A 72,089-nucleotide genomic window follows, 5' to 3' on the forward strand; every position below is an offset into this window, starting at 1 on the left:
CACCGCTTCACCTTGACGGCCTTTTCCTTTGGGACTACATAACAACTAAGGGCTCAATACAGGGTCCATGGAAAACCCTCTGAATCTCCTTCAACACCCTGAGGCTCATGGTTGTGGTGATGGACAGGAAGTGTGTTGTTCAATAGCACGTCTGAAAGACAGAACGACAGGATCACAATGATATCTGACCAACAGCAGAGGAACAGGCAGAAAATCATTGTCATGTCAGATATATTGACATCAGAATTGTGAACCCAAGAGAAGGTGTAGGAGGTGGAAGTGATTAAAGATGGAAGAGGTTAAAGCAGGCACAAAAGATGTTATACTTTCACTCAGGCTTCATTGTGAAGTTAAAAGTTCACGGCAAACAATAATAGATGCAAACTTGCTAAAGTTTGTGTGAACTTGCATTTCGTTACGTGAAAAGACAGATGACCGCGTGGGCTAAATGGGTAAGTGCCAGGCACCTGCTAGGATTGTTCAACATGGAGCAAAATCCAAGTAAAAGGAGTAAATTTACACAGAATTAAGCCATCACATAAAAACTCTGATATAATTAAATGATTGCATGGGTGTTATGTAATTACATAGCTCGCTGTGAAGACTGAAGTAATGCTAATGTCAAGTGTCAGTTGCAATTTGAACATGAAGAAACACTTTTAAGTATTAAGCAAACTGTGAAAGAAGCTAAAGGCAGAAGAAGAAGAAGAAGAGCGTGCTGTGACTCCACCCTGCGCTCTCTCTCTTATTTACAGGATAAACGTCTCTCTGATTAACTGATACATCTCAGATATTTGTGATATCTGATGATTGTCAAGAGCTGTGAAGGAGAATGTTACCTTTTATCAAATGTCAAAACAGATTAAAAATGAAGGACACGGCAAACCTGAACTTCCTGCTCTTGTGAATGAGAGCTCATCCAGTCTGATGACATGGCCAATAACTTTTCTTTAACGGTAAATAGGGTGATATTTTTATTTTTTATTATTATTCATTTCTTTTTAACCCTTATAAAATATGCATATGTACATGTTGTGCGAGGAGCAAAACCAAACAAAAATGTAGTGCATATGTTCAAAGTTGAGCTGTTTAATGGTTTAACCATACTGATTATAGAAAAGGCAGTAAGAGATACAACTGACTAACAGTTTTATAAGACAAGAAGAAATCTCCGGTCATTTGTAAAGGAAATTTGAAGCTTAGCATCAACAGCCGTTCACTTAAATTAACAAGTTCCTGTTAAGTGTCAAGTGCATTATAATGCCTCTCACAAATAAGCAGGGCTGAGGCTTTAGCAAGGCTTTTCTTAAAAGCTTTAAAGTATATATTGAAGGTTGTTCTGGGTTGCAGTGTGTTGCCTTCACTGTTTGCCAGTTTGACTTTGTACTTTCTGTCAAGCGATCCAGCCCCTTTCTTGTGTTTAATCCGACTGTTTTCAGATATTTGCTTTGATGTCTTTGACTTTCTGTCTCCCACTGGTGCAGAATTGTGACAGTTACACTGTTGGGACATTGAGTAGAAGTTTGACTTATCTAAGTACTCCTGCACAGGCACCAGTGGATATAGTTCATGTATTCAGGGTGTTAGGCGAACCCGCTATTTTTCTTCATGTATATGCATCAGCAAAAAATGAAAAAAGGGCTGGGTGAAGTGGAGTAAAGATCCAGGTTCCACTGATTAAAAAATGCACTCCCATCAAGTCAGATTACTGGTCTCATAGTTCTGAAAAAGTCAAGCAAATCACACCGAAGCATGACGACAACAGCAGCACAAATAAACAGCGTCTCCAGGATAGTGTTGAATGGACGGTACAGAGTGAAACCACCTGAAAACACAAAGCCACAAATGTGCAGGCAGCCAGAAGTCCCAGTGTTTTTGTTTATTTTTTTTCACCTTTGCGTTTCCTCTGCAGATGAATTTACGATGAAAACTATTAAAACCATCTCCATGGTCTCTGGCATCATAAGTCACATGTCATACTCTTACCTTACCAACTACATGAACTGTACAGTTCCTGCAGTGGCAGTGGAAACCCGATGCTATGTATGAACAAATATAATCCATCCTGCTTCAAGCCCCTAACCCTATGGCTCAGTCTCAACTGCTCCCTCCTGACTTGTGTGTAGTTGCTCATATTTTTACACACTAAAACACTCAAAGAAGGCAATAAATGAATGAACATGTGCAACGCCAAAATAGATATCCCTCAGATGTGGAAATCCCTTTGTGGTCTATTAATATGAGATGATCCATAAACTGCCTGCACGTCTCTGTTGTGTCACATTTATTCCTCTTGATGACTGATTGGTACTAGTGCAATGGTCCCCATCCTCTGTGTGCTGAAGCCTTATATATATAATGAACTGTGATTATTACACAGCTGTTTTAAATACTTGGTTATAATTACGGCATTCCGAGGTCTGTTATTTCTCGATAACAGACCGTTGCTAGCAATGCAGCTCTAATCACACAATGCGGAGAAGTAACTGTAATCATATCAATCCGCCGAAAGAAGTAATTTGACGTCAGTTTGTTTACACAGGGAAAAAAGAAAAGAGACAAAAACAGTGTAGAGAAAGCAATGCAGGTTAAACAAAGCAAAAAGTGAAGTCTACAACAGAGAGATCGACAAAACTGAGGACGGCACATGAAGTAAACATTAAACAGAACACAGGACGAGACAAAAAACCTCATTCAGGTGCTGCGCTGATTCCTGCTGTCTGGTTCACCCTGTCTTACTTCACCATCAGTGGAGATTCTTTCATTTAATGTGAGTAATATTAGCTTGAGTTAACCATTGCTATGGACACAGCTCTCACTGAGTGAACGACCTATTTTTAAATGGAAAAACTATAATCATTTTAAAATTAATACAATAATTTCCAAATCAATATATTGTTTCAAATAATTCATTTTGTAAGCTGTGTAATTTGCGGGATAATGTATAATGAGCAGGTTGTTATTGCGGATGAACACTTCAGAGTGAGACCCCTCTGCTTCGCATGACATACTGTTCATAGGTTTCATACCCATGAGGTGTAAGCAGGTAAGTCAGTTGTTTATTGAATAATTTGAATAATTTTACTTTATGATATGCTAAGATGAGAGGAAAGTCACAAAATCTTCCCATTTTTTTTGTGGAATCGAAATAATAATGTCAGTTATTATCCTGCTCCTGCTTCAGCTCTTCTGCTGAGCCTGGGGTTTACACATTTACTGTGTTTCATTTAGGCTGCTATATATGCATCTGTAAATCAAACTCTGGTGCAGACTAAATAATCAGACTAAGAGTGCTTGAAATAAGAAGATATAAGAAGCCTCTTGTTCCTGTTCCTCCCTTTTTCAGACATGCGTATGAGGACCAGTTGCAATCGGTACAGTGTGTCTGCCTTCATGCTTTAGCAGGGCCTGCTTTGTGTTTACCAAGGTGCAATTAAGCCCTGGCCTTCCCAGCGTGTGGTTCCCTTGATCATTGTTGTGTTATTGTTTGGTTGGCTTTGGCCGTCTTTGTAGTTTTTTTTTCACACCATACAACACTTTACACACATTACTCATGCTCTCATCAGCAGACACAATGATAACACTAATTAACAGACCCCATAACCTTTGTATTTAAACTTACATTCCTATTCTTTGTAATAAATATTTACATCGGTTAGTTAAAAAAACATGTAGTTCCTCCTTTTGTCACGGCTCATGACCCGGGTTATGACAAGAGCAATTATCATTATCAATTTGTGGTCCATTTTTTGATGATTAATACAAACTCATCAAACATAACTTTGGTTATGATTTGGTGCTATACAAGTACAATTTGATTGATTTGATTGATTGATTGACTAATGAGCAAAGTAACTTTCAGTCATTGAAATGTTTTCCTTTTCCATGTGGGTCCATATACAATCATTTTGAGTGATGTCATCATTGAAATTGTACAACAAATGAGTTACAGTTCGTGTTCACACCTCCAGGCTCATTTTAGACAGTGAAGGTGAACATAAAACTAAATGTAGTAACAGGAAACAGAGTATCAGTTTGTTCAGACTAAAAAGAACCAAATTACAGATGTGTTAGCACCAAATGAGTGCTTGCATTGACCCCTGGTTGGCTACTTATCTGTTGGGTCCATAGTGGATTAAGATGATTAACACCATCGAGTCTCCAAACAAGCCCACACATGCAAATCTCCTCCTCCACACGTTAACATGGATACAACCTCAGACTAATTTACTAATGCCACGAGGCACTTCACTGTAGACACAGAAATGATACGTAGCAATTATCCCATTGCAAACTTGAGTACAGGAAGGCAACGTAAATGGGTTTGAAACACTCGGGGGGTGAGAGTGGAAACGTTAAAGAGCAGCTCCAGTCATGTTTTAAGACATAAAATGCTCTGCTTAAAATAAAAATGTTTTTTCTGCAAAATGTGTTTAACTTCAAATTTTATTAAAAATCCTCCCAAAGCATCGCCTCCTTCTCCTTCATTCAAAATTCCCAAATCTGCATAATCCCCGCCCACTATGTGCTACGTTTCTCCTTTTGTAAAATTACAGCTGAAAACAAAACAAGTCTCTGCCATCTTTTAGTGGCACCTTGTTGAAACTTTAAATATAGTAATTAGTAGTAGCAACGTTAACGTTAATAGTCAGTAGTGAGTTTGCAAACGTTACAATGACGGTTACAGCTGGCTCGTACATTGCCAAAGTGGTTGCCATAGGTTGCACATAATGATATGCATAGCGTCACCCCGTCCATTAACAGGATTGGCTCCTTAGGTTTGTGACGTCTCAAACCTGCCATTCTGAAAAAGTGTTGTTCAGCATGTCCTTGTTAAGCTGCAGTTTAAAAGCAGACAGGCCCAGCCATGAAGATGACTGCTGATGTTGTCCCTGATATGTCTTGTGGCACATGAAGACCACCACATGGAGATGTTTACAAGGTTAAACTCTTGATTTTCACTGGAGGGGGTCTTTAAAATATGTACCAAATTACCAAAAAGTCTTGGACAGCATTTAATGTATTTGGACAAAGATATTGCAGTGATGGTTTGCCCCATCTGCAAAATTAACCCATATTTAAGATCTGAATATTGGTGTAGAGTGTGTGTGCGTGTGTGTGAGTGTGTGTGGAGGTGGTTACAGCCTTTATGAAGCATGTTATGAGCTGTGTAAGTGGTTGGACGGATGGTTCGGAGCTGATTGATGTTGGCTGGAGCGGCTCTAATGCTGTCTGGCTTGTAGCATACACAATGTGACATTGGTTTGGTCTGAGGAATATTGATCTCGAATGGTTCTTGCCGAGCGTAGATATGGAGGGCTGTATTGATGTTCACCATGCTTCTCATTTCAAGCTCATCTCACCGTGCCTCTGTGTTTGTGTGTATGTGTGGGAGAGTGTGTGTGTATGCGTGTGGGGCGGCGGCGGTGCCGGAGGCTACCCAAGTGTGAAATCGTGTGACGGTTTCTCCATTGCGCTTCATTTAGCCACACATCGCCCATCTCTCATTCCTGACAAGTTGCTTAACTGCTCCAAAATGCGAACGCCTCGGGGTGGGGTGGCAATGTAGCCCTGTCAGTATACAATGTGGAGTGTGTGTTTGTGAGTGTGTGTGTGTGTGTGTTTGTGGGGGCTAAAGTGAGAGTCTAATAAAGCCAGCAGCTGCCATGGAAACCAGGGCAGAGGCTAACTCATCCTCCCTGTCTAGGGACCCATCAGGGCCTCGGCTATGGTGCCACATACACAAACACACACACACACACACACACACACACACACACACAATCCTGTACCAAAGGCATGGCAAATGACTCTTAGAGGGAGGCCTCTAGTACACAATCACACGCAAACAGCAGACGAAGGGCCGTGAAATAATCTGTGGCACCACAAGAAATAGGGAAGCAAGCTGCCTGTTCAATGGGCACTGTGACACTGTTTCCTCACACACGCACACACACGCACACTGGGCTGGTACTCCAACAGCCTGACATAGGAGTCAGGATGGCTTAAGATGCTCAATATCCAGCTGTAATCCTCTCCCCTTCCTTATCAAACGTGTGTATGCGTGTGGGTGTGTATACATTTGAGTGTGTGTGTGTGTGTGTGTAAAAAAGGTAGATAAGAGTGACAGCACGCTCAGGTTGACACCTTGACAGCAGCATTCTCCATGTGACAGGTTTATTGCATTTCTAATCTCTGTTTACATAAACCCTCGACATCAAGCCACACACACACACACACACACACACACACACACACACAAACAAACCTATATATATTCATCCACACAAACATCCACACACACACACCTCATCATCCCTCCCCTCCCTGTCGCTCACACAATGAAAAGGGCAGAGGAAGCCAATCAAAATGATCTCTAATAAGAATATTACCCATCAGGCTGTGGGGGGAGGAGTGGGGGAGGCGGGTGAGACAGCCTGCCAAGCTTCATCTGACATTTATCAAATGAATAGCAGCCCGTACACTAAGAAAATAGTGTTTGTCTGCACATCGTGTGATGCAGGTTCTCCCCCCGTCTTGAGAAATTTCATATTTGCACTTCGTACTGACACACCGACAGAAACTTAGACATTTGCAATTGAAGGTGTGATGGAAAGCTCGCTGTTGAGGAAGGTGCAGCTGATTGCAACTCTCGGTGCCACTAAGGTGTCACAAGATGAGGAAAGATGAGAACAGTTAAGGTGGGAGACTGACTTGTTTCCTTCACTCAGCTGCAGATTGAGTTATAGGCCAAACAAGATGAGATTTAAATGAACCCCGTGGGGTTATCCGTCTGTCCGTCTGTTTGTCCGTCTCTATCCATCTCTCTCTTTCTGTCTCTCCCTCAGTCCCACTTTCTCGGCCGATCGAGTCAAAGCAGATGGCTGTTCAGCGATGTGTCTGGTTCTGCTCGAGGTTTCCGCCTGTTCAAAGGAAGATTTTCTTTGCACCTGTTGCCAAGTGCTTTCACGTGGTGGAAAAAAGGGTGAGTTGCTCTGAATGATTTAAAAAAAGGGCTGCACAGTGGTACACTGTTTAGGATCCTAGTTCGAACCCCGGTTCTGATGTAGTGCGCCTTACTGTGTGGAGTTTGCATGTTCTCCCCGTGCATGTGTGGGTTCCCTCGGGGTACTCCGGCTTCTTCCCACAGTCCAAAGACATGCTTGTTAGGTTCATAGGTGACTCTAAAATTGCCCATAGGTGTGAGCGTGATCGGTAAAGAAGCGGTAAAGATAATGGATTGATGGATTTAACAAAAAGTAAGGTGTAGACCTGCTTTATGTAGTGTCATGAGATATGTTTTGTTAGGATTTGGCACTATATGAATAAAAAATGATTGATTGATTATCGGCTCAGCAAAGATGAACATGAAAGAAGACAAGTAAGAAAAAAAAAAATAGTAAGTAGAGATGATGATATACATAGAATGCAGCTCAAAGAGTCCGACCAAGCAGCGCCTCACAGAACATGTTGTTAGTTGTTCTCACTAAGCACATTCACCTAAGAAAAAGACAGACAGGGGCCAGTCATAATCCTGAATTTCTCTGAAATAAACCTCATTTGTATCTTCCGGCAAAAGAAAGCTTAGACTTTCTCATCATCATCTTGTACATTTATTGATGATGTCATTACGTTACGATGCGTGACTTGTGAAAGGAGGTGAAGCGCACGGGCGCTGAAAGATGTGTGCATAATCCTGTTTTACTTGATCTAAAATAAAACCATAATAGCTGGAGCATCATTTAAAACTCTAGTTACACAGATGTTAGAGTTATAAGAATTTACAAGTTCAAGAAATTACACCACAATAAGCAAAAACACCAACTTAGGCACTGTATTTTAATTGCAGATGAAATTATCATAATGTGTTTGCACTCAAAAATGAGCATATCTCAGACACTAGAAAAATGCACTCATGTGTTAAATGTTTTGTTTCTTTGGATCAATATGTTTTTTTGTTTGTTTTTTACATTTATTTAACACAGTTTGTTCAATTATGGCTCATTGACTTCAAACATTTTAGCTAAGGATGTACAGATTCTAGTTTTTGAAGCTACTGCAAGTAAGGACATTACAGTAGGCAAAAATACCAAAGTATGCAACATTTCTATAGTTCAAATAGTTTCACCATTGTCTGTAGCCAGAGACTAAAAACTTAACTCATGTTTGTACTGGAACATGTAAAGCATATTCATGTAGCGCTTAGTAACTGCTAGAATCTCCTGTGGCTTTGTAACGCCTACATGATGAAACAGTAAATACAAATGGCTCCCCACCGCCTTAAACCCCCAATGAGAACAAGGGAAACCACCCACTGAAGCCTTAATGAGAAAAGTAGAAGGAGAAAATTTCAGGGCACGATTTCAGTCCTGTCTATCGGAACAGTACAAAGTGTTAAAGTGCAGAGAGTGGCAAACAAAGACTTGTGGCAAAATGGAACAAACACAGAATAAATGTCAGCTCCATCAACATGGACAAATATAACAAGATGTACCTATTATTTTCTACCCCTGTATAGTAGAGCGGGGCACGAAAACATTACATGAACGATGGCTTCAAAACAAAAACGTCCCTCACAGTCTAAAAAGTGCATCATTTATTCATTGCAGAACTTTCAGAAGACACCACACTGGATAACTTGACATTATTAGCTAGTTCATGCCTATAAATGGTTTAAACAGGTAGCTTTTATAATTGCAATTTGGCAATGCTGCTATTGCTTATTAACAAATCTTATGGACGCACACCTACTCATGAACAGGTGGCATCACACTGGAACCCTTTTATAAGGAAAGAGACGTTCAAAACAAGTATACAAATTGTGGACAAATGACTGAATTACCTTGAGAGTGGTAGCAAGGTAATGATAGGCAACAGGACTTGGATTGAAGACATTTCTCGTCCAAAAGGCATTAAGCTTTGAATTACCTGGACCTGGGTGACAGAGAACCTTCACAGGTAGTGTTGATAGTATGTTTAGCATTTTAACACAAAACAGCATTGGGGGGATTCATGGGAATCAATTTTCACTACTTTTGGGACCAAACTTTACTGATGTTAAATGAAAAGTCAGCCTCCCAATGTCTTGAACTGGTCTGCCTGCCTAGCCTGATCCATGATGATGGGCAGAGCCACGTCTGGACTCTGAGAGCACAAGAGTCTCTGATATCTCACTGCAGGGTAAGCCTGAGTCAAATGCCATCTATTGCATCTCCTGGAACGAGACATTATCCAGTGTGTTCGAACAACACAAACATTAAACTGTGTATTTTCTATACAAGTAATTTCGACAATTACAACCATGGTTTGCATTATACATTAAAATACTGCCAATAATAAGCAGAGATGTGGACTTGAGACTTGGTGACTTGGACTGGAGTCGACTCGAGTCACTGTTTTGATGACTTGTGACTTGACAAAAAAAAAAAGACTTGGGACTCGACTTGGACTTGCAAGTTAATGACTTGAGACTTGACTTGAGGCATGATGACTCTGATAACTTGCGTGTGTTCATAAGTTTGAATGTTAGCTGTTAAATATAAAATGATAAAATTAAATGTTGTCAAGTTTCTGTCTAATTATCAAATATGTGTGCAGCACAAACTGGGAATCATGATTGGATGACTCAAGCCTTGGTCACAACAATGATAATAAGCATTAATAAGCAATAAGCATAATTGTTTTTATTTTTTTTGCTCATAAGCAGTCCAGATAAATTTAACCAGTATGCTAGAAGTTAAACTATTTATAATGTGAAGCCTTTCTATGGGTGGAATTTACACTTAAGTCTGTTTCCACAGTAACATCAGAGGAGTGCATGAAGCTGCTCGGCTGAGCCACAGGGAGTCCATTCCTGTTTCATACACCTTAGCAAAAAGGGAAAGTTAAGGTATGTTAGCTTTTTCATCAAGCAAACCTGAACAGCTGAAGGAGATCATAACCATTAAGAGCTTACCCATTCTTACAGCCCTTAATAGCTGCTAAACACCAGCTTGGAGAGCATGTTTTGCCACCAAAATTGATTAATCCTGCCTAATTGGTGCTTGCCTGCACATCTATGTAATTTCATTAGAGTTACCCAAACAACACAATAATCTGATTTTAGTGATCTCAACATTGTTAAAATAGTTGGAGACATGGAGTCTATTTCCAGAGATTATCAAGCACGGCACAAGCAAATTATAGCTGTGTCCCAATTCAGGGGCTGCATCCTTTGAAGGAAGTAAAATGCTATCCCATTTTGAAGGCTCCTTCAGATGTTGCTGACAAATGCGTCCTCCTTTTCCCAGGCCACGAAGGATTCATTGGAAGCCTGCTTCGCGGCTCAACGTATCCCGAGATTCATTGCGAGCCAATTTAAAGAAGATAGTTAGCATTAAACGTGTAAAAAAAAAAAAAAAAGGGGGGCCCTGAAACAAATGATCTGTAAAATAAAACGTGAAGTTACGAGACGTCAGTTATGATAGCTAGCTAGGCAGCAGGAGCCGCCTCTGGTGGTGCGAGGTTAAGGGGCAAGAAAATCTTCTGTAGACCAGACCGTCTCATTTCAGTTCGGCCTTAGCGGTCTACACAGGCTACGAATGACTCATCCGCCGTAGACCACAACAGCTTATGTTTCATTTTTACAACATCTTCTGACCGTCAATATAATGTTTTACTTCTGAGTCAGGACACATTGTTCTGTGTTTGTCTGTCCAGGTATGCTCTCTTACACACAATGTTTAACACTAAGAATATTAATTACTTTCTTGTAGAGGATTTGGATTCAGCACGCTTGTGTTTGCTAAAGCTATAACCAGCAGCTGATTAACTTAGCAAAAAAAAACAGAAACTTCAGTGTCCTCTGGTTACTTAGACACTTCCCAGTGATGTAAAGTTCAAGGTAGTCACTGTAGCCTGACTTGTCTTGACTTTTTGTGAGCTTGAGAGGTGTTAGTAGTTTTCAACCTTTGGACAGTGCTAGGCGATCTGTATACCCCTGCTTTCAACCTGTATGCTGAGCTAGGCCAATAAGCTCCTCGCGCGTGTTCGACTTTTAGCTAACAGACTCGAGGTGGCATCGATCTTCTCATTTTGTCTTACATACAGTACATTGGTCCAGAGCAGCTATAACATTCACCTGAGAGACATTTAAGTTATATTTTCAAATTCAAGAATGACCTTTCCATATCAGTTTACCAAATGTTTGTTATCGAAATTTGATTACTGTACTTTTTCTTGGTGATAGAACAAAATTCTTCTGTTAAAATATTTATTATAAATTGAAATATCTCTATGACCTTATACTAACATTCAAAGCGGTAGTAAAAATGCCATGCAGCCACGCCACCAAAAAAACCAGCTGAGTTTCGAAAGGTGTGTTCAGGCCAAAAGCGAGGCACATTTTTGGTCCAACTCTTTTTAAACATAAAGCCAATTCAAAGACGCTAATTTGTGCTTGGGGACGTGAATCACACAAATGCCATACTTTCACAAACCTGCATCATGATGAATCAAAAGCATGATGTAATTTCAGCGTCCTTTGATCTTGTTTATTACGATTAAACCAAAGCAAAATATCATTGTCGTGATTTTATTCCCCTTTGATTGCAGCCAACTTGTGACTTGCAAAACCAATGTAACAGATGAACATGAGGTCCGAAGTTAGCGTCCAGCCTGAACTATCTTACAGGTTTTTCAATATAAGGCACCGTTCAGCATCAAGAAGCTGAAAGTGGTAGTAATGTTAACCCAGACATAGTTTTAATTGAGGTGTGGGAGCCTCCAGGTGATGTTAAGAACCCAGACTTTAGGTGCTTTGTTTTCCGACATGTCTGGATGTGGAAAAAGTTGTGATTAACTAATGTGAATTAACACAAATAATCCCAGGGTCAAACATGCAGAGCAATGCAAGTAGAAAATTACCTCACTTTTGGTCAGAAACCGCAGGAATTAAGATCCAGACATATTCTTCTCTGGACTTTTCTTCATGTCTGTGATTGACTGGCGATCAGTCCAGGTGTAACTCCGCCTATCGCCCAATGACAGCTGGGATAGGCTCCAGCCCCCCCCATCTCCGCGACCCGAAACAGGATAAGCGCTATGGATAATGGATGGATGGATCCTTCATGTTGTTGTCACAAAGCAATTTGGATCTTGCCTTTGGAATTGCGTCTTCCTAAATAGTGTAAACCTTATTTGAGAAGTAATCCATGCTGACTTTTAACCTCTGACTTTTACTGAATTTATATGAAGAAATTTGAGCTTTATGTTACCTGTTTATCATGACAGTCTACATTTCATTTCAAGAACTTTTTCATCTTACGAGAGAAACCCTGAATCCTTGTCGTACTCTTCTTTTCAGCTTGAAGAGTTTTGGCTAACGGCAGTTTGAATCCCGGAATAAAAAAGAAGTTTGGGGCTGAAAAAGATGCACGTGTGAATGTTTCAGCTTCTTTAGCACAAGAAAAGGCTCATGTGCTTGTATTTGTACGTACACACACTGGAAGGAACCAACCCCCCCCCCCCCCCCACACACACACACACATGCACTTAGACACACATTGACAGGGAACAATAGATGTTGAGGGGACACCTGCTTGCTTGATACACCCTCCTCCTCCTCCTCCTCCTCCTCCTCCTCCTCCTCCTCCTCTTCATCCTCTCTCCCTCTCCTCCATTAGGATTCAGTTCAGGGCTCGGCTCCGTCTCCGTGAGTAGGTTAGCCATGCGTGTCATGGCGAAATCCAGTGAATGATAATGAACTGAGCCAATGTGTGTGTGCGTGTCTGTAAGGGAGGAGGAGACGAGGCGGCATGCTTGCTGAATCACTCCCTCTATCCATCCCTCCAACCACCTATCTATCTATCTATCCATCTATTCCTCCTCCTCCACCTCTTCCTCGTTGATGGTGTGACGGCTAGAGGGACGGCCCCCGTGTTCTGACACACTCACACACACGCAGACACACACCTCCGCGATGTGTCACTACCAATTCCACCTGCCTCTTCCCGTCATTCCCCTCTCGCCGCTCCATCTACCTACACTTGCTCTTTTCCCTCTTTTTATTTTTTACTCTCTCTCTCTCAGTCTTTCTCTCCCACCCCTTCTTGTCCTCAACCCCCCCACGCTGTGTGTCACTGCTCCGGGAAGGAAGAAAAATGCTCCGGCCGACGAAAGTGCAAAAGAGAAAGGATAAAACAAACAGTCAAAGAGGAGAAGGTAGTGAAAGCTGGAGAGTGTTCAGAGAGAAGCGATGCCTCCATCCAACATGAGCCGGACTCTTCTTTGATGGACTATCCTGGACGGCGGGAGGCAGAACGAAGACGAGAAGTGAGAAGAAGGAGAAGAAAAAGTAGAAGAGGAGGAGGACTGGAAGAAGGCAGGACGGCCGGCATTCGCCTCAGGAGGGTATGGAGACACAAAAAGAAAGAAACATACACATATAGCATGCTCTTGTTTCTCTTTTTTCTAACAACTTCAGCTTCTCGGTCCCTTTTGGCGCTTTTCATTCGGGTTTGATCTCCCTCTCACACTCTCTTACCCGCTCGCTCGCTCTCTCTGCTCAGTTGTGTCCACAGGCTCTGTATGGGATTTTGGCTAATTGTGAAACTATTCTCGAGCAGAGAAGAGACTTTCTCTTCCCTCCATTTCTTTTTCATTGTAATTAACTCCACCCAGTGCAGACCCTCAAAGAGCCTCTCTCTCTCTCTCTTACTCTGACTCTTCGTCTCTCTACCTCGCTCTCAGTTTTTCCCCCCCTCTCTCCATCTGTCTGCCTTTGAGAAGCAAATAATTGGATGTGGAGATTGGCTTTTCTGTGGCTGAGCTGGATGATTGAGGCTGCAAGACACCTCTTGCACACACTCAAATACACACACATACACGCATATGCACCTGGAGCTCTGGGTGTGTTGTGTTTATGTCACAAAAATCTCCTTTTTATGCCTTTTTTGTGTCGTCTTTAATAGTAAAATCTGTTATTCTGCATTTTTCCTAAAGTCCACATATGAAAAGACCAAAACCAACAATGTGGTAGCGCGGCTTTCTGTGCTTACAACTTCTCTACCCCGTCTAAAGCTCTTGAAGAAAAAGAGAGAAAGCAGACGGAAAGCAGAGTAAATAGTGCTTTCTTTGCGGACTATTTCCAATGGCCAATAATAGATATTCTCGAAACAAGATTATTTATATAAGAAACATGTTAAAAATATCTCAGGTTATTTCTTAACGTGTTTTGCTGAGCTGAAGTTTGAGGGCAAACAAAACGGGTTTGATAGAGAGCAGAGCTGAGTGAGTGTCTAACAGACTTTTGAGGAGATTAGTGGCAGAGGTATTTCCCCTGAAGAGAGGGAGAGAGATGAAGAGGACGTAGAGGAGCTTCTAAGAAAAGAAGACATGAGATGGGTTGTAATGCTGGTGAACTACAGGCGAGCTGACTGAGAGGACAGCACACACACACGTACATGGAGACTAAAAAGAGATGTAAAGCTGCTCATGCTACAGCACTCTCTGCTCCTAGGCAGGGCGCCAAGTCTCAAGTGACGAACAGTAGACCCTCTAGAGCCTAACACACACGCACACACACACACACACACACACACATACTCACTCAACACACACACCTAACACTTACACACATAAAAAGTTACAAATGGAACAAGAAGGACTCCACTTCCACGTTTTTTTTCACATCTTGTTTTCTTCTGCTGTATTTCATTATTCACCCAGTTTCTCTCTCTCTCTCTCTCCTCCTCACCTTCCCGCCCAACCGCACGTCTCCCTCCTTCTTCTCTCCTCCTCCTCGTTCTCCTCCTCCTCCTCCTCCTCCTCCTCCTACTACTACTGCTGCTTAGCTCCATCCAGCCCAGTCTCATTGTCCTCACACACACCTCGCCGCCGCCGCGGAGGGTGCGCGTGTGTGAGTGTGCCCCTGTGTGTGCATGTGTCTCCGTGAGGACGGGGGTGCAGCCGGTCGTTTCTACAGCACAGCAGCGCGGCGGAGCGCCGGGATCCACTCCGAGGTGAGTTTGTGCCTCTTTATCCAATAAACGCACTTTTCACTTTTTTAAGTCGTTTAGTTTGAAACACTCTTTATAGTGTTTATATGTCGTCTTTTTTTGCAGTGTTTGGACAGTGAGGATGGTGTAGAGTGTGTGTGAATTTCTGTGTGTGTTTGTTGTTCACGTTAACAGGGGTCAAAGTTGCTGGCGGTGACATTTGAATGGCTGTAAGATTGGATATGGAGCAGAGATTGTGTCTCAAGCTTTTCCAGACTGCTGGCGTGATTGAGTGAGTGGATGTGTGTGTTGATCTGTGCGTGTGTGTGTGTGTAGCCAGAGGGTGAGCTTGGCTAAGTCTGTACGTGCTCTGCTTACGAATTACTGACCACCTCTTGAGTCTTACTCCCTGCTAGTTCACATTGAGAATGCGAACACTCACTCCATTCGTTTGCTTCCTCTTTTTCTTCTATGTATTTCTTATTCAATCTCCCTCTTTTCTCATTCTGTCTGATTTGACTTCACTGACTTAATTGGCATGCCGGCATATTGGAAACCACAATGCCAAAGCTGCGTACCGAATGCAAATTCTCAAACGAGCAGCCAACCAATTTTATGTTCAAGTTATCTTTACTTCTTTCACTTTCTTTCTGTCTTTCTCTCTCGGCTGCGCTCCCCCTCTGTGTTGCACACACACACACACACACACACATATTCACACATTCCATGGCAGATTTAAATATTTCCCGGCGGGGCTGGGAGGGTGAACAGAAATAGATCTAATTCTAAATCAGGACGGAGCGCTCGGCTCAGGCAGCTCCGGCACCCTCCCTCCCGTTACAGCCAGCAGCTACAACACTTGCACTCCGACAAAGAAAAAAAAAAAGTTCAAAGATTAGCTGCAAATTTTTACCATTTTGCAGCTAATAATATGAAGCGAATAGGCAGTACAATATGAGAAAGCAATGCTGAAATGTTGCCAAACCCCACGCAGTTTGGCCCCAATGCTGGACTTTGGATGGGTGAGGACAAAAGGGCGTCTCACTTTCGGAGGTTTGTGAAACAATGCAGCTTTCTGGAATTTGGTGTTTTTCATCGATTGGCAACCCGCCACCCACAAAATAATAATAAAAATAAACACAAGAGACGTTAAAGTGCTGTATTTGCTCAAAAGAACCTTGACTTTTGAAAGATTTGGTGGGAGTTTAAGCTGTATGGATTTGTCTGTTCCGGCTCTTGGCTGCTACAGTAGCTGGCTGCGCTGGAGAAAGCTGCCGGATTAAGCCCTAAGACTGGAGTTAAGATACAGATCTGGAGTTGATGAGTGCTTGTCTTTCTACCTGTCTGTCTGCCTGCCATGTCTGTGTGTCAGGGCTGACTACAAAGCAGCCATACGATAGGTCATGGCCCGCCAGCTGCCTCCAGTGGTCCCGAAGAAAGAGGGTAAGACAGAGATGTGAGAGGGGTAAAGGAAGAGGAGGGGAAAGACAGCAGGTTGAAGGAATGTGTGTGTTCATATGTCAAAGTGTGAGATTTTGGTGGCAGTGTGAGAGATAACGCAGGTTGGGGGTGGAGGGGTGGGGGGTAGGATAAGATGTGCTGAAGGCTGGATAAGCAGCACCTGGCTTGAGAGAGAAAATAAAAGATAAGAATGCACAAAGAGAGATGTGGGGATGCGAGGGTGGGGGTTGTAGAAGTGGGTGAAGCCTCCAACATCTACCTACAGTCAGTCACATCAAAACACACTCATCCTTTACCCCTCCGTCTCCCTCACTAACCGCCTTCTACCTCTTTTTTTGACAATGAGCCGACAGCAAAGAACAAAAGAAGACATAATACATGCAAACCCTCCTCTCTCTGCAGTCAGAAAGGAAAGGAGGAGGAAGAGGAGGAGGAGAGGGAATGAGAGAGGTATGAGTAAGGCATAACATGTAAGGCGATTGCAGTAATCAAATTATATAAAAAATAAAAATAAGCGGCAGTGAAGATGATCCAGAAAAGTCAAACTGGTGTACTTGTGAAAGAATGGCAAATACGTGGGTAAACTTTTGGAATGCAAATGTCATGAAGTAAAAGCTTATGCTTATGTTCTGCATTTGAGACATCCAGAAACAGCTCCTAATGAGCTCATAGATGTCAAAAGGAAAGTCTTCTCTCAACCCAACACCTACATAACCTATGTTCACCTTTTGCTAACAAGCAACCTATTTAAGGCGCTCGAATAATGACTTTCCACTCTCGTAATCAAAGTCCGAAGTAGCTCGAAGTCCTCACAGTGCAAAGAAAAGGGTGGGAGAAGGAATAGAACACACTGGAGACTGTGATTCGATTAGTATTTCCATGCTCAAAGATGTTATTGACGGGGGAAATTGAACGTTGTGACTTCATTGAGCATTACTGCTTTCAGTGCTGATCAGGTTCATCTGTTATCTTCTCACCTACTGCAGCAGAAGGAAAAGCCATTATCCAGCTGGTTGGGATACACTATGATTCTCCTAGCCTTATTTTTGCAGTGCTTTTTGTAAATACCATTTTGGCAGGGTAGAGCATTGCCAAACAAACCAGTCTTTTCAAGGTCTTGCAGACTTTTCCATTGTATTCCCTTACCAAGTAGTAATGTTGACGCGTCATGACGTTCTTAATGATGCAGGAGAAGAATTTCCTTCATATTTCAAGGTACAACCAGATTTTTGCCAAGCTTCTGAGGTGAAACAGCATCTGTCTTGCCTTTTGCACCACTGAGTCAGCGTGTGCCAGGTCAGGCCCTCTGTTATGCTGACACAAAGGTACTTGGAGCTGTCTTCTCTCCACCTAGGACCAGTTGATATTAAGGGGGGCTTCGTTGATTTCTGATTTCCGACTCCCAACATCTGCTGTCAGCTCCTTAGTCTTGCTAACGTTCAGGAGGTTATTGTCCTGCCAACGGCAGGCCTTTACATTTTCGCAACAGCCGTGGCATCAGCAGACTTGATGATAGTGTTGAAGTTCAAAATAACTTCACAGTACTTTATTTACAGGGAGTCCAGCAGGGGGCTTTAAACCTAACCCTGGGGTGCTCCAGTAGTTTTAGAGATGAGGGTGGAAAGGGTTTGCCCACCATTACCACCTGGGGTTTGACTGTCAGGAAGTCAAGGATCAACATGCACAGTGAGGTGGAGAGCTACGGTGTTCCATGCTTAAGCCAATGATCAGCCATCTCTCATAGTTTCCTCTCTTGTCTAGGTAAGACAGGGTGGTGTGGAGCAATGGTGCTATGGCATCTTCTGTTGGTACAATAGGCAATCTGTCCATGCTGGTTAGTGAAGAGCAGCCTTTAACCTTAACCAGCCTTTCAAAGCACTTCAGAACTACAAGTGCCATAGGTGGTATTCAGGCAGGCTGTTCTTGGGAACAGGAATGATGGTAGACTTCTAAGAGCTATAGCAGGCTGAGACAGGAACAGGTTGAATATCATTTTGAACACCATTTGCTCGTTGTATAACACATAGTTCAAGCACCCATCCACTGACACCACTGGTCCTGCTGCTTTCTTTTGATCACACGCTTAAAAGCCCTCAACATCAAGCACAGAAAGAGTGATAAATGTGAAAGGTGCACCTACCCATCCATTAACCTCTGGATCAGCCGTTTATGCTTGCTGGCTGCGATGGCCTCAAAGCCATTAATAAAGTTGTTCAGCTCATGTCCTAAAGATGCATCATCACTTGACAAGGTGGTAGGGTGGGCTTTTAATAGGTCAGGTCTCTAGGACATTGCTCGTTGCTCTCATGGAAGTCAACCTAGTCCAACTTTCTACCTGTAGTTGCTTAATCAGCTCTTCTTACATTAAAGGCTGCTGCTTTTCGATTGTCTGTTTTTCCAGACTGCAGCCAGAGTTGAAGGCTTCTGTGATTGCAGTATGGTATCCAGGATAGTTCTAATGAACGATGGTTTCTGGTTATGGCAGGAGTCAACTGTAATTTGGCCTATGTTGTTTCTAAAATTAACTCAATTGACTGACTCAATTGACTGACTCAATTCATCAGTTGATGTTGAAAAAGGCGTCAACCGTGGTGTCCTGGAACTTGCTCCAGAATGTGTCATGTGTTGCTGACTGTAGGGCATCCTCTACATGGGCAGACCATTTCCTGATCGCTCCCATCACTGGGGGTACCTGTCATAAATTGTTTACATACTTTGACCCTAGCAAGATCTGCAATCAGGCTGTGGCTAAATGGTAGAGTCGGTTGTCTTTAAATCGGAAGGTTGGGGGTTCGATCCCCAGCTCCCTCGGTCTACATGTAAAAGTGTCCATGGCCAAGACACTGAACCCACAATTGCTCCCGGTGGCATTGCCATTGGTGTGTCAATGTGTGACAGTTGGACACTGTAGGTTGCAGCCTCTGCCATCAGTGTATGAATGTGTGTTTGGATGGGTGAATTTGACATGTAGTTTAAAAGCAGCTTTGAGCGGTCACAAGACTCTATAAGTGCAGTCCATTCCATTTACTCTAGCCATGGTTCAAAGTAGGTTGTTTGATGAAGGAACCCCTCATCATTGGTTAGAGTTTGTTGTGCGCTTTTTTCCCATTGTTGCTGTGAATGTAAAGTGGAATAAGTGAAAACATGTTAACCAAGTGTTATATACATCCTTTCATGGATGCTTGGAGTATATAGCCTATATAGAATTACTTGGCTTGGCCCTTTTGGCTGCTCCTACTTATTCAGCCCACTTGATAATTAATGGTTGCTGTGTATTACTCATATTAGAACCCCCATACACACACATGCAGTGATCACACACTGGCAGTGATTGTAGCTGCGGTAATTAAAGAAGTGTTAGCGGTGAGTGAATAAAACATGCATCAATCCCTCTTCCCTTCATTTGAACTCCCCTCCTCCGTTCTGTCCTCTGGTCGTTTCTTCTCCCCATTCCTTTCTCTTTTATCTCTTTTTCGTCTTTTGTTCTTTTAATCACCCTCCTCTCATTTTCTTTGTCTTGTCTTTTCCTCAATATTCTTGTTTTCCTTTTCTTCCTCTGCCTCCTTTTGTTCTGCTAATTTCCTGCTATCTTTCTCCTTTCTTTTCCTTTTTCCCTTCTTCCTTCCTTCCCCTAGTTCCTCCTTTATCATTGTCTCTCCCTTCCTTACACCTCACCTCCTCCTCCCGTTTCACTCCATCCTCTCCTCCGCCTCTTCTCCATCATTCCCCAGAGATGAACCAATGTGTGCAAGCTGTTGCAACAAGGGCAGCGCTGGCGTAGATAGAACTAGTCTAGGAGGGATGAGATATACAGGGTGTGTGTGTGTTTGTGCACATATAGACACTTGGATGCACACACTCGTTCTAGTACACACACACACACTCACGCACGTGCCTTGTAGACACTGCAGGTGCTGCATCAAGATAAATGAGCTGTCATTAGCCAATCAGGTCAGCTGGTGGGAGGGCGATAGAATACCAAGGAGCGAGATCAGCTTGTGGAGGTCAAGCCTCTGACAGTGTAGATGTGTGTGTTTCTGTCTATGTGCGAGTGTGTGTGTATGTGTGAGTGTTTCTCTGCTGGAGAGATTGAGAAGGAGGATTTCCTGATTAGATGTGAGCTCTCACAAAGTTCTCTTCTCCTCCTTGCTGCACAAGCTTCCCCTTCCCATCCTTCCTCCATTGCTGTTTATTCTTTTTTCCTATCAGCGCTCCTCCGGGAAGCGGAGGAGTGCTGAAGCTTGTTGAGCTGCTGTTTGACGGCCCTAATTGGTATCTCCCGCCCGTTGTTTATCTCTTTATCGGTGACTCTTCCGAGTGAAGGAGACAGAGGTTGAGGGGGAATTAAAAGCGCTTCAGAAGTTTAGCTTCCAGCTTTGGAATTTCAGCTGGAGGAAAAGGTCGATGTCATATTAGGGCTTTTTTTTATTGTCTTTTCTTCCCAAAGCTTCTCCAGGGGAAAACTCTATGAAACTAATTAGAGAGAAAGTTATACCTGCATATATTCTCATTAGAGCACTATAATCAATCAATGTATGTGTGCGAGTGTGCGTTTGCCCTCTAACATTTGCACTAAGGCTAATGCAAATGGATTTATGTGTAAGGTGCTCATTCTCACAGCCAAGGTGCTGCTTGGAAGGAGGAAGGTAAATGATTAACCCCATGGAAAAAACTCTAATCTCCCTGATTCTCCCCCTCTCTCTATGAATGTGTGTGTGTGTTTGAGCGTGTGTGTGTGTCCGTAGGGGGCTTTCAGGATGGCCGCTGGCTTTCTTTGATCACTAATCCATTCTCTGGCCTGACTTTCTGTCCCTCGTTCTTTTTTTCCTCTGCCCATCTCCCCGCTCCCCTCTCATCTCCTCTCCCGCTCTCGCCCGTTGCCATGTCTGCATTGTGAGCAGCTTACAGGCGAATATCTAGGGCAGGGTGCCCTCTCTCTCTTTTTCTTCTCTCTCTCTCTCCCTCTTTCTGACTCTCAATCACTCTCCCTCCGCTTCTCGCTCCTGCCTTACTATTATCTGTATTCCTGAGTGCTTCAAAGACAGATTTGTCTATTTTAATGCAACACTTGTGAGTTTTGGGTCGCCATAATCATTCAATCTCTAAATGTGGTCCAATAAATGCAAGTAGCTGGCAAGGCAGTTTGAATTGCAGGGATGACTCTACCCTGGAATAAATAAAGTCTTTATGACCACTTTATATACAGTAGCTTATGTAGCCTACTACTACGTATATGTTCTTAGGCAATTCATGGAAAGAATAATCAAAAGGTGTGAAAACATGGCAAACACAGACAGAGCCTCACTCAACAGATGCCAACAGGGTCGGGGCATATCGAGATTGCTAGGCTAGCTACAGCTGCAAAGTCAGTAGTACACTGTTAGTAGTTCGCTATGTAAGGTGAGCAAATACAGATTATAGATAAAAACGTAAGTGTTAAAATTGAATGTGATGAAAATGTAAGCTAATACGAGACCACAGAGAAGCAAGTTAGCCAAATACTTGGTGTTTTCATAGTTCTCTTATTTTTTAACAAAATTCTTTATTTTAGTTTTCCTGGAGTATGTCTTTTTGTCTAGTGATAAAATAATAAGTGTAATTAAAGTTAAAATAATAATAAGTGTCTGATATGTTTTTTTTTTTTTGTGCAAAATACATTTAATTACCTCCCAAGGCATCTCCTTCCTCTCCCTCATTAAAAATTCCAGAAACTGCATAGTCCCCACCCACGACACAAATTTCCAACCGCCCCCTCCGTCGTGAAAACAAAACACGTCTCTGCGATCGTTTAGTGGCGACTAATGAATGAAACTCAGCCAACTTGAAATTTAGTAATTAGCCACAGTGACATTAACGTTAGTAGTCAGTAGTGAGTTTGCAAAAATTCCGATGATGGTTACAGCTGGCTCGCGCATCGCCGAAGTGGTTGCCATAGGTTTCACATAACGATATGCATAGCGCCACCCCGTCCATTAACGGGATTGGCTCCTTAGGTTTGTGACGTCTCAAACCTGCCAATCTGAAAACGTGTTGTTCAGCCTGTCCTTGGTACACTGCAGTTTAAAAGCAGACAGGCCCAGCCATGGAGATGACTGCTTATGTTGTCCCTTATGTTGTTAAACACTTGAAAACCTTGTATCTCCATATTTCATAATTTTAATATTTTTTTTCATAAAACAATGCTATTGGTCACCCTTTACATCTGTAAATCTAATAACACATACATGTGACTGACTATATGGACGGGCACAATACCAGCTGTGACAATGCAGTGTTAAAGTATTTAAAAAACCCGGTTTTTCTTTTTTTAATTTCCTGAAAAGTAGTGGTTTGTAGATACGAGGTTTCCACCCGATGGTGACGACATGGTACATGAGTATTGTGATCAGACGGACTTGAAAAAATTGGAACACATCCTTTTTGTTTTGCAAGGATTAACATCCTCCCCTGTTCCAGTCTCTTCTCTCTTCTCTCTAGTTTTCTCTCCATCCCCCCTTCCCCCCTTTCTCCATCCATCCGTCTTTCTCTCTCCACGGCTCTGAGATCACGGTGACCTTTCTGTCCTCTTTTTTCTTGCTTTCTCTCTCACTCACTATCTGTTTTTTTCCTCCCTTCAATTTCAGGTAATCTGTCCAACCAGCTGAGGCGAGAAATCTCTCGGCTGCAGTGTACACATCAACACACACACATACACACACGCTCCTTCTGTGTCTATCCATCTCTCGCTCTCTCTCCCTTACAGTTCATAGCCCCTCTAAGGCTCCTGCCAATGCCTTACAGAATTATAATTCAGCACGTTCATAACTTCATAGAGGAGCTCAATGGTCGACCAGACCGCTGTAGTGCTAGTGAGACCTGGTAATCCCTCTGCTCTCTGCCTGGGCCTTGTTAAGCCTTATTCCCCAGTGGGAACCTGGAGGTTATAATCAACACAGCTCCTGTGGACCTCAGGAGTGCATCTTTGGCTCTCTGTATTCCTGGCTTTGCTCCACAAGGGGGCAAAAGAGATTCTGACAGAAGCCAAGAGACAACACAAAGTTTATTTGTCAGCAGCCTTGGGGAAGTTAACACGTACTGGAGCTGCATTCAAACACCACCTTTACTCTAACAGTCTATCTCCACAAAAACTATAGATTAAACAGGAGTAAATGTTATTTGGCTTTACTAAGTCAATTATTCCTCATCTTATTTGAAAGTAGTGTTGGAAATTACGGCTCTTTGAAGAGAGCTGGATCTTTTGGCTCCGTTTCCTTTCCAAGAGCCGTTCAAAAGAGCAGCTCATCGTTCTTTGTTTAGACTCGCAAACATGCCTGCACAAAATTCTCCCGTGTCAACACACACACATATTTAAAATTCCATGCTTTTAAGATTTAAAAGGAAGCAGCAGAATAACGTAGGAACAATTAATCAACGTCATTGATTTGCCAATAATTTACAACACAACTCTGTATGACTACAGAGATGTCAACAAAAAAACAACAAACTTGCCGGTGGGTTATAATGTTGCTCACCGTCGACACTATGTTGTGGCGACATGATTCCGCTGCACGTGACCGAGTACGGCAGAGTTGCAGTTGAAAAAAGCTGCCTGTTGTAATTCGGCATAAAAGGGAGTGGATCTAGGCAGGCAGTGAAATTTGGGCACTATAAAAAGAACGGCTCTCACCTACGACTCGATTCCCGTCGTTCGCACCAAAGAAATCACTCGTTGAAAGTGTACTTGGCAGATAACCACGTAGCGTTTTTTATGGCTGTTGTCAGAGGTTTAACATACTTAAAAGTTCTTGTGTGTCCGTCTCACCCGAACACTTTTAAAACAGAGAAGTTCTATGTATCTGAATCTATGAGTTCCATGTGGGCTGAGTATGTGTTGAATGAATGGCCACACTTGAAGGCAGGGCCAAAATACTACTGTCACTGAGAGGTGTTAGACACAATATATCTTACAAGTGAAGATAACAGTGCACAGTTTTGTACTTAACTAGAAGTGTCGCCCGCGGTTGTACAAGCAAAAAAAGACAGAAGAAGAAGAATAAAATTAAGAGCTTATTAAGATATTATTAAGAAAGAAGGTACAATACTTCAAACGTTCTCACTTCTTCCTTCTTTGTTGTTGTTTTCCTTCCTATTCAGCGATCCACTGAGCTCCTCTATTATCCATTCATCATACAAGTCATTTATCCAGATAAAAAGGATGAAAAGTTGCTGGTTACAGGTAACCAATCTGCATATTCTCCTGTTTATCATTTTTATGTTAAACAACACCATCCCGTGGAGGACGTCACCCTGGGCTCTTGGAACTTGTCATTTGGCATTTAAATGATTCATGAAAAGATTACGCAAATAATGAAAGTAATAATAATTCGCAGCCCTCGCTTATTTGGTCTGAGTCAGTAGTGAGTCTGAAAGTCACTGCTCACAAACAAAGTCAATCATATTACTTACTTTCAGATGCAGCAGATTAAATTGCAGCTTCTCAGAAAACAAGGTGGGACAATAAAAGGCCACTTTACTCACTGAAGTGTGTTACAGTAACCTTGTTTGCCACAGTTGAACAGAAGGAGAGGAATTATCTTGTCCTTCAATATTAGAGTGACTTTTGAAAACAGGTATTTTTTGCTTCTCCAGGGAAAAGTGGACATATCGATGTGAGTATTGAGTCGGCCAAAGGAGGGCGGATAAATTCTGCCGCAGGTGGAATGGCGGTGTGTGTGTGTGTGTTAGTGTGTGTGTATTTGTGTGTATTAGGGGGACAAGCACAAAGCACTGGCCTGTGGAGAAGAGAGAAAGCTCCTGTGTGTTACAGAGTCAATAGGCTCTTTGTTCACGGGGACCGGGAGACAGTTAGCCAAAGGGACACACTAATACTCCGACGTACCATAGTGTACCTGAATCTGCACACACACACACACATGAACACACACACACACTATTGAAATACCTAAGCCCGGCTGGTCATCATTCAATCCCCACCAGTGTTCCTGCTTTACCTTCTTTATCAGTTTTTCCCGGACTTTCTCCTCTTTGCTCCCCACTTTCTTTCTTTCTCTCACCCACCTTTCCCTCCCTCTCTATCCCACCCACTGTTGGCGCCTTTCTATTGGAACAACAGAAACTGTCCCCCCCCAGTTTTTTTTCTCCACCCCTCTACATTATCTAGGCTGGGGGGTCGGTGGGTGGAAGTTCCTACCTGAGCGCAGGACAGAGGACATTTTGTTTAGGACAAGAGAGCGAGGGAAGGAGAGGAGAAAGAGAGAGAGAGTTGGGACGGTGATTAGAATTGATGGGGGAGGGCAGGAATGCAACAGAAACAGGTAAAAGCTTTGTGCAGGTACCAGAAACAAGTGCAAGGAATCCAGGACATGCACTGGTTTTAATGTCTATGAGATGGTAAAGAAGTAAGACTGGGGCTTGAAGCCTGGAGACAGGAAGGAGAGGAAGAGACGATCTATGCGTCTGACTTTTAGATAAATGGCACAGAAATGTTCCTGCGTAGCCGCGTGATGATAAAAAGAAGGGAACTGAAACTGGTAGGATTGCTGCCGATACGACAAACACAAGATGTAAGTAAAACGAAATCTGCATCAGCTTTTCTGCTTTTAAAATGTAAGCTTTAAATTCTGTGAACTTTAATGTGCCTCTGTAGTTTACTCTCTGCATTAAATTAACCCAAAAAACATGAAAGCGAGCGCTTTGGGATCCACAATGTCTGAGGCCACAGCAGAGTCAAACTCGGGGTTTACACACCAGTTACAGTATGTTATTGCCTAGTTGATGGGAAATGCTCTGGACGGTAGGTTTCTCAGTGGCTACTTATATTCCATGAGTAGAAGTCAGGCACATGTCAGCATGAATCACACTCACATTCAGAGTTTCTGCTGTGTGTGTGTCTGAAGGCAGGCGCAGTATAAATAATGGATAAAGGTCTAATAAGCTTTCTGTGGAACGTCTCTGGGCTGTTGACCATTGGGATCAGCATTAGGATTCTGTCACTCAAACTCAAAGGCACAACACTCAGCTTATCTATCGCTATACGCACACATATTCGCAAATGGTCATACGTTCTCAGGCGCACAAGCAAACACTGATCGCCTTATCTCTTCGTCCAAACAAGAAGATAACAAATAAACCACATTGTCTGTTTCCACAGAGGATCTCGATAAGACACAAATCAGCTTACACACATATACACGGACAAACACACACACATAAACATATACAGGCTCAGACAAGGAAACGGGAAGTATTCACAGGGATGAGGCTGACAAAGACAGACTAAAACCAGGATGGATGACTTTGACATTAATCCTACCCGCTTCAAACTCTCTTTGTGTCCCCCTCCTGCTTTATTCTCAAACCTTCTTATCTCACATTTTGTCTTATCTACATGTGTTTTTCCAGCTCTCTCACTTTCCCGTTCCCATGCTTGTTGCTAAAGCAGTCGCTCCAAAAGAAAGGATTCCCCCTCCTAAACAGAAATATACAGCTTTCTTGCAGTTATTGGTTATTGGCGGCCTTGCAGGTGTGTATATCTTTGTTTATTCCTTTGATCTTAAAGCAATAGATTTTAGATAATGATTCACTGCCAGGAGTTTGATGAAAAATGTCAATACCACTCTTGGGTCTGTACGTAAAATATGCAGATTTAGCCGGTTAGCTTAGCTTGGCACAAAGACAAAGACCACGAGCATACAGCTAGTTTAGCTCTGTATTAAGTTAAAAAAAAATCAGCCAATAACTAATGCAGTATATCTTGTTTGTTCAATCATTTAAGAATCTGCTAGAAAGTCAATAAGCTCAATTCCCAGAATGGGAAACTATTCCGTTAAGTGATGTGGTTTCTAAAGGCTGTTTCCCAAATTGCTTCGTGTGACAATGCCAACAGATTATGGCCCAAATCGCGGAACAAATTCAGAAACAAACACTTGAAGTGATAGTGTGTCATTTCAAAAGACAACCAGGAAGCACCTCAGAGTTTTGTTTGGCTTCTCTCGCCTAGTTCGACAATTTTCACGCCGTGTTTTCTGTGTAATTGACCGAGAGGAGCACAGAACATTTTTTCAGAGCAGAAAAAGATTGACGTTTTCGGTGTTGTCAAGTGGAACAATGAAGTCAATCCCGGCGTCACCCATGTGTTCAAAGTCCACTGTGCAGTCTGCCAAGTTAAAACAAGACTGTAGTGATATGATTACCTAATCTGTCATAGTGGCCATCTCAAACTACCAAAATATTGTGTGTTCTGATCCATCGTTAACGTGTTTATGGATGATACTACATTAGACATTAAAATGTACGGCCTGTAACAAAAACCATTTTTATTCCTCAGAACACCAGCTCAGTGAGAATGAGAGAGCTCTTTAGACTACAATGGGACTAGATGTCAGTTGATTAAATCCCTATCTGCCCAAAACAGCACAAATAGTTCAAGCCTGATATGGTCTGCTCATTATGTTTTCTATAATCTCTATGAGGCAGTAGGCAGGGACGTGGATTTTAAGGATGGTATTCTGGTTTCCATTTGTACTGCGCTTGTAGTCCAAGTAATATTGACCACGTATCAGCAGTCTGCAGCGTATGCAGGAAAAACAGTCTGTGTGGAGAGCAAAAGCAGGCGGAACGTTATCAGCGGTCATCTGACAACGATTTAGCTTCTTATTGATCTCTATAAACAGACATCTGCATGCTAACAGCTAACAATCTGTTCTAGATCAAAAGTTCAACTTTAAGATAGAGTCCCTTGACTCTGTGTCATAAAAGCAGTTCAGCATTCAGATTTCCCGACTTCTTTGAATGCATCAGAAATTATCGTTCCAACCTCTGTTCAACAAATGAACATTTATAAGAGTAGTTTTCTTCTCCTCTTCAGGACAGACCTGACAAAGCTTCATTTTTACTTTGTTACAAATCTGCATCATGATGATGAAATTTCGGCAAAGGTAAACTGTTAAAGTGATAATCTCAAAATTTTCATTTAAATAAATACCTGTTTAGTCACTATCTATCACTGAATGAGGTAACACAATGGTGATGGAGCCTATGGCCCACTGATGAAAGCCTTTGCATTTGCCGTATTACAGGCTGGGTGTCTGTGGTGACTTTCGCAGAAAAGATCACAAGCGGCGCCCAGTTAGTGACGTGTTTTCCATCAGCCAGCAGTGATTGGTCTGCCAGAGAGGGTAGGCGGAGCTAAGCGGCTGCTTTTCCGGTCTCTGCAAGTGTTGCAAGTAAACAGTAATCTAACATGGCTGAACAAACAAAGAAAAGATCGATGACTACAGATACAACTGCAAAAAACAGTGAAAATCCAAAGAAAAAGAAACAAATTCGACGCTCAGATGAAGGCAAACTGTCTAAAAAGGAAAGCGGCTGCCAGTGAGGAAAATCAAGAGTTACAACCGCAACAAAGGGAGCCAGCTGTAGTCGTCTCTTTGTCTGGGACACATGCGCTCACAATTGCCGTTTATCGCCATAAGGTGCCAAGGGGAACAAAACTGAGAACTCCGAGATTATATCTTTAATTACAAGTAAATCACAAGAAAAACGGTTTATTTTTTATGTAAACAATACAGCACGCGGAAAAGGAAGTCTTTTATCGCTAACTGCTGGCCACACGCCCGGCATGTTCACCATTATCCCCAGAGGCTATATCGTCGTCAGACTATAGCTGATGGGATCCGAGATTGTGTTTTGAGTAATGTGAAATAAAACTGTGAATTGGCTATCACCATCATTTCTCGACTGAGATATGGCCACATTTTATAATATTGATGTGCGGGTGTATTTATTGGGCAGCATGAAACAAGAAACTGCAGCAGATAAATACCAAATGATCAAAAACCTAAAGGTCAGTCAATGTTCATTGTAGAGATTTTCTTCATTTTATTTGCAACACATTGTAATTTCCATACATATAGTACATAATGAATATAAAATATGTTGGTCACAGCTATTTTTTATCAAATATGTATCTTCATTTTTCCAAATATCGTTTTCAGTATCGGCCAAAAACTGAAATATCATGTCATTCTTAACGTAACGTAAGCTTAATAGAGCATGATAAGTCAGTGGTAGGGAGACTTGGGCATATCATTGCCTTGAAATTAATGATTTAATAAGAGTAAGTTTAACTTTTATAACTTTCTTTTCCCTTGGCAAATATCATCAACCAAACATATTGGCCAGTGCATGCTCTGGATCCCACCCTGGTCGGTTCATACATGGTGCCACACTGTACTCAGGCCTGTGGCTTTTCATGTGTGTATTTGTAGATGCACGTGGGCTGCTTTGCCTCCCTCTCTGTTAACGTTGACTCATCCATTTTCAGCCAGTTAATAATTCAGTGGGTCTGCAGGCTGTGTTTTCATCTGTCTCATCTCTGCGCTCGGCTGTGAAAGAACCCCTAGTAATTACACACCACCAAAACAAGACACCTACTCCTGATGGCTGGCAAGCGTGGCTGGGGATAGGGGGCGAGAAAGTGTGGGGGGGGGAAAGAAGGAGAAGATGATGAAGACGGGAAGTGGGTGAGAGGGAGAGAAGGAGACATGGAAGGGCAGGAGGGGAGGGATCGGGGGGGAACACAGGAGACAAGAAGGATACACAGTGGAGAGAGGTGTCTCAGCACTGTTGTAAATCCTCTGCAGGGCCTTGTAAGCTGTCAGACAAGCTGAAGGTGTTAGAAGCATGAAGTGAGAGAGCTACACGCACTCACGGACACACACAAGTCTGCGCGGGGAGAAAAGTTTACTCGTGCTATCAGCATGACTGGCTCGCTGCTGTGTTTTATGGCTTTCTATTCCTATGTGATTTTCTCTGGCATGTCACATAGGGTCTAAAGCCATTGGGTACAGAGTGGGAGATCTGCAGACGAGGATTAGACGGATATATGGAATGACAGGAGGGATAAAAGCAGTGCACATGGTGGTTTAATAGCATATATGTACACACACTCACACACGTATACACTGCATGGCCTGAGGCGTTTTTGTCTCTGCTTGCAGGCAGCCCAGGCTGGCTCAGCTAATTGCCCCCATATGAGACAGGTTGATGTGCATCCGTCCCTAAAGCCACACACACATGAACACAGACACTTTATGTTTGGTTTGTGCCTGGGTTTTTGTCACCACTCTCCCCAACTTGCATTACACACACACACACACACTCACACACACAGTATCCACTCCCCAGCGAGACCTGCTGGTGCTGCTGACTCAGGTTGGTATTTAATGAAGCTCTCAGTTTCACCCCGCGTCTACTAATCTCAGTGCTGCTTTCTGATTGGCTGCTAGCACACGAGCGAAAAATGTTAACGTTGGGAGTTTAGTGAGCCCTAAGACTTCTTCTGGCTGTGTGTGTGTGTGTGTGTGTGTGTAAGAGGGAGAGTAAGTGAGAAACAAATAGGGATGTGGAGAAAATTGTGTGAGAAGGAGCGTAATTGTTAAGGAGTTTTTCTTCCCGCTGAGTGACGCCGCTCGATTGACCACCATGCTGATCTTTACCGCAGTGTGTGTGCGAGTGTGTGTGCAGTGTGTGATGGCTGACCTATTGACGGAATCTCAGTAACTTTCTCTGCATTAAGTTTCTTGCTGAGAGCACTGCAAAATGTGAGAGACAAAGACATTCATACACCAAAATAATGCCTTCAGGATTGCATGAACAGCCGTCTGCTACATCTACTGGTTTACAACAGTTTGCTTGCTCTACTGTAGGCCTGTGACTGATAATAACTCATAGTAAGTAAAAGTTCCTGACCACTAGCATTTTTATAAATTACATCCATTGACCGAGCTTCTCTTGGGCTAAGACAAGAAGGTTGATATGCTCATTCTGTGGAACCCTGGAGTAGATTAACTGAGGATATTTTACACCCAATGCTGTTGTCCTTCCTTGCTTTCCACAACTACTACATTATGGCGAACACTTGATAAAGATCATGGTTATAGCAAATTTGAAGGAGTAAAGTTGTTTGCAGGTCTGTAATGGCTTGCATACGTGTTACACACGTATCCACAATCCATCAACAGCACTACTTCATGTTATGTTTCGTTAAAGCCACAACACGTCTTACACTGGGACTGAACGCTGGCGTTAAATGTAAATCATGAGATTTGAAAGTGTGTAAGTAGTAATTTCTAATGAGACTGGTCTGATTTCCCAGTTGCAACAACGCTCTACTGATGGAGGCTGAGGATCATGAATATTGGAACAGCCATCAAATCAAACTGATGGAATAAACTTGACTATATAAATAGATGTAACATAAATCTGATTCATATATCAAGTTGTATTCTGTTTTTCTATGTTAAAGGTAGGTGGAGCTAAGCGGCTGCCTCAAGTGCAAGTGTTGCGTAAACAGTAATCTACTAGGGCTGAACAAACAAAGAAAAAAGATCGCTGACTACAGAAACAACTTCAAAAATAAGTGAAAATCCAAAGAAAAAGAAACTAATTGGACGCTCAGATCGCCATAGGTGCCCCAAGAGAACGAAATTGAGATCTTTAAGATTGGAACTTTAAGGGGGGGAAGTAGGCTACTTCTGGAACTAGCATCTCAGTGTTCCTAAAGGCTATGGCTAGCTTTTGCCTTTTCTATTATAAGTGAAACATTAAAAGATGCACATAATCAACATTTGGAATCTCAAAAAATCCTAACTCATCAGATAAGAAACATGGCTCAAGTTTTTTCTATTGGGCTATTTAATGCTAGCTGCCTATAGATAACCAGTAGCTACTAGCTAACAAGAGAACTAGTTCAACGACTTAGGTTGATAAGTACACATCAAGTTCAAAAAGTTTTCATTTCACAGAGAAAAATAAATTTAAAAAGATATATGTGTTAATTTGTGCTTCATGTTTTATTAAGCTATCATTGCTAACGTATCAGCCAGAGGCCTTTCTCAGAGCAGTTGTTCTCAAGCTTTCATGTCTCTGTAAAGTGCATACTGTATGTGTTAATATGACTTAAATTACTCTATATCAGGTAAAAAAATCTTCAATCGGTGGTAAAGTAAGAACCATTTTAAGAATAAGAACAGTGCTAAAAGTTGCTGCATGTATTGTCCTTGGAGGCTCTTTTGCTAGAAGCACTCACTACCCAGCATGAAACGGCAGCTACTGCTCACTTAATCATATTTTTTACTTCAGGCATGTCCTTTGGCAAAGTGTGAGCGAATCAAATTAAGCCAAATAAGGCAAAATCTCTTCATCATAGACCTAAAAAAAAACTTCGTAATGAGAAAAACTCACTTTGCCTCAATTTGCATTTAAACAAATGAAAACCCCTTTCTTCTTCTTTGATTCTGCGTCCATGCGTGTTCAAAGACTCCTTGGGAGAAAACTCACAAGCAGTGTGATGTCTTGGCAGATTGCCAGATGAGGGGGAATCATTTTAACGCCTCTCTTCCTCTCTTTCCTTCTCTCCTCTCCCTCTCTCTCTCTGCAGGTTTACGTGGATGCGACGCGTCAGATAGGCCATGCCCTTTACCTGTGCCTGCTTCTGTGGCCTGAATGGCTTCTGCCGCAGACGCAAAAAGAAGAAAAAGGAGCAACTGGAGGAAGAGGAGAGTGAGGAGGTAGAACAATGGAGGGACCAGGAGACCGAGGTGTGACTGCGGCGCTGTCAGCGGCACTCCCCTCACCTTCAGCAGGGTTTTTATCCTTTAACAGACTGGAATGTATTGCCCAGGTTACTGCTGCTCTGAACAGTCTGATCTTATGTATGTGGATACCAAAATAGATGGTAAATGGGCTTCAGCATGCACAAGCTTTTATTGAAAAGTCTGAATCAATTGGGCCTTTATGAAGGTGCTGTATCTTTTCCCACACTATCAGTGACCAAGGCTTCAGGTTCAACTTATTTTCTACTTTTTAAACCTCTTAAACTCAACAACCACTATGCCGTCCTAAGCCATATTCCTCCAGATCAATCAGATTGATGAAAATAAAAGCTTGTGAACTTTGAGCTCACTCCCTTTACCCGTCCCAACAGCACTCTAATTTATCCTTGGCAGCTCACTGAGAACTTTGCTTCTGCTGATGTGATTCCAAAAAAACATTTCTTATCTGTTTGATTCATGTCCTGCCATAGCTGCTGTACTGTATAAGGTGTAAAGAGATGGCGGGCCTTAGAAATCCATTATTTCTCTCATTCACACCTCTCAGTGATGCCCCATCTCTCCATTCTCCTCCTTAATCGCAGCTCCACGGAGGCTGAATTGGAACTGAGACTCAGCGGAGCTCTGCAGCTCCTCAGCTACCTGCTTATGTCAGATCAACTTAGTGAGAACTTCAGCCAAGTGAGAAGGTGTACAGTAATTTCCAAAGTCACCCATGGAGGGCTGGAGCCCATCTCGTTTTTCACGCTGAGCTGGGCCCAATCTAAAGCCGAGCAGCTGTCCAATCAGCAGCTTAGCTGGAGTGTGAAGATAGGAGTCAAGGGTCAGAATGAGCAACAGGGTTTGTGAGAAGTCCCTCCTCTGATGCCGTAGCATCTCTGTCTCATTAATAGGCAGACAAGTAATTACAAACACACACACACTGATGCAGACCCATCCATTAATGTCCCCCGGTGGGACTGGAGTGCCTGTCTGTAAATGCCACTGCGGTGCGCTTCCAGCTGTCACCTGTGCGAGTGTGTGCGTCTCAAAGTTTGTGTCTGGTGCTTGTGTTTCTTTTTGGCTGCAACAAAAGACTCTCCAACCTGAAACAAGTGGTTAAGGTATCCATTGAGCCGCTGAAGAACTGCTTTTTCAGAATGCACATCCAGACACAAAGACAAAGACACACACACACACGCAGGTCTCATTAGTGTGTGTGATTATGCATGGCACGTCCAGTCAGGCAGTGGAGATGTAATTAACCTTTTCCAGCAGGAAACAGATGCCTGGATGTCACACACAAACACGCACAATGACATACACACACGCAGACACACACACACACGTCTGCTGTCAGGGAAACAAAGCCAACGTCATGGTGTCACGGAAACAAAGCCCCAAAAGCGCCGCCTGGCACTCTGTGATAATCCCCTCACGCATATTTACATTCAGGGCTTAGAATACGCCTCGGTGCCGCCGTCTCCACCCCTCGCCGCACTCTTCTCCCACCCCCCCACCTCCGCCATCCATCCTCTCGCTCCTCTATACCTTTCGGCCTTCCACCTCACTCACCCTTTTCCTTCCGCTATTCCTCCATCTTTTACGCCTCCCCATAGACTCTTTTCTTCGTCGGGTTCGTCTGTTTGTTATCAGTGGATGGTACATGGCCTTGCATGGCAGCCCCCATAGATTAGCCCCCACTCTCTGTTTCTCTGAGTCTGAATATCAGGGATTTCTTCAGGCGGGCAAAAAGCTGCTTTACGACAGATTAATGGACGTCCCTGATTGTGTCTGTCGGTGTGTGTCTGTGCCTGGGTGGAATAGATTGTCTGTTTACTCATTCTGCTGCTACAAGCGGCGAAATGAGACAAAGCTAAAGCCATTTCACAGTGTAGAGCACCTATTATGATTCACTGTGTTACGACGCAGCTCTAATGAGAAAGAGAGAGAATGAGAAGAGGGGTTGAGGAGGATAGTGGAGGAAGAGAGGCAAAGACGGTAATGAGAGCGAGATTTGGATATGGAAGAGGGGGGCTAATGCTAGACAGAGCAGTCATGCTAATTGGCTACAGTGGATAACTTTCTGAGGCAGGGGATGAGTGCGTGTGTGTGCGTATGTGTGTGTGGTGGGGGGGCAGAGAAAAGAACAGCCTGATCTGTCGGCGTTTCACTCGTTTAACGCTCCCTCCATTTCACCTCTTTAATGAGAGGAATATTCGCTCCAGTAATGGCGAAAGACTTGAAATTGCAAACGATTTGTTGCTTGCACACACACACACTTGGAGGTGGCAAGCAGAGAGGAGGGGGGAGGCTGGAGGGCGGATGGTTTTGGCAGTTGTGGGTGTGTGTGTGTGTGTGTGTGTGTGTGTGTGTGTGTGTGTGTGTGTGTGTGTGTGTGTTTTCCCTCAAGCACCACAGCCCAGTCCTTTATGGATCATGGCAATTTTCAGGGATTGTAACTCAAGGACAAACAGCTAAAAATAGAGGGGTGGTGCACGACTCCTGCGATAGCGGCGAAGGAAGGGAGGCGGGAGGAGGTGTGTGAGCGCGCGTGTGCGTGGGCGGGGACAGAGAAAACGAGTCCTGTCGCATTAGATTTGGGTCAGAAACGAGGGAAGAGCCGACGAAGCGGAGAGTGTTACAGACGACGGGGAGATTCATCACTCGCTCCTCCTCGCACCTCTCGCTCGTCTCCTTCAACAACTTGCCGCCCCCTCCCCCCCCTCTCTTTCTGAGAAGATGGTGAGAGGAGAAGAGGCCTAACCACAGCTGGGTTAGATAATATTACAATATTAATATATGCTATTCTATCCAAGGCTCTTTCTGTATAATGAGTGCATATATAAAAGGATATTATAAAAGATCAGGAAGAAAGAGGGGCTGCTCCGAGTTCGGAATTGTTCGACACTCTCAGAAACACGTTTATTTGCGATACTGTTGAAAGTTTGAACAACAATTTAATTCTAAAACACTAGTTTGACGAAAGAAGTCTTACTAACTGATAAAGGCATCTCATGGCTTTAGTAGTTGTTCAGAGCCATGCAATTCAGCTGCAACATCCCTCGTTTGATTCTGAGCCGACACCACTATTGCACGCCGTTGCCCCTTTCTGTGTCTGTGTCTACTGTCACTGTCAATACTCCGAAAGAAAAATCAACCATACGAAACATTCACATTGACACTTGCACGTGTATGTGCATGCTTACAATCAAGAAGGCAGAGCTGGCATCAACTTTCCTTTGAAATGAATGGAGTAACTGTTGGCCAACAGAGAGCACCGATGCGAGCAGTTACCAGTCCCTCCAGGAAGGTGCGATGTTGCGTTCCTGCGAATTATGCAAATTCGACCAAAGCTTTTTTTCATTATTGCAATCTTGGCCGATTGCCGCATGTTTTCCTCAAATTTGACTGATCATCCCATCATGTGAAGCGTGTTTACATCACCAAACTTTCCTCTTTGATATGCAATATATCATTGTCTTTTAATATGGTTGGCACGCTGCATGTGACAGCAGTACTTTTTTGGTCGACGAAGCTCCGATGTGATCGTCTCTCTTTCATGTGCCTACTATCCGGCCTCCAACTACGGTGTCTTTAAGGAGACTCCATACAGTGATTCTATAATAATAACGTGACACTTGATGTTTTCTGGTGATCATTTTCTCATGTTTCTGTGTTGAAATCTGTTGGCCGTCCACTTGGCCACTTCCTGATGCCTTGTGTTGAGTCTAATGACCAATCAGAGGCTGTGTTCCTAACTTCTCACCAGAGGCTGATGGTTGTGTGAGCGCTGGTCTCATATAGTCATTGCACAGTGAGACAGTAATCCCTCTGTGTCTGATCAGTTGTTTTACACTGCTGCAGCAGCCGGCATAGAGAGCAGAACAGCGCAAGTGTAATAAAACACATATGGATAGAATTGAGTGTGCACAAGTGCAAAATGAGGACTGTATTGACTTTGTGTTATTCCGTTTTTACACATTTTATTTGGCATCTTGACACGGAAATTGACTGGAAGTGATGTCAGAAGATAAACAGCTCATTGAGCCAATAGATGGCTTTACTTACAATTTCATTTACATTGCAACTGTTTTTTAAAGGTGCTGCAAAATCAGGATTTTTTGGCCTCAACAATCACAGAAGCTGCCCGCAAAATCCTGGAGGGACTGAAATACATTCATGACCATCTCACTACGTCTCTTCGGGGAATTAAACCTTAAACTCTGACGGTGTTGCTGTCTTACTATCGAGCTCTTCTTCCCTCCAGCGTGTCATCCTGTACATCAGCCTGTTGTCCTTCATTACTCTCCCCTTCCCTCTCCCACATCTGCTCTGTTTTTCTAATGAAGAGGATGGTGATGGTCCCACCAAGGCTAATTAAGCAAACTGAGTAGCAGAGCGCTGATAGCCTGGCGATGGAGTCAGGAGGGAAGCAGGAACACAGACCGCTTAGAGCTCCTTTCAGTCCCCGAGCATCAGAGGAGGGAAAGAGGGAAAAGGGATGCATAGAGAAGAGATTGAAAAAACAGCAGAGAAGGGGAGTGAGATATATACCGTAATTGAGACTGTAATGGGTTTTGTCAGGAGCACCTGTCAGGGTCAAGTTAAAACAGCTTTAGTGATAGAGGAAGAGAGGGATGAGAGGATGGGAGAGGAGAGAAGGGGCCAATTGGAGTCAGGATCTCGGTGAGGAGAGACCCTCGCCCATGCCAACCTCACCTGATTGCCAATTTGTGCCAGTCTACAGGCATCAAACACCAATACGAGCCACACGCGCACACACAAACGCCGCTGATTGGAGAACGCTAACCAGCTAAAAGCCCCCGTACACATTCAACCACACACATGCGCAAACTCACGCTGACAACCCACCTACGCCGGCTGATTGGACACATCTAGGCGCTTAACAAGGTGTCCACGGTGCAGACCTAAGCCGTGTGATTGGAAGATTAAACTGCCGCCTTAAATGACTAATTCTCCCCCACGTCTAGATGAAAATAAGGTGCAGCGCTGATTAGATTGCAGCCTGCTGTGCCAACCTCGGGTCTGCGCCATGTTCATTACCAACACTCACCCCCCCACCCAACAAATCCTATCTCGGTTCGTGTTCTCCTGCCAACCCCAAATACTCTATTCGTGATGGAAAAGCAATTCTGACACCCTCGAGAGTTGAGGTCGATGCCTGAGGAGTGATGAAATTAAGTCGGGTAAAATTTATTTATAAATCGCTGTTAAAGCTGCACCTGGCAATTTAACACGGTGACAGCCCCAAACAGCAGCGAGACATAACTGATGGAAATTTAAGACCTCAGTACCAAGGAACTCTGTGAAGGTGGAGTCAGTAGAGGTGATGGAGAGGTTCAGCCATCATCCTCATGACAAAGTTCGTACTCAAGTTTTAGTGTGAGTAATTCATTTAGCCAGACGATAAAGCCCGTTCCCCTTTGCTGCTAGAATATATATATTTCTACATGGTACAGCTTCAACAAATGTTCCTCAACCCAAAGTCACACATCAGATATAATAATCAGTTTTGTCATCTAGAAGAACAATGCAGCATCAGCCGAGTTTTCAAGCTGTTTTACACCATAATTCATGCTTATTGCTCCTTCACTAGTGAAACACGATGATCAGAATCAGCTTTATTGGGCAGGTATGCCCACATACAAGGAATGTGACTTTGGTTTAACTTTGCTCTATGTATACTTTAACTTTAAATATTAAACTAGTATCTACAAGCCTGCGAAAGACAATAGTGCAAATATGAGGAGTGCAACGAGGCTGAAATGTATAATATGATTCAGAAAAATATGTAACAGATGGGTTAATTTACATGAGGTAGATAGGTTCCAGTATTTACAGTAAAAAGAAACGGTGTGCAGATTCGTGCCAGATGATATACATGAATGAAATGTGTAATAAATATAATAAAAATATAATAACATATAAACAATCTTATAATTTATATCTATTAACACAAACCAAACTCCGTACAACAATTTGTTGTCATTTTTGTGCCAGTTTTGAGTTTGGAGATCATGAAAAGGCTTTTGTAAGTCTTCATGGTCTGTTTTGTTTATCAAGTACAAATACAGCATCAAAGATCTGCCTCTCACCATGTTCACACCGCGCTCATTTTCCTCTGTTGCACACTTCATAAATTTTTTTGAATGTTGTCATCAAAAGGATAATGTCGCACTGCTGTGTTAAGGGTGCAAATCATATAAATGTAGGGAATCTGGATAACTATCTATACCATTAGCACTAGAACCGCCAGGGCTCTCAGTATACCTATAACCGCCATAGGTAAAATGTACCCGCTATTAGAATGTATTGATTTTATTTATCATTTTCCAACACAAGGTTGTATAATGAAATGCTTGATGTGGTGTCTTTATGCAGCTTACAAAATGACAACATGACAATGAAATATATAACAATAAACTTTATTTGCAAAGCACTTTGTGAACAAGGTGCTTCACAGAAAACAAACCAAAGAACAGCAGATAGTCCAGAGACCTCCCCACTGTCAGACTGACCTTCACTCACGGCACTGAGTAAATCTAATGCCTGAGTTACATTCATGTATCTCTTCCTCTTATCCATGTTGAATTGGAGTTTATGACTTGATGAGCATCTTGATGACACACAGTAGTGTTGCCATAGCAACATACAATGTATCAATCTAAAAGCGCAAAATGATTAGCGCAAAAATTGGGACATGCTATATATGGGTAAATCTGACCCAGCGGTTACAGGTATGAATGCTCATTTTTAAAATCTGGCTTTATGTTGACATGTTTTGACAATAGGGGGCGATACCAAACACAGTTTTAGGAAAAGTCTAAGACTGGGGGGCTCGAATGTTTCCTGTAAAAAAGTTACATACAACTTCGTAGCTAACAGTATTGTTTGCTTTGTTGTTTGTTTAGGAAGTAGTTGAATGCTAATGTTAGCTGTTGTGCAAGGAAGCCCTCAGCAGACATACATCCATACATTTGATTCCGTTTTCCTGTGATAACGAGTCATTTTTGGTAGCTTTTCTGAGATCTCGACTTATTTTTTTCGTTAACGAGATAACAAAGCTGGTTTTCTCGTGATAACGGGATCATTTTCCCACGATCTCGAAAACAAAACAACAGGCTGCTCACTGTGATATTACAGACCAGGACAGCCGTGCTGCCATGCCCACATTCATGAGGTAAGTTTGGCCTGTTTCTATGTCTGGGGCTACGAGTCATGATCATCTGAGCTAACTCGAGATAATGAGATGAATAAGATGAGATCTCGAGAAAAGCGGGAATTACTAAATAAAATGCACGGATGTATGTCAGCTTATGGCTTCCGTAGTTGTGGATATCTATAATAGATTCACAAATATGTTGTTTGACCTTGAAAGAAGGCCCAACGTCCCTCTGAATCTTCTCTGTCTATTGTTTTTTACACTCACACCAGTACGACATATACATAACATAACAGCATTTGAGCTTTCCACAAGTGTGATGCCGGAGGAAAATGGGCACTGTGCAAATTTGGTGAATTATTGTTATTATTTCTGCACACTACTGACTGTTTTACTCTGTAAATACTCACCAGGGACATTAGTGGGGCACTTTGTGGAAAGCAACCTGGTTCACTGCCACAGTTTGGGTTTTGGAGCAGCTATTGCTTAATAGTCTTAAGAATCAGAATTTAAGAGGGGTAATTAGAACAGTTTAAGAAACCAGTAGCAGAGTCAGCAGCAACTCTGCCAGCAAAATCTCCAATTTATGACTGGTTGAATGCTGAAAATCCCCTGCAGTCTTCCGAGTTAGTGGGCTGAAGGTTAAAAGGATGCGCACATAAAGATGGACACAATATTTTTCTCATCAACTTTAACACAATCCTCCATAACTCTCACTAACTGCTCCAGGCTGTCTCAGCTCACACACTACACTTTCAGCTACTGCTATTTTCTATTTACCACTTGTTCAAAATGGAAAGAAATGTAGGCTGCATCGAGCTGTGTTTGAAAGTGAGCAGAGAAAAACTTTTCTGATTGACCAGGGGGCTGCAAACAGGTCAGGTGTCTGACATATCTGAAGCAAAATCACCATCATCAATGGGAGGTAAATCAATTTCTCTCCCCTTTTTCCTCAGCCCTTTCTCTTCGTCCTGCCCCACCTCCTGCTCCCTCACACTCTTACTCATCCACACACACATCCACACTTCCACTGGCCCCGGTCGATAACGGAGCGGGTATTGAGCAGTGGCTGTGGTCTAAATGAGAGTTTGATTTCTCGGGGGGTTGTTAGCCCCTGTAACCATAGTGTTGCGTGGCCATCAGAGACCTCTTCGCCAAACGCTCATTGACGAAGTGTGTGTGTGCGTCTGTTGGCGAGCACGCGTTTTAAACACCTTTTGATTTAGTTGCGCTCAAGAACAATACTTTTCATTAGAGGCTGATAGCATTCATTAAGAGCAATTCAGCAGGGCCACTAATGAGCTGCTCTGCTCTTGAACACTTCATTCTCCTTGAAAAACAATGAAGCGTGGCATCGCACACACACACACACACACGGAAAGACTACTCTCATCCCTGTTGCATCTTGAGTCAATTCTTGAAACTGTTAGTTCATCAGAGCTCCGAATAAGTAAAACCTAGCAGGCTGAGTCTTGTTTAGGAAGCTGAATGCCAGTGAGCCTTTCTGCTCAAACTGCAAATACACTTTGTGGCTTTTGAGCCGATTCATAACAATTACTAAGCTGCTGATATTGTCTAAACCAATAAGAAGCCTGTACCTTGGATCCAATATGTGCCAAAGCTGTTAAGCACATAGTAAACCACTTTGCACTTTTCATAAGCGGTCCAACAATAATCGATCGCTCAGGGCGTCAAGAATTGAAGTTTCTTTGACAGGATTTGTTTGTCATTTGTAAAATCTTGCAAATTCTTCCACCCCTGTTAGGCTTCTGTACTCGCTGCCACCCAACAACAAATAAAACAGGCTTTTTGTAGGTGTCTGAGTCTATGAAATGCTATATCCTTTTTTTACGATTGAGTTGTTATATTATTCATATCTGTGGGCCTTTGCGGCAGGGAAAGAAGCGAGGCAGGGAAGGAGAGAAACGCAGAAGGAGGTGGGACCTTTGACGGGAGCATTGATGAACAGCTCGACATAGTGAGATACATAAACATGAGGTCAGAGAGTATCGCAGTGGGAGATGGAGACGGAAGGAGGAGAAAGGGCAAGGGAAAGAAAGTGAGAGAGAGAGAGTGAGCGCAGGGGGAAAGATACTGCATCAGAAAGGTTGTCTCTCATTGACAAGCTCTCACTCTGTTCAGGAAACCCACCAATCAATGCTTTGGCACGGCGGGGTATGCACTCACGCACACACAGGCACACTGCGATGCGAGGCTGTGTGTGTGTGTGTGTGTGTGTGTGTGTGATGGAGGAAAGGATGTGCCAGAGGTCTGCGTGCTGCAGGAGAGTGTTTGAAATGCAGAGCACGTCAAGAGTCCTAGGGAGCTCCTTTTGCAGCAAAGCCTCATTAAAGAGACACTTGCCTTAAAGCAAGGATATACTGCCAGACCACACACACACACACACACTCAACACCAACACTTGAGCTTCACTCAGGCTAACAGAAAGTGACGGCAGAAGCGGCCTCGGACAAACTGAATGGAAATGTGTGTGAAGGAATAAACGTGCAGCAAGTGGTGGAATAAAGGCGGCGTTGTAAATGTCCTCCACTCCAGTCCTCTCTTCCATTTCCTCCCTTGTTCTCCACATGAATAAAGTTTCATTTATCCATCGGCCGCCCCTCCCCCATCTCACACTAATATTATATTCATGTATATTTGATTGTGTCAACTCTGTGGAGACTGGCTATGCTGTATCTTGTGTGCCTTTTAAAAATGCATCTATGAATAAATAATGTCTGTATCCGCTGATTGAAAAAGCCATATTGCCAGAAAGCCATGATGAAATGATAATGTAATATCTGTCCCTGTGTTGAATAAAGCAAAGCAGCCTTCAGACTCCCCCACCTTTTTTTAATTCTCCCAGTAAATGAAACCTAAGCTCTGCATCTGCACCTTATACTGCCTGATGACAGTCTCATGTATGGTTTGCACTGCCGCTCTGAGTGTGTTTTAATAAAGAGAGATCCTCTTTCTATACGTCGGCGTGTGTGTGGTTGTTTGGAGATATTAATAAAGAGAAGCAAGCCGTTTCCCCGAGCGGCTCCCCTGCTAATTGACAGTGATAGCACAGAGCCGTCTCCTGGGCTGATGTCGGGAGCCTAATAAAGATGCATTACTATGAGGATGTGAGAATGATGCAGATCGCGTGTCCCCCCCACCCCTTCCCCTCCCTTCTACCATCCTCCCTCTCCCTGCCCCCCTCTGTCCTCCTCCTCCTCTCCCCACGCAGGCTGATTAAACTGATAAACTGCGCCAAAAAGAGGGAGAGAAGGGGATGTTAATAATGAAATAGCAGCGAGTAAAAGGAGGAGTCAGTAGGGGAGGTGAGAGGAGAGGTGGGGGAATCGACACAGAGATGGAGAAGGAGAGAAATCCCATTAGGAGCACCTCCATGCCTAATGAATTGAATGCTAAGTCTGATATCGCCTGCTTAATTTCGCAAAATCTTAATTGGCGTGACATTTTAAGTTACAAGCTCTGGCCGCTCTGTGACCCTGTGGTGACACACAGTAAATAACACACACACACACACACACACACATACACGCTTAACAGGCAGCCGCTGCGGCTCGTGGCTTTGATATACTCTCATTAGCATAGCAACAGCGAGCTGACCATCCGCAAGGGATACAGTAACCCAGGCAACCAGAGCTGGCCGGTCCAACTATGGGAACCAGAGGCAGAGACGGAGCCCTCCTCCCAGTCTCCATCCTAATGTAGCAGCACTCACAGGTCTGGGCAGACATCAGCAAACATCCACGCCCAATGAGAAGCAACGATTTTCAGTTGTTACCATCAGCGAGCAGCTTAGGGTTTGTAATGTGACTTTCTGAATCACTTTGTATTTTGAACAGTATTGTGAACAGTTTCTATTATCTGCAGACTGCGCAGGAGAACAGAAAGCCATAAATTTACATCTGATTTGAGAGAAGAAATTTAAAAAACACTCGATGGAATTTATTTCTTTATGCGCATTCATTTGTAATAGTCAGGGGTTGGTATTGAAACTCAATACTTTTTTAAAACAGGCCAAATGTGTCAAGTATCTAAAGCATCCAAAGTTGCCACTAAATGCTTTGACTGTCCTTGACTGCCAAGAAGTACCCGTCGTTGTGCAAACCTACCAGCATCAGTTTTGGATGAAACTGCAGAGCCAGTGTTTTCTTTCACCCAATGCCAACATTTTCACTTTTTTTGCCGGATCCATGAGTATGATCAAAGTAAAGAGAAAGGCTGAGAAAACAGTTAAAAAATATGGGTGAGGTGTGGTTATGGTTAGGGAAAGATTGTGATTGTGGTTTGTAAAACACAAACATTCATTTCATGTCTCAACCTTTGTATTCCTCCTTGCTATATGTAGAAAGAATGTTAAACAAGCGTATATTCCTGAAATTATTGTGTCAATTATACTAAAGTGTATAAGTCAGCAAGTGAAATATATTGAAATGAGTAAAGTTTACCTGCATTACCTAATTTTCAACAGTAACAGTTGCAACCCAAAATAATGTAATAAAATCTACCCAGAGATATCGGGCCTGTACTGCATGCATCAAAGCTTGGATTAATCGATGTTTGCACGTGTCGGTGTGACAATGGGGTTAAAGTTAAGATTCCTGTTTTGCTGTGTATCATAGAATGAATGAAAGTGTTAATATTTATTAGTTTGATATACCAGACGATTTGTAGTCGGCGTGTCTGTATGTGACATTTAAATGTGTAGCCCTCTCTTGGCGGTTACACTGGCTGACTTTCCTGAATATTAGTAAGTAAATTTACACGAGCAGGCTCATGTTGTTGATTTGAATTTATTTTTATTTGAGCATCTTAAATTCCCAAAAGGCTGCACGGTGGTTAGTGCTGTCGCCTCACAACTAAGGTTCCTGGTTCGAATCCCTGTACCGATGAAGTGGGCTCGAGTTTGCATGTTCTCCCCGTGCATGCATGAGTTCCCTCCGGGTACTCCAACTTCCTCCCACAGTCCAAAGACATGCTCACTAGGTTTATTGGTGACTCTAAATTGCCCGTAGGTGTGTGAAAAGTTGCCTCTCTCTGTGTCAAGAGTTATTATTACTCATTTTGATTAAATCATTTGTTGTGTTATGTAATAAAAAATGTTCAGTAGATCTTACCTAATTTATTTCAGTGTATCATAGTTGTTAAATTTAGGTATTCTTCACTCAAAACATTGGGTAAAATTTACCCAATCAAATGAAGTGCAAATTATTACCTCAATTTTATTGAGTACATTTGATAGGTTGTTTTTTATAGTGCACAATGGACTTTTCAGAGCGTACCATAAAGGAACAGTTTGGCTTTTGGTAAATACACGTTTATGTTGTATGTGTCACTTTTTCTTGGCTGGGAGCAGTGGCTTTCTTTATAATATCTGGATTTTAAAAAAGTCACTACACCTGACCAAGAAATAGTCCACACATAACCCTTGCAAAATCACAACTTTAATTTTAACACTTACATTTTTGACCAGATTAAATCCTAAATAATGTGGTCATTAATGATCTTTATTAGTTATCTTTATCTGTTTGTAACCTTATTCAGGTTACCCTCATCTCAAATATTAAACTAAAGTCATCTCACTTGCAGGCTTGGCTGCTGGCAGTACCCTCTTATTTAACAAGGTAACATAAGAACGGTGTTGATTGTATCTTTTTTTAACAAAAAAATGAAAACTTATTTCCCACAACATTAAAGTTGTAATCTCGAAGATCTCAGTTTCGTTCTCTTTGGCGGCACCTTTGGTGATAAACAGTAATTGCGGGAGCACACTTCCCAGATATCCAGACAGTGCTGCATGTGTGACGTCTACGGTTGGCTCCGGTTGTAACTCTTGATTTTCCTCGCTGAAGGTCGCTTTCCTTTTTAGACTGTTTGCTTTCATCTGAGCGTCAAATCTGTTTCTTTTTCTTTGGATTTTCACTTATTGTTGAAGTTGTATCTGTAGTCATCCATTTTTTCTTCGTGGCCACCGACACCCATTCCATAATTATACTATACACTGCAAATGCAAAGTCTTTCATCAGTGGGCCATAGGCTCAATCACCATTGTGTTATCTCATTCGGCGATAGTGACTTAACAGACATTTATTTAAATGAAAATCTTCCAGATTATCACTTTAACATATTCCTTTCACTATTCCCTTCGCTCTGATTTTTCTTTTTGCACCTCAGACAAACAACTCAAAGCAGTCTGCTCTGTTGTTCTAACTTTCTAAATCCTTTTTGAATGAGCCATTTTTACTTTTCCTTAACAGATTTTTGCACCATGCTTCTGGAGCTATTTTTATCTTCTTCCAAAAGGAAATTTTAGCCAATCAGTTCTCCACGTCGAGCGGAATATTGTAATAATCTCTCCACCCCTGTTTTTACAGTCTATAGTTTTTACTCATACGTCTCAAATATAGACTCTGTGCTGGCAGATGGAACAGTGTCAATCTCTCTCCATCGTTTGGCAGGAAAACCTGCAGAGTTTTTGAAATGCATATGGTGGATCCTGCACAGATGGATACCTCGCACTAGCAATTTTATTCCACCTGTCAGTGTCTATCCCACCTGCCTGACACACACACACACACACACACACACACACACACACACACACACACAGTCGTAGAGCAGTGGAGGCGGTAGTGCTGTTGTTAATTAGGATTTAACATATCCAAACTGCGTTTTCTCAGTACCTCTGTGTGTGGGGGGGTTAATTGTGTGGGCAGAGTGACTTGCTGCATAGCTGTTTGTGTTAACTCAATACAGAAACACAGGCTACGTATGGGAGCTTCTAATAATAGAGGCATGGACAGATTGGAAAATCCTCTGCACAAGCAGAATAAAAGTGCTTTAACTAAGCAAAGAGGCAGTGGGGGGAGGAGGAGGAGGAGGAAAAGTTCAGAAAAAGGAGGAAGAGGGAGAAAGACGGGTTTTGTTTTACTCTCCGTTACCTCTTTGTGATTGTGGAAAGTGGTGCTGTTCAGTTTTGGATGCTGTTGTGGTGATTTAGCAGGCGTTTTCAGAGCAGCGTTTCCCTCTGTGTTCTTTGTGTGAAGCGTTGTGCAGAATGTCTGCAAGCCTCCCAAAGACACAACTCTTTAATGAGCATATCGATCAGTGTTTCTCACACCTTCATTTCCCCCACAGAGAGAGAGCGGGAGACAGGGAGGAGGAGAAGAAAAGGGAAGGGGAAAAAAGCTATGAAGAGACGAAAGCTTTAGAAAAGCTTTAGACTCACAAAGTGGGGCTTTTTTTCTAAAGACCGCAGGGGAGTCGGCTTTGTGCCTGTAAAATTCAATTTACCTTTTCACAGATGGGCTATACTGCGGCTGGTATTGAGGTGCACAACTCATAAGCCGCTCTGAATGCGTGTGTGTGTGTGTGTGTGTGTGTTTCTGCTTGTACTGTATGTGTGCGCACACTTGTGAATATGCATGCGTGTGTGCGGGCCTGTGTGTGTACATGGCTTGTGCTCTTATGCTCATTTGTGTGCGTGTGTGTGAGAACAGAGAGAAAAGCAGCAGTGTAAGCCACCCTGGTGTGAACCTGGGTTTTCTCTCAGAGCTCCGTCTCGCTCCAGTCCCTTCTCTGCATCACATTACCTCTCCTCCTCCTCCACCCACCCAGCCCCACAGACACAGAGGGAGGAAAAGAAAAACATCAAAGAGAGCAAATGAGACTGTTGAAGCAACTTAAAATCGCTGGATTGTGACTTCATTGTTGATTTGAAGGGGAACAGTCAATACTGTACAGGGTCTCGGAGATGGGACTGTTGTTAACTTTTGAAAAAGCCTCCCTGAGTCTCCAGGGTGAGGAGCTGCACTTTAGCAAACACCATGTTGAGTGATAATAATACGCTGTGTCAGCGGAACCTCTGCTTCCACTTTGTATGCCCCTGTAGTTCTTTAAAGTGACACTCTGCAGCAACATTTTGTCACAAAATCAATTCCTCTCAACCCCGGATAGTAGCTTTGGAGGAAGAGACAGAAAACATGATTTTACTAGATGCTTGTTTGCTCTGGTTACTTATTTGCCTGAACCACAAAAAGGGAAAACCTTCTGAGGGAACATAGCAAGCAATTTATTCAGAACGGCGAACATGGCGAAAGAGCGATGCAGAGTTGGCCTTCTTTCTGTTGGACAGGTGTGCCTCAAACTGGGTAGGACAAGCTAACCGGCGGTTAGCATACTTGCGCAAAGGTAACCACGATGCTGTCGGCGTTAGCTCGGCGGGATGGGCGTGTTCTCGCACAAGAGAGTGAGAGTGAGCTTCTGGTGATGAAGAGCCCAGGAGGAGGGGCCCAGTTTGAATGTCTTGTTGACAAAATGCAAGGAAAGATCCTACTTATTATACCTTTAAATAAATAAGCATTAGCCAACCCTTTGCTACTGTCAACATCCAACTTCTCTAAATATGGTCACTTCTGGAAACCAGTGTTGTAGTTAAAAGCTTGTTTGGTTAGCCAACAAGTTGCCCCAGAACAAACTGGAAGTTGTGTTAGCTACAAAGCTATTCTTAGAGGCTACTTTGTTACAATGTTACAATTTCATATAGCAGATTCTTTTGTCCGAAGCGACGTACATCTGAGAGTTAATACAACACAAGCAACGATCAAGACAGGAGGGAACGAAGTCAGTAAGAGCCAACAAATAGCTTCAAGTGTGATCGGACACGAGTGCGGACAGGCAGTGTAGGCCTTTTTATTTTTTATTTTTTTTAATCATCAACAAGGTCAATATAATCCTAACAACATCCTTAATGTCATCATCATCAATAGCATCAATATCATTAAGGTCAGAGGTGTTCATAAAGAGCTGGGTCTTAAGCTTCTTCTAAAAGGTGAAAGGGACTCTGCGGACCGAATGGAGTTTGGTAACTCGTTCCACCACCTGGGGACTACTGAGGAGAAGAGTCTAGTTCAAGACTTATGGCCCTGTTGTGATGGGAGTACCAGCCGCCTTTCACTTGCAAAGCGTAGTGGGCGGGAGAGAGCGTAGACCTGGATGAGGGCGTTCAGGTAGGCAGGAGCCGGTTTTGTTGCTGTTTTATAAGCGAGTAACAGGGTTTTGAATTTGATGCGAGCAGCGACTGGGAGCCAGTGGAGGGATAACAACAGTGGAGTGATGTGTGCAGTTTTTGGTTGGTTGAAGACCAGTCGCGCTGCTGCATTCTGGATCATCTGCAGAGGTTTGAATGTGCATGGAGGGAGGCCTGCCAGTTGGGAGTTGCAGTAGTCAATGCGTGATATTACAAGAGCCTGTACCAGCAGTTGTGTTTCATGCACTGAAAGGTAGGGTCTGATCTTCCTGATGTTGTACAGGGCAAATCGACACGACCGAGCAATCAAGGCCACATGACCCTTAACCTTATGACCCAAGTCAGCTTTGAGGCTTATCGATGTGTGGCAGTCACCCATTTTCTGGTACTTGCCATTGTTCCCATTGTCCCACTTAATTTTGGCCGAGTTACTTAGTTGATTAGAGGGTTATTCAGTTCACCTGTAGCACAGGGTGTGGGGGGCTGGCTCCTAATGATTAACTGAGAGCAGCTTGGTGCATTGTCCTCATCCAATCAACGTGTGACAACGCCTTTCTTTAGGTTTTAAAAGAGGTGGAATTGCACTCCCCGCTGTCATTCTGATCCTTCCTTGAGTTGCTAAAACAGCTTAAGTTATTAGCTAAGCATGAAACTCTGGTCTGTTAGGCCCTTATGAGATTATTTTGCTCTTTTGTCTGTTTTGATTGTTGTGATGTTCCTGAGTCCTAGTTTGGGAAAAAAACAAAACAATAGCCTACTCTTTCAACTAGGTTACCTGCATCAGGGCGAATAAGTGCCATTCGTGCAAGAATCTTGCTTGCCAAACGATAGCCTAGCGCCTGCAGGCTTTATTTATTCTGTCCATTTGCTATTTTCTTTAAAAACCCCTTTTCACTTATATTCTTTTATTTGTTTGATTTGGGGAAAACTTTAAGAGGCCAAAGAAACATTTTTTGAAAGGCCAAAGAAACAATATTTCAGTTCCCTTTTATTATTGAAGAGGCATTTGTTCATTACTGATATAGAAGAGACATTTGTTTTTATAAAAAAGGCTTTCTCTTTTGTATTTTTATGTGGTTGGGAACCTGTCCTCTGGCTTCGTCCTGATGAGCCGAGATCCGGGGATCAGTAACGCCACAAATGCTCCAGAAAAGCGTCAATTTGATCACATTCTGTCCCTGGATCAGCATGAACCTGCTACCGTGCCTTTATCTGTCTGCAGGATGCGTCATCTCATTCAAACCCCAGCCAAACTTCACACCACATATCCACATACCAAACACCTTCTCTCCGGTCTTCCTGTATTCTGACAGAGAATAAAGAAGGAACTTGAGATGTTGAAACGCCTTGTTTTTTTTTCTTCTTAAAATTATGTTTTTGGCTTTCTATGCCTTTTTATTTTAGAGAGAGGACAGTGGATAGTGGCGGAAATGGGCGAGTGGGGATGACACGCAGCAAGGGGGAGTTGAACCCGGGGCCACCGCATTGAGGAGTGTAGCCTCTGTATATGGTCGCCGATTTAAACCGCTGAGCTAAATATTACAGTCTGCTCTTTCTGAAAAAACTCTGAGTATGATCTTAAGAAAATATGATCATTAAAGTCTATTTTTTCACTTTGAGTAAGGCCATGTGGTTTTATTCTCCATGTTGACATTGCTTAAATGGAAATTAAACAGTCCAGCTGTTCTTTTAATTGGTGTACTTTGTGTTTATTTTGCTCAAAGTAAAGATGGAAGAGGCTGAATCAGTAATTAAGTAACGCTAAAGTAAGAAAAGAGACAGAGATGAAGCACAGAGAGGGGGAAAACTCCTGTTTGTGTGACAGTGAATAATCGGGGTGGAAGAAAGTAAAGAAAATGTAAGGATGGAGGTGGGAGGAAGATGAAACAGATGAGATAAAAGAGAGGGAAATGTTAGTGACTGTGATTTCTCTGTCAGGATCCATTAGCTTGACGAAAGCTTCAGGGGAGCTACGTTTATGTTGGTGTAATTGTGCATGTATGAGTACACATCTCTCTCTCTCTATGTGTGTGTGTGTGCTGCCGTGCTCCTCTTACATTTCTTTATTGAATAGGAGTATTTTCTCCTCACTCTCCTCAAATCTGTGCACACTCAAATATCAAATACAGAAAGAGAGAGAGAGAGCAGCAGTGTTCTTCATACCACAATTACAGTGACACTCTCTCCCTGTTTCTCTGGTAGTGGAGACACAGAGCAGCTCTGCAGCAGAGAGAGCGACTTCTGTGACATTTCAGAAGCTGGAAAACGGCGAGGAAAAAGTAGCTCACTCACGTCGAGAGAAAACACGTCAGAGTTGAAAAGGAGTTACAAGAGCAGTGGGGAATCTGTTCTCTCTGTCTCTGTCAGTCTCCCTCTCTCTGTGGGTCTACCTGCCTGTCTTTCTGTCACACATTGTCTTTACACATTTGCGTTGCTATCCTGCAGTTTCTTATTCGTTCCTAAAATCTGTGCCCTTTGTTAAAGTCACCTCATCAAATTAAACGGCACAAATTGTAACATTTTATATGAACAAATCCCTGAAATATTTTGCAAATATGGTACTTTTGACTCCACTACATTTCTATGTATGTTCTCGTTACTCGCTACTTTTGCTCTGAAGTCAGCCGACGAATTTTCTTTTCTATTCTAAAATCTGAAAGACTAGGGGAAAATGTCAGCCAGGCTTTACACTGAGAAAACACTGAGGAAAAGAAAAAAATCCAATAACTCAATCACTTGGCCGGCAGGTAAATCCATAAAAAGTAATTTGACCAACCAACCATAGAATAAAAAGTTATAACAAGCACACATAACTTAATTTAAAATATTCACCTGGAATAAAATAAATGTTTAGTGACACAGCTCGACATGCTTTCTCAGGTTGGATGGCACATTTTTTTAGTCCATGATGAAGTTTGTGTGCGGTAAACAGAGCGAACATTTAAAACGATACGAATCATTCTTCATTTCAAAAACCTCAAACATTAAGATATGGCCACGTGGGCTCGGGTGGAGAATCGCCATCCTTCTCTGCCGTAGCCATCATTACCAGCACTACATGAACCGCCTGATCTGAGCGATGTTTGCTCTGTGTTTGCGCTACGTTCAACCATGGAGACATGCGGGGTGCAGGTACGGCAACACCACTTAGACAAACCACTTGCAGAACTACAGGAACACAGTTTATTGTCTTTCAGATTTTAGAAAAGAAAAGAAAATTCATGATCTGACTTCAGAGCAAATGTAGGGAGTAACGGGAACAAGTAGAGGAAAAAGTATAAATAAAACTCAGGTAAAGAACAGATACTTAAGTACAGTACATTTACTTTGTAACTGTCCACCCCTTGTTGACAGCCACTGTTTTTTTTAAATAGTATTTTCATTTTGAACAAAATAAAAACTGTGGACATCCCTGAAAAGGCTTATAAAAGTTGATATATTAAATTAGAGTTTGTCTGCTTGATTAGTGTGGAAATGCATGTGTATTAATCAAAACAAAGCGTAAGAACTTGTAATGGAAATTAAGCAAATAAATCTCTATGCACATGAAGCTTGAGACTTAAATGACTGTCACATGGCAGACACAACCATCAGATCCGTGTGGAGCGATGAAGAGAATGTGCACCTTTCTGAAGTTTGTCAATTAATTCAGTGTTTCCTTCACTTTTCCATCGTTTGATGTCTGAATCGTGCTGTTTTAATTAAGTCATGTTGTTGTGCCGTCTTCTTTTGTACGAGTTCAATGAATTTAGACTGTTGAGTTATCTCAAAGTGCCTGTCTACTGATAGTCACATAACAAAACTGAAAGGAAACGGGTAATCATTTGCATTTTCATTAGCAGAATTTGTCAAAATTCTGTTAAATTCAGGGTTAATTATTTGCTTAAAGTTCCTGTGAGGAGTTTATCGCTGGTTATGAAACAGACTGAAATTTATTCTGATTACTCTATACGACCTCCAAAAGCACCACTTAAGCATGTACAGGACAAAATCAGATAAGAGATATTGTTCATATTGTTCATAGTGAAAAAGTGAAAACTGCTTTTCCAGAATGACATTTTTAAAAAGGTCGCCTCTAAAATGGGTGTTCAGAACAGCTGCAGGTGTCTACGTAGAACCTTGCTTTCGCTGAAATCGACCAATCGTCATTCACCCTCATTCACCTCAGGCTGCCATCTTGCACTAGCTTGTAGTCAAGTCAAGATTTCAACTTACCATTCTGAAACCTCCTGGCGATTCTGGCTCGTACAGACGAATAACCAATGCCAGAGCAGCCATGTTTTCTACAACTTTGGACGGGCTATGCGGTCACTCCAAATACTGTCAGCCAATCGTGGCTAAGGTCTGACCTTTGAATGGAAAAAGGGCTTGATCATTTCAAGAGGAAGGAGAGGCTCCGAAATTTCTCCAAATGTCTCAGAGACAGATGTTCTTTTAATGGCCCGTCTTGATATTTGTGACTGGACTGTCCATCAATCTGTCACAAGTTGTATTTATGATTAACAAACTGGGATGCCGGAGCGTTCAAGGGGCACATTAAAGCAGCATGACCCGTCCAGTAAATCACTCTACAGCTACCTGAGGTTTGTAAATGAGGAACACGTAGAGGATAATGAAGAAAATTGGAGCTATGGGCCCACGGTGCAATCATTTAGCTGCAAGGTGTTAGTAAAGGGTGTTTGGAGTGTTTTTATCCACTCTCGGCTTTAAACACAACCTGAACAATGGATTTGACCAGTATTGCTGTTTTGGAAAAGGTGGAACTTGAGAAGCAAAATTCACTGGTGCTCAGCTGTTCGGGCGTTTCACTCTGTCATCAAAGAACAACGGGCCTGGTGGTTCTTTAAATCCTGCAAACAACATATTTTCCTTGACAAGTGACATCATCCTGCAGTCCTTTGAATAATGAGCGTCCTCTGTCAGGAGCGAACATCAAACGAGTCTGTCTTTGATCAAACTCAATGTTTATTTCTTTTAATCATAAAACCCATCTTTCCCTAATATTAAAGCAGCATTAACTGATCTTTATTTCACTTTGGGCAGCAGAAAAATGGCTGTAGTCACAATATTGATGCATTATTGTCCCCTTAAACAAGTTGTAACAGCAGCTGATAGCAAACAGTTTCTCCTTTTGCTCCTTTTAGCCTGTCTTTACCAGCATCGGACGAATATATCTGCTCTTTAGCTGCTTACACTGCTATGTTTCACATGCTGGTTGTCTACGTGTTGTTTAGTGCTGGGCAAGTGCACAGTTTGAGCTCAAAGCAAACCAATGAGCCGAAAGACACAAAAAACTCCAACGAACTGGAGAACTGCACAGTCAGGTAGGAGACAGACCTCATATGAGCAACCCCCCTTACATTACAGTCTTTGTATTCACAGTAAATATGAAGATATTGAGTAAGGGAGTATTTACCAAGTGGCGTCATGTGTCCTAATACTTCCGATATATGTGCCAAAACACCCAGGCTCATTTTGGATCCCAACAACCTATTCTGTCGTTTAGTTACGACAGCCTTTTGCCCAATGGGGTTATTTAATCTTGATAATGACTGGAGTAAAAAACATGCACATATGGAGGATAGGAAAATAAAGAAAAAGGTGCTGCTGGGTCTCATTTAGCCTCACAGCCCATTCACCTGTTCTGCATTCGTACAGGGAGCTGGGAGGATGGAAGCTCCCATATTCCTCCAGCTGATGTTACTGGTGGAGCAGGGACACCCAATGGCTGCTTGCAGTACTGCAACTGCCTCAGACACAACAATCCCACTCTGACACTCTAGCAGTCGGGCTGATTTAAATCCTCTGTGACACAGGCTCGATAAATAAAATAGCAAAGTAAAGCTAATCCTCTATCGAGACGTAATCAAGCGGCTTTTTTCCAAACTTCTGATCACTGATGTGTGTGTTTGAACGTCTGTCTGAGCCTCTTTGACAGTTAGTCGGTCTGTTCTCTACAGGCCGTGTCAGCCCATAGGGATTTTGGGCAGACAGTGTTGTAAGGTAGATATCCAGACATCAGAACTGAGGATGTTTCCCTCGGGATACAATGGAGCTCGATGGGTGACTGCGTCCCAGCATGCCGAGGGCCAGTTTCCAGCCGTGAATAAGACGTGTGGCTACAGAACGTTCTTCATCTGTAAAGCTGAAGGTCAAACACAAATAGTCTGGACTCACAGACGGAGATTTAATCAAACGTGACAGACATACACAGATTTCAAGCTGCGAGTGCTCACTTTATACATGTACTTTTATGTACTTTTCCCTATTTGTCTAGTTAGGGACTGAAGCCCTATATCACCCAAAAGACTCACATTTCAATCCCTTTCTCTGCTGATTGAACATCAGATTTCCACCCAGTCAGAGCAAGTGAAAAAGTCAACCAGTTGTAAGCAGAAGAGGAGATTGTTGCACTGTCTGGTTTGAAAGTGCGTCTGCAAACTTCACTGGAGCAGAGAGCATCCGTGCAGCCGACAGACTGGAGTCTCGCTGCCCTGCCTCTCGCTGTCCAGCATCACGCTGCCCTCCACTTCAGTCACAGTTAGTTTAGTTTGTGTTCATTTTGAAACTTGGTTTGTGAGTAGCCTGCTGTGCTGTTGCTCCAGCATTACTCTGTACAAAGATACAGCTTGAAACACAAAAGTGCAGAGAATCCACTGACAAAATACAACTCGGGATCTTCTCAGCTGATGATTCAAGTAGTCGACCCTTAAGGGGCAGCCAGATTAGACATCTATACCGCTTATCCTGTTCAGGGTCGCAGGGGGCTCGAGCCTATCCCAGCTGTCATTGGGTGAGAGGCGGGGTACACACTGGACTGATTGGCAGTCAATCACAGGGCTGACACATAGAGACAGACAACCGCTCACTTACACACATTTCCCCTAACGAGCATGTCATTGCACTGCGGGAGGAAGCCGGAGAACCAGGATGGAACCCACGCATGCACGGGGAGAACATGCAAACTCCACACAGAAAGGCCCACTATGTCTGAACCGGGATTCAAACCAGGAACCTTTAAGCTGTTAGGCAACAGCACTAGCCGCTGCACCGCCCCAGATTAGAGATACTGAACACATTTACTCGACAAGAACATCATCTCTCATGTATGACTATAATAAGCATTTTCAAATTACCTCAATTGACATTCCCCAAAAAACTTCACAAAAAACAAATGTTCTATTTGAAAAAACGGAAATAAACAGGTATTTTTAGCCAAGTTACCTTTACTCAGTGTTTGTTGGTGGTGGTTTTAAAGTAATAATTTTGAAGTTCATTTAAATAAATGTCTGTTAAGTCACTATCTATCGCCGAATGAGGAAACACAATGGCGATTGAGCCAATTGTTCTGAGAATGTTATGTGCAATGTTTTTAATAGTAGGAGAACGTTCTCTGAAAACATGTTCAGAAAGTTGCAGTGAGAATGTTCAAATCATATTTCAGGAATGTTTTATAAATGACGTACTGATAGTTCAGGCCACACTAACATCCTGAAAAGATCCTCAGAATGTTGCAGTTAAAACGTTTTGTCTTCGTTTAAGTTTTAACATTACAAGAACTCTATTTGAAATGATAAACATCCTTCAAACTTTCTTTGAAAGAAACCGTTTTAATCAAATATTCAAACGTAATTAGAACTTGTAGGTAATGTTAGCCAATGTTATGGGAACATTCCCTGCTCGCTGGGTTTGCATTTACAGTATTACAGGCTGGGTGTCAAGTGCGACTTTCGCAGAAAAAAAATCACAAGCAGCACCCAGTTAGTGACACGTTTTCCATCACCCAGCAGTAGTTGGTCTGCCAGAAAGGGTAGGCGGAGCTAAGCGGCTGCTTTTCCAAACTGTTTTGCGGAAGTTTTGCGAGTAAACAGTAATCTACTATGGCTGAACAAACAAAGAAAAGGTTGATGACTACAGATACAACTTCAAAAATAAGTGAAAATCCAAAGAAAAAGAAACAAATTCGATGCTCAGATGAAGGCAAACAGTCTGAAAAGGAAAGCGACCGTCAGCGAGGAAAATCAAGAGGTACAGCCGGAGCCAACCATGGACGTCACACATGCAACACTGTCTGCATAGCTGAGAAGTGTGCTCCCGCAATTACCGTTTATCGCCATATATGCCATGAAAGAGAATGAAACAAAGATCTTCAAGATTACCACTTTAAGTCAAATATCAAGACCACTATGAGAGAGATCGTGTGAGATTTGGTTAATACAACAACAAATGAATGAATTTTAATATATTTATTTATCCTTTAACGTTTCATCTTGTGCCACCATTTGGACATTCAGTAGTTTCACTTCGAGTGTTCACTTCTGAAGAACACCTGTAGACATTCTGACCCTCTGATCAGTCTAGCTGCACATTTTGTTGTAATTTGCAAACGTTAGCATGTTAAGGCATGAAACTACAATTATGGACATGGTTAAAATTACAGGCTACCTGCTAACCATCACAAGAAATGTCACGGTGAGAATGTTAGCATGCTGATGTTAGCATTTATCACAGTGCTGTAGTATAGCCTCAAAGAGCTTCAAGCATGCCTATATATATGTGAGTTACATTTATGATAATAGTAATCATATTCTAATGACTTTGTGCTTGCAAGCCTTTAGAATTAAGCATTATTTGGAAAATTTAATATAATATGAAGTACATGAGGTAGAAATTAATATGAATCTAAATATTTTGGTAAATAAACATGTTGTTCTCTTTTGTAACCAGTGCACGCACTGTCTGTGGAGCCACATTTATTTTTATAGTTAGACACATAAAACATGCCATAACAGTGCAGATGTTCTACAGTTACCATGACTTTTTTAAGGGTATGCAAATGTACTATTTATATGCAGATATGTGTACCTGATAGATTCATCTCAGCACAGATCCTCTGTAAGTCCTGAGCATGAGGACAGAGCTGGTATTTGTATCTCACAGTACTGATTCTCTCAGCTCTGTGCCTGCTAGATTTATTAGAATGCCTCACACTCGTTACAGTGTGCTTTCACACTTCCAAGGACATAAAAAGACAGAGTTAGTAATGAGACGTGCCTTGTCTCACAGCAAGCAGACAGGAAGGAGATTTCACTGACTTTCCAATACTGATGCAATGTCTTATTCATTACAAGCCTCGTGCAGCCTTTGGAGAGGCCCTCTTTTTATGCCTTTATTTTTAGAGCCGCGAGGGAAATGTACATCTGATACTGCAATAGGAATTAATTTTCTTCTAGGAGCTTACTATCTCATGTACTGGTGTTTTGTGGTGATGCATGCCTTTAATGCAGTAAAATGGTAAAGCTCCCTATGGAAGCAGGTGTGCACCGATAGAAACTATTCCCTGGTGCTGCCCTCATGCCGGGTGTTTGATTTTCTCTTGTTTTTTTACTCTTTCATCCTCCTCTCTTTGGTACATGGTGTGTACCCCATTCTTCCGCCCTCATCTCTGTTTGTTCTGATAACGAGCATAGAGGCACACACGGCCTGCCCACAGAGAGAGAGAGCGACAGACACATAGTGTAAAAAGAGAGAGCCATGAAGTCGAGAGAGAACACTCTGTTTTCATAGGAGACTCCTTGTGTTCCACTTTCGCCATAATGGCCTATTTGTGTACGACAATCTCTCTCCAACACCTCGCCTCTGATGCCTGGTTTATTTTAAACAATGCGGGGTATGCTTCCCCAGATGTAGTTAAGCATGCACGTGTTTAAATGTGAGTATGTGCGCCTGCATGTGTGTGTGTGTGTGTGTGTGTGTGTGTGTGTGTTTTTCCAACTATGTGGGAAGCAGACTCCCGCGCCTCTCATCTGTCAGCCCAGCGGGGTTTCTATGGGAACAACAGAGGGCCCAGAGAAGTAATGAAGATGCTCTGAATTGTTGCGAGGTGACCTTGAAAACGCCGGAGAAGCCTTGTGTGCAGGTGAGATGCACAAGATGTAGTCCACCGTACACAGTCATATTCATCTGAGGAGGTGGAGGATGCTTCTGCAGGCCTCTCAACCCACAAGTGTCTCTCTTACTTGTCAAGACACAGAGTTCACATTCTTCACCTTCTTTCAAATGCTCCAGAGCCAAGTCGAATCCGCTCTTCCCTGTGGGAGTTGTTAAGTCATAACCAGCAGATGCTTTCTTAAAATATTCAGAATCCTTCTTCCATCCCCGTCTGAGGACATGTTTTACACACAGCAGTCCCACGGATCAAAAGAGAGCGGGCATCAAAAGTCAGCTGTTAATCAAAGGCTGTTCCAGTGGCATACAAGCCAGGTGGAGGCTCTTTCTGTGAAATACGCAAGTGCCATTAACTGATCAAGTAAAGTAGCCCAAATTCACAAGCAGCAGCTGTAGTCCCTAATGGAGAGGAACTGGTAATGACTCCGTGTGTGTGTGTGTGTGTGTGTGTGTGCACTGACATATGAAGATAGCTACAGTTACAAACATGTCTATGTGAGCGCATTCAGAACTGTGTCAATGTGCATGTGTGTGTGCGAGCGTGTGTGCATGCGCGCGTGTGTGTGTGTGCTGACAGGGGAAATGAGGAATTGAGGTCAGAGGGAGTGCAGACCTACTTTGGGAGAGTCCTGTTCATTTGTTAATGTCAAGCTACCACTATTTAACACTGATCCTAGCTCCTCATTGTCGTGTTCAGATTGACCTATATGACCCAATGTGTGTGTGTGCGTGCCTGTGCGTGTGTGCGTGTGTGTGTGTGTGTGCACGTGCGTGTGTGCGTGCATGCACTTGCTACCTCCACACCAATCAACCTCAGAGCCGTTATTGATTGCGCTGCTCTTTGCTCACCTTTCCACTTGTTTACTTGTTTAAGTGATTAGCCTGACCCCAAACACGCTGAAGGTCACCACCACCACTTTCCAATGGAGATGGGGGAAGCGCTCCGGATGGGAAAGGAAGAAAAGATAGGATGAAAGATGAAAAGAGAGGAGACAAGGGGACGAGGGAACAAGGAGTTGAGAGAAGGCGGCGTGAAATCCCATGATGTGTTCTGCTCAGCAGACTGAGGATTACAGCAACATCCACATCTGAGTGCAGCGGAAGTGAGCTTCCCTGATGAACACATCAGTGCTTTTCAAAATGAAATATCCAGCACTGAGAAGAAACAGAAGCCCACTTTTATCAGAATTTACCAACTTGCAAACTTTTATATAGTATTCTGTGTCAATCAATATCATCAATCACAGATTTGATAATGCTGCCAAGGGAGGTGTATCCTGATAGTGATGCAGAATCCAGGGGGTTCAATATTTCAACTTTGAATGCTCTAAGTTTGGAGAAACACATTTTGAAGGCTTTATTTTTCTCAATGTTTACATAATCAATTGATGGTAATGAGGAGAACATCTTTTCCAGGATTTGTGCTTTAAACCGAGTCAGCTTGTTATTTTTAAAAAATCACCTGAAGAGAGCATTTAGAACTCTACAATAAGCTAAATAATCTACAGCCTATAAAGTTGTTAGAAGGTTAAATATTGATCAATTCAACTTTATCAGTCAGTGTCAATACTAAAGCAGATAAGAATCTCTTGTAACAGCCAGTTTCTGGAATTTTAAAAGAGCCCTGTGGAGTTAAACAAAAAACACTTTTGTAAAGCTGAACTGAACTTCTAAACTGTTTATTTTATCTGATTCTCTGCTGTTGTTGGAGCATTGCTGGATTTCTTCTGTGCATAACCTCCATCCTTATATCAGTGAAATAGTGACACCATGATTGTGTTTCGCGTCATCCATGTGCACATGAATGAGGAATGAAAAGTAAAGAAGTGAGTCCAAATGTCCCCCCAGAACCTCAGCCAGCCATATACAGCTTGAGAAAAGATTAAGAGACCACTGATAATTGCATAAATATGTTTTTCTCTGGTTCTTCTATTTAAAGGTTTGTGTTTGTGTAAAATGAACTTATATATTCCCCCAATTACCCAATAAAATATTCTCATTTAGATCTTTCATTTGCAGGAAATGATGACTGGTTAAGAAAACCGCATTAAAGATGTTTCTCAGACCTCGAATAATGCAAAGAAAACAAGTTCATGTTCATGTTTAAACAACAGAATACTCGTGTTTTAACTCAGGAAGAGTTCACAAATCAATATTTGGTGGAATAACCTGTTTTTTTATTACAGCTGTCATGCATGTTCCCCGCCAGTTTTTCACATTGCTGTTGGGTGACATTAGGCCACTCTTGCAAAAATCCATCTTCCTCTTGATCACATTGGGGAGGTTTTCAATGGGGCTCAGATCTGGAGTAGGCTGGCCATGACATGTGGAGAGAGATGCTGATTTAAGGATAATTTCGAGTGGTCTCTTAATTTCTTCCTGAGCTGTATATATAAAATAACAATGTATAATTTGAGTACTTAGATTAATGAGTACAGGAGAATAGAAAAGGAAATCCCCATTTCAACACATTTGGGTGTTAAATATGTTTAAGGTCGAGCTGAAACGGCATTTCGAGAGTATCTAGCTTCCGTATCGTGACGTATTTCCGAGTGAAACAGGACGTGCATCCATTGGAGGGATTTGATTTGATCTTTGATTAGTGGGCGTAGACAGACGTTCTCCACAGAGCAGTAGCTAGCTACCTGACCGAACGTTCTTGGTGCTCTGCGGCTAAATGTTGCAGATTGATTGGTTGAAATTATATATATACGTGTATATATATATATTATATATTCATGTCACCTCGACTTTATATTGTGTAATTGTAAAATGTAAAGTCTTTTGCCGTGTCCCAATCCAGGGGCTGCAGCCTTCGAAGGCTGTATTTGAAGGCCGATTGCGGCACAGAAGTGCGTCGAAGGCTGTTCCAATTCAAAGGCTCATTCAGATGTGGCTGACGAATGCATCCTCCGTTTCCCTGGCCGCGAAGGATACATCCCACGGTATCCCGAGATGCATTGCGTGGCAATTCAAACGAGATGGCGGACTTTTAAATGGCTGAGGAATACACTTTAAAATGTAAAAGTTTTTGGTTTCAACTCAGTTGAATAGGTAGTGTTACACATGTTTAAGAAAACTAAAGGGCCCTTGAACCAATTTGTCTTTAAAATATTAGGTTTACTTAAGCAACGTTACTTATGCTAGCTTGTTAGCCCGCTAGCTACCTGTTGCTTGGCAACAGTAGCAGCGTTTGATGACGCAAGCATAGACCAGACTGTCTCATTTCAGTTCGGCTTTAACGGTCTACGCAGGGTATGAATGGAGCATCCTCCGTGGACTGCCTCCTTCGAAGGCTGCAGCCCATGGATTGGGACACAGCTAATGAATTGATCAAATTTCCACGTGTTACCAATATTTTAAACTCAAATATGGCAGTGGTTTGACTTTATTTTTTGTCCAGAATTATGTAGGATACAAAACACTGAACATTTAATATAATTCACTTAAACGTGAACTCCTCCCACACAGAGGTGTAGTTAGATCTCAGGAAGGATTCCAGATCTGATCAGAGCTCTGATGTGTGTTTATCTTCGGTATTCAACAATGTTCTTAAAAATATTTTCTAATGAATGTCAGGATCACGCCAAAAAAACAAAAACAGTACTCACGAGAGAAAATATTCAGTCCACTCTCGGAAACACTGTTCCCTTTTTTCTCTCCAGCTGAGATTCATCACTTCTCGTGGGCAGAGGCAAGAGGTTCTGCCTGACATACGAAATTCAAATTGGGCGAGCAGGGTGAATTTATAGCATCTCATTCAGAAGCAATAGGACACTCTATGATGGAGCACCTCTTTGAGATGAGGAATTTTTTTACATAAGTTTCTGTACAGCGTTAACAGAGACAGTTGTTACACAGTTAAATCAGATGGAGGGATTATACCCAAAATAAAGAGTAAGATTTTTTTATCAGCATAAAGCTTCAAAGGTTAAACCATTAGTTTTGAGATAACTGGGGCCAGGACACAACCAATCAACCAACACTCCATCAGGCTGTTTCAGTGAGAAGTGTACTCATGGACGGTCTCAGGGTTGATTGGGATGCATGATGAAGCCTCTTGTTTATTCCGATGTAGCCACAATTATTTCTGCACGCTGTGAACATACGTGAGCTTGGCGGGGCTGCCTCTGATTGACACTTATGTAGAAACCCACTGAGATCAGTGCTGCACATGAGCAACTGCATGGATTACACAAATTACCCAACAGGTGACGCGAGTCATACTCTGTAGCAAAACAGACAAAGGAAGATTTTCTACAGTTAAAGTTGTTTTTGCTGAAAAGTAGATGAGTACAAGAGCCAAAGGCCTAAATATAAAGCCACCTCAGGGCTACATCTGATGCTGTAATTTCTCATGAAGTAAAGTTTTCTTTTTCTTTTCCTTTTTTCCCAGTTTATTGTCTCGTAGGCCAGGCGAGACAGATTTAAAAAACAGATTTTTAATTCGGGTTACATCAAGCACATGAGGAGAAACTTCACAGATATTCTTCTCTCTAATCCTAAACCTGCACACACAACAAGATTTGGACATGTTACATTACAAACCACCACAGGACATTAGCTCTGTGCCAGAGGGAGCAACATACGACTTCAAGTCATCTCTCACAACCTCACGTATTCCAATGGGGAAGGCAATATAAACTAAACTGTGACTGATATTGTAGTGCTCTGCATTGAAACGAAACAAAAGCACAGGGCCTACTAAGTCTGGATAACAAAAATCTTTGGAGGACAAAGCAGTCAACTCTATTCTCCAGCAAGAATTAAAAGGAGCTTTTTAACTGCAGCAACTTTAAGATACACTATTGGAGCTGGATTTACCGTGGCTGCGGCACAATCAAGTAACAATCTCAAACTTTTTAATGTAAATAAATGTCTGTTACGTCACTATATATCACCAAATGAGGTAACACAATGGTGATTGAGCTTACGGCCAACTCATGAAAGCCTTTGTATTGGCAGTAGATCATATTTTTATGGTTGTCCTTGGCAACATTTACAGAAAAAATCACAAAAGAATCACATTTTCCATCACCGAGCAGTGGTTGGTCTATCAGAGAGAGTAGGCGGAACAAAGCAGCTGCTTTTCCGATCTCTGAAAGTGTTGCCAGTAAACAGTAATCTACTATGGCTGAACAAACAAAGAAAACATCGATTACTAAAGATACAACTTCAAAAATAAGTGAAAGTACAAAGAAAAAGAAACAAATTTGATGCTCAGATGAAGGCAAACAGTCTAAAAAGGAAAGCGAGGATAATCAAAAGTTAGAACCATGACAAAGGGAGCCAGCCTTAGACGTCTGGTTAAATCGGGACATGTGCTCCCATTATGGCTGATCTCCAGTGGGTGGCACTCAAGCGCACGAAACTCAAATAATTGAGATCACTACTTTAATCTCAGATTGATCCTTGTTAAAGGATTTAAGGTGTTTCACAGTTTTAACAGTCAGTTTTAAAATATGTCAACAGTAGTGTGCTAGCTAATGTTAGCCCTTAAATGGCTAAAATATTAACCACTGCTTTGCAACATAAAGCAATGGTTAGGGGGCTCTGTCTCCTTGTAGACTTGTATCTCATTGCCTATTGTGGCCTCCTCGAGAAGTACTGATATAATTATCTAGACGTCGAAATGCTGAACATCAAACCCATATGAAATGATTGGAGCAGGCCTGCTGAGTCTACAATTAGTGCAGGACATAAATTCCTTGCATAAGCAGATAAAATGGGCTGAACGAGGTCCAAGATTTATCCTCCATTTGTTGAGAGGCTGGAATCTGTTTCAAATTGGCCCAAATGTAGTCTGAGCCCTTACTTAGAAAATAAATTGAACAAACTGAATACATGACTCTTAATTGCCAGGCAAATTTAAAGAGGTCTAAAATCCACATGAAGTACAAACTGAACACCAATGAGGGAAGGTCAGCCTCTTTGCAGCTCCAACTTATCAACCTATAAACAGGCCGACAAGGGAGGAAGAGCAGATCATGAAGCATGGGGCATGCCAGTTAATGTGATCAGATGCTCATCTTTGCATTGAAAAGATTTATAACTACCAAGTTGCAGCATCTTAACGGGGGGAAAAAATCTGGCAAAGCATGTTAAAGTTCATTCATAATAACTTAAAGTGTTCAACAGTATGTAAAACCATTTTATCTGTCATTCAGGGGGTAGTAGTGGGTCCAAAGACAAGTGACTCAGAATGATCCCTCAACATTTGTGTTTCGTGCTGCATGTAGGAGTTCTGCGTAACGTTCTATTTCACTACTTACTTTCAACAGGCTACCACAGTTGAGCCTGCTGAAAGATAGAAACATTGTTACCTCATGCTGCCATTAACCAATCTCATCATCTATTGAGATTTTGCTCTAACGAGGGATTTAAACTTGCTCTTTCTGTGAACTGGTCTTCATGCTGTGAACCAAGATGAGCCTACGAATTTGCATCTAAAATGCTGTGAAAATGCTCATTATTATTGCTCTGTGTTTGTGCTCCTTTGAACCAATCCCAATTAAAGGAAAGAAATGTCTCATGTCAATATGTATGTAATGTATGTGTCATGTCAAAATAAAATCATGACAGTTTCACTGGGGTTTGGGTGCGCTCCAATTATCCGGATGCTTTGATGTAAAAAGGTTGGGAGACTTATATTAATGCAAGCTGTGTTAAGTTTGTCATTGTCTCAGTCAGTCGTCTAGATGTCTTGGCTAGGGTGGCCATATTTTCAGACCTCCAAATAGGGACACTTTAATTTTACCCACGCTGTAACTCTCCTGGAGCTCCTTGGAAACACTGACTTTCTTTTTGGCATGACAACTAGCCTATACCTGACGTTACGCAGCAGGTCCTATCAGTATAATAAGCTGGCTAGCTAAGCAACAGCCGCACACTGAGATTGATTGACACATGTACAAACAAATCAGTATTCATTTGACTCGTGATGCATTAGTCATGTTTTCCTATTGGTTTAAACAGCAACAGCCTTGGCAACGACATTGATTGACATATATACAGACAAATCAGTGTTGCAAGCTTGGTGCATTGTTTTGGCATTTCAATTGGTTAAAACCGGGACAGTGCCTGTTCAAAACTGGGACATATTAGTGTTTTATAGTTATTTGTTGAGACTCGGGACATGGAGCTTGAAAGCGGGACAGTCACAGTAAAATTGGGACGTACATTCACCCTAGTATTGGCACATGCAAATGATCAACGACTTGAACACAACAACCAGTACGTGCACTTGCTCTAGCACCAAACAGGAACCAGGAAACCCAGTGGATAGTACATATGGAGGGGGCTCCAAGGAGGTGCAAGCGACTGCACAAAGTTGGGCTGCTAGCAGCATGTCCTCACCAAACATGATGTGATAGTAAATGGTAAATGGACTGTACTTATATAGCGCTTTTCTAGACCACTTAAAACAGCTTTTACACAGCTGAAGTGCCCAACTGTCCATCAGTTATCACACTCATACCCGTTGGCTATGCCACCAGGAGCAATTTGGGGTTCAGTGTCTTGCCCAAGCACACTTCGACATGTAGACTGAGGGAGCTGGGGATCGAACCTCCAACCTCCGAGCCACAGTCACCCCATAGCAGGAATCTAGCTTGCTGTGAGGACAAGGTGTTAGCGTGGCAACAGATGAAATTTTGAAGTAAGGAGAAAAGAAATAACACATTGTGGCCTGCTAGCTTGTTAAGCAAAGCCAGCTAACATTACGGCCTCAATCACCACAGATAACGCAAACCACTGCAAACACAAGAGCAGCTGTACAACTGGAGGGATGGTATAACATTCTTCTGTAAGATATTACCTCATCTGGTGTTGTGGTGATGGTTGCTAACTGCCAAAGAAACTACACTGATCGTCTATAAACTTTGTCTAAATGATGTTGATGTTTTTCTTTTCATTATATAGCTATAACAATGATCAGGACTTCACAATGTACTTATAACTGGTGGTGCCTTGCCTAGGAGCAGCAGAAATCTCCAGAATTGCTATCTGACAGAGGTGCTGACACCCAGTGGCAGCTGTGTAATGGAGGACATCATATCTCAGACTGTGTGTCAGTCCTCACAGGGCAACGCACAGCAGTCTCAACTGTCAAATTACTTTCTCAGTCAGATTGGAACAAAAGCTGTTTGACTCAAACTTGAAGGTCATAACCAAGGAATTTATTCATTGTTTCATCTCTGCCTGGGACAGAACAATTACTCCTGTATATTCTAATCTGGCTATGCATCCATGTACACTTCTGGCGAGCTTCAAAGGGTTCCTTTGAAAAACAACCCCCCCCTCGCCCGCCAACTCCATAACAAATTACCATACAAAAGTCTCCCAGCACATGACGTTACACTACGCTGAATCTCTTCACAGAAGGAGCTCCGCTGGATGATTGAAGTCGAGCTCTCCTGAATTTCCTCAGCTCGCCTCTGTGATCAAAGTGGATGAAGGCAGGCGGTTAGCGAGACGGGCCCAGAAGTGAAGCTCTGCCCGGGGCTCTCTCTGTTCTGAGCGGCAGGAAAGACTCCTCTGCCTGGTACCCTTCACTCTGCAGAAAATACATAACACAGTAGTCTAGTCTAGAGCTTCCACATATCATGCTTTAACGGTCTCCAGTTTTACTTTTACTTGCTGGGCTGAATATAGTTGAACTTTTAGCATTTGCCCGAAGAGACACATTAAATAGTGTGTGCTTCTATAATAAATGTCGGATGTGAATACATTATTAGAATTACTGTTTAAAATGCAGAAACAGGCAGAAAGATGGCCTCATTTTGGTTCTTGTTAGTCCCATCTGAGCAATGAAATGTGATTGTAACATCTTTCAATATTGTATTTTCTGCAACTTTGCAAAATATAGTTTTAGCCTCCTATTCACTGTCATGAGTGGCCTGCAGTACCTTGCAGCCATGAGTAATAGGATATCATTTGCTACCAAACTCCTGGGCATTGATGAGCTGCTGCCTCAGCTCTAACTCTTCTGCTTTCAGGCCTTCCATCAAATGTCGGTACCTGGCTACAGGGATTTTCTCCCATTCAGGAGCATCAGAGAGGTCCGACAGTGATGTTTGATGATAAGGCCTCGCTTGCAGTCTCTGTTCGACTGCATCCCAAAGAATTTGGACGGGGTTGAGGTTGGAACTCTGTAAAGGCCAGTAAAAGTCTACCAACACAGACTGGATCAGTGTTCTCAAATTAATTGGGGATAATGTCTGCGGTTCAGACACTAACTCTATCATATATGCATAGCACTTAATGTGAGATTCAATTTCTTGAAATACGTTTTTGGTTCAAGCAAAGGCTCCCTGGGCAGAGGGTACAGGTGGAGAAGGAGGAGGAGGGATACAAGTATAATATATATGGGATACTATCTGAGGCTCGACTGAAAAGGCAGCAGAACAGGCAGCAGTCCACTAGATTCAGATTGTGTTTTGAACACTAGAAAGTGTTTCCTTGACTTAAAGACCCCCTCCAGTGAAAATCAAGTTGTTAACCTTGTAAACATCTCATTTTTCATGTGCTACAAGACATATCAGGGACAACCTAAGCAGTCATCTCCATGGCTGGGCCTGTCTGCTTTTAAACTGCAGTGTACCAAGGACAGACTGAACAACACGTTTTCAGATTGGCAGGTTCGAGACATCACAAACCTAAGGAGCCAATCCCGTTAATGGACGAGGTGAAGCTATGCATATCATTATGTGCAACCTATGGCAACCGCTTCGTCGATGCGCGAGTCAGCTGTAATCGTCAACATAATAACTTACTCCTGACTACTAACGTTAACGTTACTACTACTAATTACTAAATTTCAAGCTAGCTAAGTTTCAACAAGTTGCCACTAAACAATGGCAGAGATGTGTTTTGTTTTCGGGATGGAGGAGGCAGTTGGAAATTTGCATTGTGGGCGGGGACTATGCAGATTGGGGAATGTTTAATGAGGGAGAGGGAGGAGATGCTTTGGGAGGATTTTTAGGTAATTAAACGTATTTACTCAGTACGCATTTTATCCCATATATAATAATAAAATATAATATCCCACAAAATATTTCTATTGTTACATCCATAAGATAAAATATATACCACCTCAGCTGTTGCCATCTATTTTGGTCATTAAAGCTGGTGACATTACGAATATTACTGAGGCGAAGCAGACCAAAGACAAGTGCAGGCTTACAGGCTCAGGAATGACACTGTAACATTATAATTTTAGAGAATGTTTGATTAAATAGTTAGGAGGAGAGGACTGCACTCTCGGGACCCGTTACTGAGCAGCTCAGGGAAGAGGGGATCCACTGAGGACCTACAGCTTTCCAGAATTGGGCTGCCATCAAAAGCCCTGCATCGACGAAGGAGTCTTGAAGTGGGTGTAAGGAACACTCTCTCACCGAACATTTATTTTATTGCCGTGTCCAAAATAACATGGACGGCCTGTTCTCTGCAAACTTGAGGCAATTAAGCGAATGAATGTATTTCCAAAGATGTAAAAATACTCCTTTAACTGGAAGGAAGATCTATCCCAAACTAAAGTGTATGTTTTGCCTCTTTCCTCAACGTGTGATCAAAAGAACAGCTACGTACTCTCATGCTAGATCTGTTCAGGGAGATTTGCTTATTCTTCTCAGCAAATATGTATTAAGCCCTGAATTGAATCACCTGAACAAACATACAGAGCAGTGTTGGCATTTGACATTGAACATATTCCGGGGTTTTGCAGAATTTTCCTCTATCACTGCTCTTTTCTGGAAATAGCGTTGAGTTTTTATCTTTGAACTTTACACTCTGTGTGTCTCTGGGGAAAGACTAATGCAATTCAACTATTAAACAGTTTTGTGTAAGAAGGTGCAGGCTATAAATATCTGCTGAAAATGCACAGTGTATGGATAGTAGGGTCACTTGGAGATCTGATTGTATTATTTATGGACGTTGGTTGGCTATAGAAGTGGTCTATACTGAGCCTGTATGAAAATAAACTGCTGCAAAGCATCTTCCCTGCTAAAATAGGTTAGTGCCCTCAAATTCACTTGCTTTTCTTTGATGTGTCACACTGTTGTTTTTTTACTCTCTTGTAACATTTAACATGCAACTAAATCAGATCACCCTAGTTATAAAACAGAATGCAACAGCGAAATCAAGGATTATACAAAATCTTCTCGTCCCATTTTGAACATCTGCCGTTACAGCAAAGATAAACTGAGGCATTCATCCAAAGACGCCAGTCGTAACAGGAAACAGGTTGATCCAGTTATAGAGAGGACCAGAAGATGGACCTGAAAATGCTGGAGAAGACACTTCTTTAAGAGTAGACTCTCCCATTGTAGTTTTTGCTGAAGTGACGGACAGATTGATCGATTTGTTTCTTGACTTCACCATTCACCTTCATCATTCACCAGGTAACGTAACGGAATATACTCTAAGAAAGTGTTAGCATTTTATTTTCACCATGCAAAACCACATTGGCCTGATTACAGCTCCTGTTGACCTATATGAAACAAACCCATGAAGTAACAGTCTCTGACAAACTCGTACCTGTGCAAAGAACTCTAAACTTTAAGTTTTGCCAAGTAAAAACTGCTGGCTGTAGACAGTTTGAGTCTCAGTTAAATTATAGATGTAGCAGTGAATTCCTTTCCCCTAGACCATTGTTCTGCTCCAATGGAAACATCAGTGACAGAGAGTGACATGTCGACAAGCCAATTATGTGACTGGCCAGCTGTCATCTGCAACAATATCTCCTCAGTCATCTCCATCTCAGACTCTGAGACTTCACAGAGCTCGAGAACACAGTGACAGGAGGCCTCACAGATTCCAGCCTCTTAGAAAATAATAATGCAGTTGAGACGGCATATTCAATGAGCTGCAAAGTGCAGATGTGACTCGAGAGCAGTGCCACAACTATGCATGTGTATGTGTGCGCGTGTGTGTGTCCAGAACTAAAAGAGAGAGAATGATGGTGCTGTAATCAGGCTAGGTCCCAGGAGGGCCGACAGCAGTGCTGACAGCAAGTTGGTACCCATCTTCAGAGCAGGATTTCTGGGCCACGGTCCCTCTGTCTGGCTGTTAAAACATAGCAGGGGGGCAGAGGATGTGGAGGCACAGACGGGAGCCAAAAGAAAAAAAAAAGAAAATAAGGGGGTCTTGATTTACTGGAGGCAATGACAGTATCACAAAAGCTGGACTGTCTATAAGCCTAATTGACAGAATGTAGATTCTGGACTTGGAGTACATTTATGGGGATGATAGTGGCCATTACTTACTTACAAAGAGAGAGAGAGAGAGAGAGAGAGAGAGAGAGAGAGAGAGAGAGAGAGCAGTAATTACAGAAACAGTGAAGTGAACACAACTTCTGAAGCTTGAAGCCTCTTAGACAAACTGTGTTACATAACGTGTTTAATTGAAAATCTTTTACTTTATGCCTTTTAACCCTCCTGTTATCCTTGGGGTCAATTTGACCCCATTCAATGTTGATCATTCAAAAAATAATAGTTGACTTTTTTTTTTTTTGCTCATGACTTTTCCTAATTTGAAGTGGACAACTGATCAAGCATAAAATTATCATGATGATATTTTTTCAATGTCCTGAACAAATATTGCACGCATTGGTGTTTCTCTGGGGTCAATTTGACCCCAAGCTGTTCTAGCTGTGTAAAACTTGTCTGTCTGTGTGTGTGACCTAACATCCCCACACCTGCAGGTGCAGAGTTGATACTTTTGAGTTGATACATAACAGGGGGTGGGGAAAACAACTATTCCCATACTTCTCGTGGTGTGGGCATGTGGGAAACAACTTGACTTGTGAACTCCTGCCAAAATGAGGAAGCCAGTGTAGGCTTGCGAGTTGAGCACATCCAAGTCTTTCCAACTACACATGCCTCCCC

At 42.5% G+C, this 72,089-nt stretch overlaps 1 protein-coding gene across 1 annotated transcript; it reads left to right on the plus strand.

Moving 5' to 3' along the window:
- Positions 1–13,118: 13,118 nt before the first annotated feature.
- Positions 13,119–33,417, plus strand: LOC138606548 (uncharacterized). Its single transcript, XM_069679014.1, has 3 exons — positions 13,119–13,389; positions 14,832–14,999; positions 32,878–33,417. The coding sequence occupies exon 3, from the start codon at positions 32,909–32,911 to the stop codon at positions 33,041–33,043; it is 135 nt and encodes a 44-aa protein (XP_069535115.1). The 5' UTR covers positions 13,119–13,389; positions 14,832–14,999; positions 32,878–32,908; the 3' UTR covers positions 33,044–33,417.
- The last annotated feature ends 38,672 nt before the right edge of the window (positions 33,418–72,089 follow it).

This window comes from Semicossyphus pulcher, unplaced genomic scaffold, assembly GCF_022749685.1.
Source record: "Semicossyphus pulcher isolate SPU_LCO1_2020_fin unplaced genomic scaffold, fSemPul1.0.p SCAF_3, whole genome shotgun sequence".
NCBI classification, from domain to species: Eukaryota; Metazoa; Chordata; class Actinopteri; order Labriformes; family Labridae; genus Semicossyphus; species Semicossyphus pulcher.

Coding starts and splice junctions, on each gene's coding strand:
- LOC138606548 (XM_069679014.1), top strand. CDS start 32,909: ATGCCCTTTACCTGTGCCTGCTTCTGTGGCCTGAATGGCTTCTGCCGC.